This window comes from Nelumbo nucifera, chromosome 4 (genome assembly GCF_055504915.1).
Source record: "Nelumbo nucifera cultivar China Antique chromosome 4, China Antique-T2T, whole genome shotgun sequence".
Lineage (NCBI taxonomy): Eukaryota > Viridiplantae > Streptophyta > Magnoliopsida > Proteales > Nelumbonaceae > Nelumbo > Nelumbo nucifera.
The window spans coordinates 86728209-86800297 of NC_142652.1; the positions used below are offsets into that span (position 1 = coordinate 86728209).

Genomic DNA, 72089 nt, shown 5'->3' on the forward strand with positions numbered 1-72089 from the left:
ATGGGCTTTTCTCTAACTGAAGCCGAATTTAAATCAAACGTACATAAGATGGTGGTCGAATCAAACATTGAAATTTTTTTCATTTCCTTTGAAAAAAAGATCAATCAAATCAGCCCCTACAATGTTTCACAACATATTTCCGCTGTACATTGAAAACATCTTTTGGTGATAATATCAAAAATAACATTATCATCATCGGAAAATATTCTCAATATACGGTGAGGATGTGCTGTGGAACGTTGTGGGGGAGACAATACTTGTGGGGGCTGATTTGAACTCTGAAAAAAGATGAGGTTAGGCTTCTTTAAATGGTGGGTACGTAACAATTAATAAATTAAAGCTTACGTCCCGTTGCCCATGTATGAAACAATCTTAGATTTTACGTGATAACTAAAGTTTGTGATTGACATTTGAACAAGCAAATCAAAACCCGATTAGGGACGGGGAAATTTCATGCTTGTTGCTTTTGCTTCATAAAATATACATTTCATAATAACAAGTTGAAACTTTGTCAAAATACAACACGGAAAATGCATATGAATATGAAGACTTTGATCTTCAAATATAAAGAAAAAAAGGAAACAAACAAAGTAGTGAAGTACATAGCAGAAAATCTATGCTTGGTTTCAAATTGCAAAACCAAATAACTAATGAAGATTATTTGTCGCACAAAATCCAAAAAAATAAAGATTTGAATGATACAAGAAAATTAATAAAAATAGAGATAAAAAAGTAAGAAATAGAGCATACACAGATTTATGTGGTTAGATTTATGGCCCACATCCTGAGGTAAAAGAGGAGAAGAAATCTAATATAAAAACAACTATGAAGATCACATAGTAACCATCACATTTTTCACAAAAATCTTAAACCCCAAAGCACAAAAAGCCTCTCTATTTGTCCTGAAGGCTTCGTTTGGGATCAATGTATGAGGTTTTACATTGAACCGTAAAAAGTTGACTGTTACATCAAAAAGTGTGGAATTTTACATTAATTTTATCGATATAGTATTTATATCGATTATAAAATTTTACATGCACGTGATGAGATTTTACATCGATTTACAACGTAAAACTTCACTCCATCTAAATGCCAACCAAACCAAATTAGAATGGAATTTTACGTTGATTTTGATTTACTCCTTCCAAATGCCAACAAAACTGAACCGATGTAAATGTTTACATCAACCTTGATTTACATCACTTCCAAATGCAGTCTTTAAGTAAAAAAAAATGTATACAAGAGAAAATCTCCAAATTACATAATTCTTCATATTTCAATTGAATCCATAAGCTGAATATAGATTGGGTCCGTATTGCTCTAAGCTTCTACCACAAATCACTATGAAAAATTTTCTTCGGATTTTTCTCAGCTTTATTGGGTTATGGGGTTATGGGTAGGTAGTCATTTGAATTCCATGGAATTGAATCTGGATGACTTTACTGCCCACTGATCATCAAATTCAAACAGTCTCTCAACAATACTTTTTATAATTCTCTTCCTTATTCTTTGGGGTTGACACTGTTGCACGTAAAATTCCCAGAGTGATGAAATTAAAAGTGGTGGAGGGGGCCCCTTCAACCTTCATCTAATGGAATACGTGTAGATGCAGTTCAGAGCGAACTACAAACATTCTCTTGATAACTTAGTAAAGCAGTAGAGTAGTAACAGGGCTGAGATGAGCTGAGCTGAGATCTGATGAGAGTCCACCGTCCATAGCAAGAAACTTCATCCTCTCTGTGAATCAAATATTAAAGAAAGAAGAAAAGGTTCAGCAATTGGAGGGGGATGGCCGCGTTCCTGGGCCGACCTCATTTGTCGTCGTTAGCTGCTGCTGCTGCTGCTTATCTCTAATATCGCTGTCGTTGTTGTGCCTTTAATTTGCTCTTTCTTTTCTCTATCTTCTTTATTATATTCGTTTTGTTTGACTTTACTACCCATACATATATAACTGTATCACCCGTCATTAATTACAATAATGTATTATTTAAGCAATTGGAGGGGGATGGCCTCTCTGTTTCATTACAACGTACTGGTCAGCTCCATTAAAGATGATGTTCTTTCAGATAAGCAAAGAAACAGAAGCAAAAGAGGAATGATCGATGATAGAGGTGCCCAAATTTGGAGATTGGCTTGATTGCTTACCAAACAAAAAAAGGGGGGGGGGGGGGTGAATTTAAGAAGGGGTCCCCAAGAAATTAAAAGCCTTAGTACCAGTGCGGTTCTTCGATTAATCATTTTTATTGAATTCAAAGATGCCCTCTCATAAGAGGAGGAAGAGGGTAGGAGCTATAAATGATCATGCTAAAATTAATGGAAATTGTTAATTGTTTTATTAATTACTTTCATCCGAGGCTTTTGAATATCCTTTTTATTTTTTTTTGTTTATCTTGACTAGATTGCAGACCATATGGGGGATGGTGGGTCATGGCCTCATGGGACATGGGGTCCAATAATTAAGATTCAAAGGGTGTTAGTCTTAGTCGTACCTACTACCTAATGACATCAATGATGGTCTTATCAACAACCTCTGAACAGCCAATGCAATTGACCATGCACCCATAAATAATAAATTAAGTACTCTTATTAAAGGTATAGTACGTAGAGCCAATCTGATTTTGACACGTGGGTTCTTCAAGATCCTGGGGCCCATTCAATGGCAAGTGCTAAGAAGGGTATCAAGAACAGCTTTTGAATTTGTACTCTTTTAACACACCCTTCATCCTTCAACTTGCATGCTTAACGTGTTAATTATTTAATAATATTTATATTTATATATTAGTAAGAGTCTAAGAGACTAATAGAGACTGTAAAGAGTAAAAGAAAAGAAAGAAAACCAGTTACCAGAGGCAGAAGTAGGCTAGGCTAGTAGACAGACAGACAGCTTACAGCTAGGAGAAGCACCAGGTCTGGGCTGGGCTGGGCTGGGCTGGGCTGGGGCACAACCCGATTGAAGTTTCCATTTTCCAATTTCCACCTAAAGCGGCAAAGCGTGCGCAAAGCAGTTTAGTAATTAAGAAGCAAATCTTATCTTAAAAAGGAAAATGAAAACCCAAAAGGCCAAAGCCCATCTCCGTGGATTTCCAATTCCATTCCGATTCCATTGCATTCATTATCATTGAGTAAGATAAGGAAAAGTGTAAAACCAGGTCAATTAAACCACGTTAACTGAAACCGATAACCAACCCCGCAAAGCACGCAAGCAAAAACAATTGACTAAACAATAACGACGACGACAATCATACCATCGTCATCACCATTTATTTCATCAGTATATAAAGCCTTAGCCAGCTGCAGCACCATTGCCATTATCAAACAATTCATCAACCACGAAACAAAGCTAAGTGCCCAAGTGAAATAAACTGTGCGTACAGTTATCACTCTCTCTCTCTCTCTCTCAAAGTATTTTCTTTTTTTTTTTTTTTTTAATTTTCAACTCTCCTACTCTGTCTGTCTATCTGTCTCTATGCCGTTCTCCCTCTGGTGTCTTACTTTGTCCTGGCTGCACTGCAGACTTTCCTTCCAAATGCATAGAGGTCCCAATAGGCAACTTCCCTCAGAAAACCCAGAAAAAATATCAATAAGATCTCCCCACCCCACTGTTCTGCTCTTCCAATCTCTCTCTCTCTCTCTCCCTCCAAGAATCCAGTAATAAAGACTCTCCGGCATCCCTGCTCCATTTCACGGCAACTTTCAGGCCGTACAACACTATAACATACTCCTTTTCTTTTCACCAACTTCATCATCATCATCATCATCATCATCATCATCATCATCATCATCATCATCATCTTCTTCTTCTTCTTCTTCTTCTTCTTCTTCTGTTATACGTCTTTTGCCTTTTCGTTTCATTCCATTTTATATGTCTTTTCCTTTATAAGTACTAACCAGTTAGTGATTTTTGAATTGTTTTCAGGAGTGAGAGATTGATTAAGCAGTTTGTATTGACAAAGCAATTCTATTTCAAGTGAAGGAATTACTCGTACTTGGTTGCAGACTGTAACGGAGAAATGTGGCTGGGGAGACTTCTCTGCTTGCTGGTTTTGTTTGGATTTCTCGGGACAGAAAGTGTATCCGGGATTGTTCTGCCAAGACGGATTCTTTTCGATACCGACGTCGACACTGATGATTTCTTTGCTCTTCTGTATCTGTTGAAGCAGAACAGAACAGAAATCGACTTGAAGGTATTGTTTCTCTATCCAAGAACTTCAGACGATTGCATATTTGTGTTGTGAACACTTGGAGTTCAAAACATCCCTTTGACCACTAACTTAGCTAGCAGATAAAGTGGCTACAGTCCTCTTGTCGGTTTTTGAATTATTCATGATTGATTCGTGCAGAAGAATCAATTGAGAATTGTATTTAGATTAAGTCAAGTTGGTGCAAATCACTATTGGCCCAGAAGAAAGACTTCAACTTGTGGTGCTTTTTGTAAGGCTTCTTTGCCTTTCAAGAATCAAGACTGGACTGTGTCATTCAAGCCTCTGTTGCATTGCATGCTTCAGGGATTGTATGAGACCTTCTAAGGTCAAAACATAATAAGTCTCTGGAGTGGAATTTTATTGCTTTGTTTCCACAAATTGAATCTCTTAGGTTTGTTTCATGGTAAATTAACATGTTCTTGACTTGTAAACTGAAAAAAAAAAACTGTATCTTTTTTTAAATCTCCTTTTGACAAAGTGCATTCTCAGGAGCTTTGTCCTTTGATGTTTTCAAGCATCAGATCACATACTTTATCACTTTGGACATTTATTGTAACCTTAATACTAATTGCATGCACAGCCATGAAGTACTTTTATACTAAATGCTTATCTTACTTTTAAAATTAAAAGTATTATCTTGCTGCAGGCAGTCACTATCAACACCAATGCATGGACTAATGCCGGACATGCTGTGAATCAAATCTATGATATTCTCTACATGATGGGTCGTGATGACATTGCAGTTGGGATAGGAGGTGAAGGTGGAATACTACCAAATGGTACTATCCTTCCAAATGTTGGTGGATTTCTTCCATTAATTGATCAGGTTAAATGGAGTACCATTCTCCTATGCTGTTTCATATGCAACATACCAATCCCCTTTTCTCCACATCATTTCTAGAACATTTCCTTCAATAATCCACATAAAAATTATGCTAATGTCTTGTTCATAATTTTCATATATCTCTGTGAAAGATCTATTAGCTCCCGTGTGTTGATAGATACTCTTGATGGTTATTCATTTTCCCAGTGTCTTTAACATTTTTGGCAGGGAACTTCAACTGCTGGAGGTTGTCGGTACAGACAGGCTATTCCTTTAGGTTCTGGGGGGAGATTAGATATTGATACAAACTATGGACTGCGAAAAGGTTTCCTTCCACAGGTATGGAATTTGGTAGTCTTAACAGCTTTCCTAAAAGTTAGAACCTTTCTGCAGATTGTGAAAAGAATATATAGTTAAGGGATGTGGAGAACAATTGACAACTAGAATTCTGTAATTGATATGTATGCAGGCTTTATGATCTTCCCTGAATTCTAATTCTAGCTCATGCATTTGATTTTTGTCAAAGCAGGGGAAGAGACAATATTGGCCCCTTCAGCAACCTACTGCACAACAATTGATGATAGACACAATATCCAAGGGTCCTGTTACTTTACTCATTACTGGAGCTCATACAAACTTTGCCCTTTTCCTCATGAATAATCCTCACCTGAAGAACAACATTGATCATATTTATGTCATGGGTGGTGGTGTGAGGTCTAATAACCCAACTGGTTGCTGCCCTAAGAACGCCATCTCTTGCAAGCCTAAACAATGTGGTGATATTGGTAATCTGTTTACAGCATTTAACAGCAACCCATATGCTGAATTCAATATCTTTGGAGATCCTTTTGCTGCATACCAGGTAATACAAGTTCTTGAAATTGTAGATCAGTCAAAGGGCATTATCAAAAAATAACTGGGGTAGCATCTGTATAAAATGAAAGGGAACTATGCATCTCAATATAATCTTAGTATTTCCTTTTTTTCATTGTATACTGTACTATATGCTTGTAACAGGTTTCTTCATTTTGCTTTATAATATAAATTTACTTACCTCTTAAAAAATTTATACTTTACTATATGCTTACAACACATTGACGCTTGTGATTCTTCCTTTGGTTGTAGGTTTTCCATTCTGGCATTCCAATCACCCTTGTTCCCTTGGATGCAACAAACACTATCCCTATAACTCAGGATTTTTTCACAGAATTTGAAAAGAGACAGAATACTTATGAGTCACAATACTGCTTTAGGTCCTTAAAGATGGCTCATGATATTTGGTTTGATGACCAATTCTTTAAGGTAGTTACTAAGCTCTACTTTTTGTTGATTTCTGTTCCCCTGTGTAATGACTATTTTATCTTCTGGCATTTCTTGGTTAAATGCATAAACATTGTAGAATAACATGATCAATGGTACTCCTTAAGTGATTTTAACTGAGCTAATAAAAAGAGGATGGCCTCTGCAGAGCTATTTTATGTGGGATTCTTTTACATCTGGTGTAGCTGTATCAATCATGCGTAACTTGCATGACCATGATGGGGAAAATGAATTTGCTGAGATGAAGTATATGAACATTACAGTAATGACATCAAATGAACCATATGGGATATCTGATGGCTCAAATCCATTCTTTGATGGTCGCACAGTTCCAATGTTTAATTTACAGAAAAATGGAGTGCATAGTGGTCATGTTCAGATGGGGGTTCAAGATCCCTTTTGCTTTGTAAAGAATGGGAAAGGGAGATGCCAGGTAGTTTATTGTTGACTTTTCTCTTAGTGGAATATAATTAGTCTTGTATGATCTAATGGAATAGTGCATTGCAAGCAGGATGGTTACACAAAGGAGATAACTGGTAAAGAGGCAGTACGTGTTCTTGTTGCTACAAAGGCGAAACCAAATCAAGACATTGACAGTTTGCTGGACCGAGAATTTTTTAAAAGCTTCTTGGATGTAAATGATTCTCAGTGTTCCTTTCTTCAGGTTCTTTATGTTTAGATTCGTGCATTTCTTTACTAATTGCACACAATAAATGTTGTTTGAGAGCAGGTTCTAAACCTTCCTCAGCAATCTGGGAGGTTCAATATTTCGACTCAGTTTCCCTACTATCGAGAGGTTATGTACAAGCCAAATTTTGGAACAAGAAAATTGGGAAAACCTGTTATATTTGACATGGATATGAGTGCTGGAGATTTTCTCTCTCTAATTTATCTCCTAAAAGTACCTGTTGAAGTAATAAATCTCAAGGTACAGTTGGTTTCCCTCTTCTTTTCTTTCTTAATTTCATTGGTTATTACCTAAAGGCAATGTACTCAAAGTATTATCCAGGGGATTTAATTGCCTAGCTAGTATCCTTGGCACATAAACCTAAATTAGTGTCTAGGCAGGCAGTGTCTTGATGGTAGACTGGTAGTTGCATTGGTATAATTTCAAATACAAGGGTCAGAGATAAGGCGATAACTTGAATACTGCTTCCATGGTTAAAAAGAAATTGAAACTAAGTCATTTGTTTATTTAGATTAATTGAACAATTTACTTGAAGGATTTTCTAAAAGTGATTGAGTTTATTATTAAAAGGAACTCAACTTGAGCAACTCTTATTCCAACAATTTGGTTGGGCTACATGGATCCTATTTTGCCATTCCACTCTAGCAAATGACACATCTTCTTTTAAATTGTGAATATTTTCTTCAAATAAAACAAGGATAATTGGTTCATGAGGTTTGGGGTCCTCATCCCCTTTCTTCTCCTCTCTCCATTCAAGTCAATGTCAAAGGATCATTTAAAGTCAGTTCTCACACTTATAGTTTTACGCAATTCTTTACCACTTCTATGGCTGTCTGTCTTTTCCCTTCCAATGTCTGAATTTATATGCATTACAATTAGATGCCTTACCTTTTACTTTATGAATTAAGTTATGTGATTTTTAACATTTTTTGGTTGCACTGGTATCCGTTTATTATTTGTCTAAATTGGGATGCAACTTGTGTGCCTTCTTATTTATTGTCATGTAAATAGAGCAAAAATATTACCTATGGTTTGCAATTTAGAAAGTTAATAAATGACATTTGGATCTGATCACCATGCAAGGCTATCCATCATCTAGGCAGTGTCTTTCCTAGAAAGGCTATAATTTGCCCAGGCATAGTCTGGATGCCCCTGACTACACTGCTTATATGAATACAAGGATCTTTAATGAGGCAATAGCTTCAATTAGAAAATGAGTTCTACTCCACTAACATTATGTCAATATCTAAATTTGTGTAAACATTCAAGGGGCATATGGATGATTATACTTGATGAATCATGGCTCTCATGTCATGATACCAGTACCAACTTCATATGGGCAGCACAGTTGGTGGAAGATCTTGAGAGTCAAAGATACCACCTAGACACTTATTCCCTCAGGAATGCCAATTTATGAAGTATTTTTTTTTTCATGTAACTAAAAACCCGTCTTTTTTGTGTCCAAGTTTAAGACCACTTGCTGTCTGATTGAGATGGATCATGGACCATTATGAAGTACTTTTTACCTTGCAACTCAAGCAGTTATCACATATTTCTTGCATCTTCCAAAGAATAATTAACAAGTCAATTTTCTGAAAAATGTAAATTCATTACAAATAGACTAGCTTTCACCTGCTTTGTCAGCTAATTATTTTGAGAACCCTGACATACAAGTTACATTTCCCTTTGGCTTATTCTCTCTTTCATCAGGGAATATTGGTAAGTCCAACTGGCTGGGCAAATGCTGCAACAATTGACATCATCTATGATATACTGCATATGATGGGCCGTGATGACATTCCAGTTGGTTTGGGAAGCATGTTTGCAATTGGTGAGGTAAATCCATATTTTCCTTCTGTTGGAGACTGCAAGTATGTCAAGGCTATACCACATGGCAGTGGTGGATTTCTGGACTCTGATACACTTTATGGATTTGCTCGTAATTTGCCACGAAGCCCTAGAAGGTAGTCCTTGCATCCTGTTAGAATTTAATTGTAAGTTCTTTCTGAAAGGTTGTTTTCTGCATCAATCATAGAACTCTCACTCTCCTAATGTGGTTAATTACATATTTGGTGTTTGAAATGAAACTTACAGAACTTAGATCTTTTTTATTTCTAGGCCATGTTTATGAAACCTAACACCATTTACAATGACGGCTAAGATTTATTGTCCAAATAAATGTAATATGTTCTCCCATCACCCCCATGATGCAAAAGCTGGGATTCTACATAAACACTGATAGTGTTTTCTACTACAATATATTCATTTCCTATTTTAGGTTCATAAATGAAAGACCAAAAGCTTTAATTCTTTAGGCCTTGAAGATAAAATCAACACCTAAGGTGCAGAAATGGTTATAGACATTGCTAAATGACAATGTTCCCTCATCTATTTCAGCATCCTCATATCTGTTGTGCTGATTTTATGGGTATATTTGCCCAAGAATATACCAATCACGTTGATGGTACCTCTTTTCTGGCATCATCGGCATAATTGTCAAATAATAGACATGGAATCTCCACCTATGAATGCCCAGTTGACATCCCTAACCATACCATAACAATCTTCACGGTGAGCAGTACATGGGTGGCATCATGAATACATAAATATTAAGAGACTTTAATAAAAGATACATGTACATATGAACACAATGTGCTTCTGTGTAGAAAAAACTATTATATCTAATGGAAAGTAATAATGCTGCACTTATGTGTATTAAATTTATTGTTTATGTTGCCTTCTTTACATGAACAAGATTCCTTTTAGGTGTATCTCTCTGAACTATTGATAAGTTTAATAAGAAAAAATAAAGAAAGATGAATGAAAAATGTCTTAGATACAAAACATAAAGATAGATGTATGCTAAAATGTGCACTCTCACTGTACAAAACTTAGCCTCAGTATACCTTTTAGACAGAGAATCCATTAACCCATTCTCTTACCTGGGACTACACTCTCACTGTACAAAACTTACCTGTGATGACCCAGCATGCTGCCTTAACCTCAGTGTTATCAGACCTTGTTGTAGGTAAGGATGCCTATATTGAAGAAAATCCTATTTCTTTTATGCAGAAACCCCCCAAAATGGATAGGGAGTAGCTTACAAAGTACTGATTTCACTAAGCACCAACTTGTTTAGAGAACCTCAAAAATGGTGCCAAATCATCCAGACCGCTTTTCAATGAATAAGTAGTTGATTAATAGATTCACTGCAACATATACATGCAGAAACAAAACATTTTTCCTTCTTTTTTATGCTATTATACCTGGATACCTGTAGAAGACTGCAAACTGTGTCATATAATTCAAATTTTAGTAGAAGACTGCCATGCAGAAACAAAGTCTTTGTTGTTGATTTTTTATTCTTGAATTTATCTTGTTGTCTTGTTATTTCATACTCCTGGAAATTTATTTATTCATTGAATGCCACTTGGAGTTACATTTCAGGTATACAGCAGAGAATTCTGTGAAGTTTGGAGCTCCTAGAGATACTGATCATCCTGAACTCAGACAACCTTTAGCATTAGAAGTTTGGAACTCCATTCTGAGTACAATGGATTCAGGATCTAAAATTACAATATTAACCAATGGACCTCTGACTAATTTAGCGAATATTCTTTCTTCAAACAAGAAGGCAAGTTCAGTGATTCAGGTCAGTGTCTTTTCAAGTTCTTCTTGATCTTCTCTTTATTCTTTCAGAACCTAGACATTTCACTAACTTCATAGAACTTTATGAATCCCTATTTAATAATATCATCAGTTGTTTATTCCTGCTTGCAGAATGTATATATAGTTGGGGGACACATCAGCTGCAATAGCATGGATATAGGAAATGTTTTCACAGTTCCTTCAAACAAATATGCAGAATTCAACCTATTTCTTGATCCATTTGCTGCAAAGAAGGTCTTTGAATCGAAACTTGATATCACACTCATTCCACTTGGCATCCAAAGGCAAGTCGGTTCCTTTCCTAAGATTCTGGAGAGCTTGTGGCTTGCACAAAAGACACCTGAAGCTGTATTTGCAAACAAGTTTCTGTCAGTGCTATCTGGTTTACAGAAAAAGCATCCAAGCTACCAACATATGGTAAGGAGAAATACATTTCTAAATGTGAACAGAGGAAACTAAAATACCATTCTAGTATACTTTGAGGACAGTCTACCAGTGGAATGCCAAATGCTGGTAGACATGGTGAATGAGCATGGTTCAGGGACCCACATATTGCTTCAATCTTACATTTTAGATAGGGCATGAAATGGAGTGCTCAATCCAATAGTCAACCCTGCTCCATACCCACACTTAGTGGATAACCCAATGACAAGGATCTGAAAAATAAAGTGAACAGAGTAAGGATCCCCACCATACATGTTTTGCTCTTAGATCCAACTAGTTATTCCAACACTGAATGCATAAAAGGATCAGGCATGGTTCCATACTATAAGATCTAATGAGGATCTAAATGTGTAAACCCACTTCTTCCATTCAGATATGGATCTGCTTGTGATCTTACCCATTTCTAGCCCTGAATTTGGAGGAGAAAAATAGAACCAATTGAATCATTGTAGACAATGGGTTCATGAACCTTTTAGTTTTTGAACGGCTAGACCTATCACCCTTTTCTTTGGACAGCCCAAGGAGAAAGTTATAGACTGCTTTATGAGGATCTTCTGAAAAGGTCAAACTTAGCCTACAAAATCCATAGATGAGACAAAAGGTCAAGCTTAACCTTTTTTTTTTTTTTTTTGCAGTAGCTTGCATACACTATTGTTTGTGTAACTTGTGCTTTAGTAGCTGCTCTAGTTACTTTCTGTTTTATCTGGCTACAGGATACATTTTTGGGCGAAATTCTCGGTGCAATAATCTTGGCTGATGATCATAATGATCTACAACTAACTTCACAAATCAAGCCCATTAAAGTCTTGGCTACTGGTGATGTATCCAGAGATGGACAAATTAACATTGATGAAAAAAAGGGAAAGTTGGTCAAAATATTGGAAAGTGTGAACCCTGTGGCATATTATGATCACTTTGCAAGTCGATTGTGTGATAAATTGCAGTCTGCTGTGATTGGCAGCTTTGATGAGCAGAAAAGAATCTGGAGTAGACCTCCAAACTAAAACCGAAAGAATCACTGAAACAAAGTAGAATTTATTTCAACAATAAGAAATAATTCTTTTACTTTGGTTCACATTATACAACAATCTTCATTTGTATTATTGATATTGGAGATATTTACAGGATGGCATACTTGTAATAAACAGTGTGAAGTACAAGTTCAATGAAAGATAAAAGAAAAGGAATTTACACTGAAGTTTTTGTTTTCTTGTTGAGAAAAGTGGTTTCATAATGCATCAAGTCATCTCTCATATCACCATCTTTCAAGCTCAAACTTTTAAAGGTATTTTTTTCAAAACCCTTGAAACTAAAAGAAAATTGACACCATGTATTTTTGGGATAATGACACTTAACCTCTTGAACTTTCTTTTCCAATGAAGACCTACCATGAACTTTCAAATAGGGATGACAATTCCTGTTCTCATGTCATGTCGTGGTATGGGCATTCAGATATAAGGGTGGATGCAAATATGGCCTGTTTATTGCACTGGTAACATGACATGACTTGCATAACTAGAATTAACACAAAATCAACATGGAAATTAAATAATAAATAGATTTGAGTAATAAAATAAATATTCAACCATCAATTACTTAAATAAATTCTATTGAGTTTTGGGCTGATATAACATGTTTTTTATTTACATAGCATAGTTAGGGAGTTATTGGGCCTTAGGCCCATTAGTTTACATTTTAAGTTAAGAGTGTTTTTAAGTTCTCAAAAGTAGTTGACTTACTAAGGGCATACTTGTCTTTGTACTCTCTTTTATTTATGAGTATATAATCTAATGAAATGAACGACCATACCTAATTTTAAGCTTCCCCATTCTCTTCTCTCTCTTTCTCAACCGAAACCTTTTCTTCTCTTTGTTTTCTTCTTTCTTTTACAGTTTTTATATCAAAACAGGTTGTCCGAATTTTCTACTACTCATAAAACTATTTGATGTTATCTTTACCTGCCATAATAGTATTTTATCCAAATGTATATACATTATCTAATACTTGAAACTTTGGGACATAAACAGGTCATTTTCGAGTTAGGTGGGTCAATCTTAAATTGAAACATTTATTAATCATGTTATCGTGCTAAACGGGTCAACATGATTTGACATAATATTATTAAGACAAACCCAAACCCATTAAACTTGTGTTGTGTTCGAGCCATTGTTTATGCCTCATGTCAAATATTCATAGCCCTACTTTTAGATTCTACTATCAAAAAAAGATTCTCATGTGATTATCATGCGCATATTCAAACATTTTTAAAACCTCAAACTGTCCTTACGTCATTTTATGAGACCATTATTTAGAAAATTGGTAATATAAAAAAAAGAAGAAAAGGAAGAGTATGAAATTGTAGAAAATACAATAAATAGACAAAAAATGAATAAAAAAATATACAAAAAACATAGGAAATATAGAAAACAATTAAAATTACAAAGACAAAACAAAAAAGTACAAAAAGGGAAATTGAGAAAATACAAAAAGAATACAGAAAATTTTTGAAAACAAGAAAAAGAGGAAAGTTATAAAAAGACAAAAAGAAAAGGAATATAGAACTTTAAAGGAGCATTTTCATAAATTTATCTTTACCGCCAAACCCATTAATTGGGTGGGGGCGAAATGGTGGAATGTGAAAGGTTAGGATAAGTCTTTATCACAAATTAAAGTTCGGGGGGCTAAGTTTCATGCAATACAAAGACATTTTGTTGCAAAAACCCAAGAAAAGCATATTTGAATAGCACCCCAAATGAAAGTAAAACAAAGATAAAGAGAAGCAAGCACAGAGAACACACAAATTTACATGGTTCGGGCTTATAGCCTACACCCAGAGTGAGGGAAGAGCAGAAATCCACTACGTAGTCAACAATGGAGAAGAAATAGAGTTGGGCACTAACAACACCACTCATAGAAATCCCTAAACCCCAAATACACCTAATGTTTCACTCTTCTCTCACAAGACAAAGACTAAGTATACAAGAGAGAAAACCCCCGAAATACATAACTCTTCGTATTCAGTTCGGATCTATAAGCTAAATATGGATCGGGTCCATACCGTCGTGGGGGATACGCCCCCACACCCCCCAATGGTGATTTGTGGTGGGCTATATGCTATGCTTCCACCACAAACTACTATGAAATTTTGCATTCGTTTTTTTCTCAAATTAATTCAGAGTGGATTCATGAAGTAGGTCGCCATAAAGAATTTAAGGCACAAACATAACAAATCTCCACCTTGGCTTAAATTATCTCAAGCATCATAGAATAGCAATCTCCCTCCACCTTCTCCAACAAAAGCCCCAATGGGCAAACTCAAATGTTGTAAACACCAGTTAAGTCCAAGCAATGCTTGAACTTAGCCACAAGAAGAGGCTCTGTTAACATATCAGATGGGGTATTTGCAGTACCAATCTTCTTGACAATGATATCTCCTTGTTCTACAATATCATGAACAAAATGGTACCTCACATTAATGTGTTTTGTCCTCTCGTGATACACTTGATCCATGGTCATATGAATAACACTTTGACTATCACAGTACACGACAGTCACCTTTGAAACCAAACTGAAATCACCAAACAAACTCTCAATCAAATACCTTCTTTAACTACCTCAGTCACTACCATATACCCAACCTTAGTAGTAGATAAAGCAACTTTAAATTGTAAACTAGTTTTCCAATTAACAGCACAACCACCAATAACAAATACATAACCTGTGAGTGACCTCTTGTCAAGATCACCTACATAATTTGAATCAATATTAACCCATCAAACTATCACTACTCCTCCCAAACTCCAAACAAGCATTTGATGTTCCTTTCAAGTATCTAAGAATCCACTTCACTACCTACCAATGTGCCTTGTTAGGAAATGACATATATCTGCTCACCACACTAATTGCATGTGAAATGCTAGGTTGTGTGCAAATCATAGCATACCTAATACTCCTAGTTGCACTGGAATAAGGGACATATGACATATCTTTCTTTTTCATCTATATATGGTGATAAATTAGCTAAAAGTCTAAAGTGTGCTGCAAGAGAAGTACTTATTGGTTTAACATCTTTAATGCCAAAATGCTCTAAGACCTTCTCAACATACTTTTGTTGTGTCAAATACAACTTCCTTTCTTTTCAATCCATTTTAATCTCTATGCCAAGAATTTTCTTTTCTACACCCAAATCTTTCATTTCATACTCACTACTCAACTGTGTTTTTAATCTGTTGATTTCAAATATTTCTCTTACTACAATAAGCATATCATCAACATAAAGCAACAAGTAAACAAAAGAATCATCTATAAGTTTCCTAAAATAAACACAACTATCATACTTGCATATGGAATACCTAAGAGCCACCATAAGAGAGACAAATCTTCTATACCATTGTCTAGGAGACTGTTTTAAACCATACAAATATTTCTTTAACAAACAAACATGGTCTTCCTTCCCTTCAACAATAAAACCCTCAGGTTGATGCATATAAATCATCTTTTCAAGTTCTCCATCTAACTGTTCTAATTCCAAATTATGCATGGAAACCAAAGCAAAAAAAAAGAAAAAAAACACGAATAGAACTATGTATAACAACTAGTGAGAAAACATCATTAAAGTCAATACCTTGTTCCTGACTATAGCCTTTTGCAACCAGACGTGCCTTATATCTAGCATCCTCTACACTTGGAGTACCTTCTTTCCATTTGAAAACCTATTTTCATCCAACAATCTTCTTTCCTTTAGGTGGTCTTGCCAACTCCCAAGTCTGGTTCTTATTGCAATGATTCAATCTCTTCATGCACAGTTGCCAACCACTTAGCAAAATCAATAGATGAGATAGGTTATGCATAAATATTAGGTTCTACAACATCAACATTCTCTGCAACTGGCAATGCATAAGCAACTAGATCAGCATAACCATATCTCTTAGGTGGTCTAACCTCTATCCTTGTTCTGTCTCAAGCAATAGAATATTTCTCCTCCTCCTCTTCCTCTTGTACATGTTTTTCCATCTTAGTAGAAATGGGCACCTAGATTACTGTAAACTAAGGTGAGGAAGAACTTGTAACTCCACCTTCTCTCCTAAACCTTGTATTTTATCTATATCACAAGAAATGGAAGACTCCTTTCTCGGGTGAAGCATAATAGACACATCAAAAGTAGCATCTCTACTGACTATGAGTTTTGGTGGTTTAGGATTAGGACACCACAATCAATATCCCTTCACACTTGAAACATAACCAAGAAATATACACTTCTTGGCCCTAGGCTCAAGCTTGCCTTCATTAACATGTGCATGTGTTAGACAACCAAATATTTTCATATTTGAATAATCAGGAGGGTTGCCAGGCTATACTTCTCATGGAATCTTACACTCAGTGGCAATAGATGGAGATTGATTACCAAGTGACAAAAAATATTAATTGCTTTTGCCCAAAAATTCTTGGAGATACCAACATTTGACAACATGCACATTGCTCTCTCTAGTAGAGTTTTGTTCATACGTTCTACAACTCCATTCTGCTATGGTGTTTTGACAACAATACGATGCCTTACAATGCCTTTATTTTTGTAGAATTCATTAAATTCATTTTCACAAAACTCTAAACCATTATCTATTCTCAACTGCTTGACCTACTTTCCTGTTTACTTTTCAAACAATGTTTTCCATTATTTAAAAGTCACAAATACATCATTTTTATACTTCAGAAAATAAACCCATACCTTTCTGGAGTAGTCACCAATGATGGTAAGGAGATATCGAGCACCACCCTTTGATGGAACTTGTAAAGGTCCCCATAGATCTGAGTGAACATAATCCAAATTGTTCTTTTTCCTATGAATGGCTATACTCAAACTGGTTCTTTTCTACTTCTCGAAAACACAATGTTCACGGAAGTCGAGCTTTCTTGTACTTTGGCCACAAAGAAAACCTCTCCTGCTTAATACAGTTATTGCCTTTCACTCATATGTCTTAGTCTCATGTTCCATAACTTGGTAATGTCAGACTCAGATAGGGATGATGTAGAAATTGCAATTGAACATGTGATAGTAATACCCTGTAGTACATATAGACTTCCTATCCTCATGCCTTTCATCACAACAAGAGCACCTTTACTGACTTTCAAAACTCCACCTTCAGTTGAATACTTACACTCATTAGCATCTAGAGTGCCAAGAGAAATGAGATTTTTCTTTAAGTCTGGTACATGTCATGCATTTGTCAATGTTCTCACAACACCATCATGCATTCAGATTCAAATTATTCCTTTGCCATTAGGCCTCATTTTTACAGGAGGCATTATTACCCATCAATACAACTCCACTATTAATAGATTCGTAGGTGGAGAACCAGTCCCTATTGAGATACATGTGGTAGGAACAACCCAAATCTAAAATCCATGCATCCTTAGATCTAGTTCTATCATCTATTACTAAGAAAACATCAACAGTCTCATCCTTAGCCACATCAACCTCCACAGAGTTATTCTTTTTCTTTTCTTCTTTTTTGTTTTTGTTTTTGACTTATAACATTTTGACTTAATGTGCACTTTCTTGTGACAATAGTTGCATGTCAAGTTCTTATGACTAGATTTTGATCTAGACTTCAATTTACTATTTGAGCCCTTATCCTCAGACCTCCCTCTTGCAAGCAACCCAGAGTCCTAACTATCACCCCTATTTATAGTTAAGTCTTTATCAATCACCTATTTAAAAAGTAATGATTTTTTAACATCCTTTGTACTAATGGTGTCTCTTCCATAGATGAGAGACTCTTTGAAAGACTTATATGAGGGTGGTAAGGAACATAATAGCAAAAGGGCTTGGTCTTCATTTTCAACCTTAACATCAATATTTTGTAAATCCATGATAATAGAATTAAATTCATCAATATGAGATTTGATATGTGTACCTTTAGCCATACGAAACAGGAATAGTCGTTGCTTTGAGTAGAGCTTACTAGCAAGAGATTTTGACATGTATAGAGACTCCAACTTTAGCAACAAACCCACATTATCTTCTCATGAACGACTTCCCGTAGAACTTCGTTTGATAGAAACAATTGAATCGTGATTAGGGCTTTAAAACCTAACCCTCCCATTCTTCATCACTCATAGTTATAAGTTTATTCTCCTTCTCGTATAGAGCTTTGTGTAGTCCGTCTTGTCCCAAAATGGCATGCATCTTGATTTGCCAAACACTAAAACTAATGCTACCACCAAACTTCTTAATATTAAATTTCATTAATGACATTGCAAGTGTCAAACGAAAAGTAGGGCTATGATACCAGTTTGTTGTGAAAAAACCCAAGAAAAGCATATTTGAATGGAAAACAAAGGTAAAGAGAAACAAGCACAAAAAGCACAGATTTACGTGGTTCAACTTATAGCCTACGTCTGTGGGCGAAGGAGGAGTAGAAATCCACTGTGTAGTCAACAATGGAGAAGAAATATAGAGTTGTGCACTCACAACACCACTCACAGGAAACCCCAAACCCCAAATACATCCAATGTCTCTCTTCTCTCACAAGACAAAGACTAAGTATACAAGAGAGTAAACCCCAAAATACATAACTCTTTGTATTCGGTTTGAACCTATAAGTTGAATAAGGATTAGGTCCATGCTGCCCCGCCCACACTCCCAATTGTGATTTGTGGTGGGCTATGGGCTACGCTTCCACCACAAACCACTATGAAATTTTACCTTCGAGTTTTTCTCAAATTAATTTGGAGTAAAATCATGAAATAGATCGCCACAAAGAATTCAAGGCACAAACATAACACATTTGTATTCTTGGATCATGGTAAAGGAATTTGTTTTCTAGATTCTAATGCAGTCTTGGAGATAATGTAACTTCGATTGAATTTTTCTTGGACAGACTACCATGTTGAGGGGGTATACATGGATAGGATTTCAAGTGGCTCAAGGAATGAATTTCCTTTTTGTGCATCAATCTTTTGGTTAATCAGTGTCAACATCCAATTTTTGCTCGGTTCCTTCACCCTACCTCTTTATACACTCTTTTCAAACCCAAAAAAAACATGGAATCACAACCAAACCAAATTGAGACTCTACAAAGCCAAAAAGCCCTCTTTTGACACAATCCACAGGACAAAATGAAAACCTCAAGATCAACATCAACGTCCAATCGAATATGACCTACAAACTTAGTCATACACACTCACAAGTCAACACGCCAACTTCCTTTCTCATGGCCCTGATCCAACATATCCATTGCCCTAAGATCACTAAGATACAATCAACAAGAGAATCTCACCGCAAGTTTACAATGATCAACTTTGAAAATGCCAAAATTCCATTCCAACGACCCTGATTCAGAAAACCAAGATTAACTATTTCTCTTTTAGATCAGAACCATCCACTTGACTCCTCACCTTAATCTATACCTAACCGCCAAATTTCATTCTAAAACACTTTTGTTTGACCCACCATCGAGCGCAACTTAGATCCTATTTCAATAATTCTCATCAATTAGAGCTTATCATTCTCCATCCCAACTTCATTTGATTGATCATACCTCACCACTGTGTTTAGAGACCCAATAAACCCCAGTACATCAAATTTCATGACCAGACTCCTTTATTTGATCGTTAAAAAGTGAGATTCCATTTCAAGCCTTCTCGTTAATTGATAAACCATTGGATAAAACCTAGACCCAAACCAAATCTATAAATCTACACTTCAGATCAAAGATCCACCACCTCTATCAGATTTAGGATGTTCAAAAATGCCTACCCACCAAATTTCATCCCAAAACTCCCCCGTTTGATCCTTCATCAAGCAAAGATTCTATTTCAGCAAATCCCGTTGATCCGAATTTGTTAGCCATAGATCTTCATCATCCCGACTCTATTAAGCCAATCAGATCTCACCATTGTGTTCATAGACTAGGGGTGGCAATGAGTTGAGCTCTTCATGAGCTATTCAAGCTTGGCTTAGCTTAGTTTCAACTGAGCTTCGAGCCGAGCTTAAACCCAATTCACAGGCTCGATTAAGAAACGAGTCAAGCTCGAGCCTAATAGAGCTCGGCTCGTAAGGCTCGTGAACCGGCTCGAATATATATATATATATTATAATTCTTAATTTTTTAAATATCAAATAAAAAAAATTATATATAATTTTTTATTTTTATAAAACATTTTTTCTCAAAATCGAGCTCGAGCTTACGAGTATTTGACTCGAGTTGAGCTAGCCGAGCTCGAGCTTACGAGTTTTTTACTCGAGCCGAGCTAGTCGAGCTCGAGTTCAAGGTTCTAGCTCGAACCGAGCTCAAGCTCGAGCTTGAGCCTTGTACTATTCGGCTCAGCTTGACTCGAATCCGCCCCTATCTGAGAACAAAAAACCCTAGCACATCAAATTTCATGTCCTAATTCACCCGTTTGACCGTTAAACTAGGAATATGCCATTTCAACGCACCAGAATGAATCGTCACCTCATTTGTCCCAACTTGAAACCTCAAAAGGGAGATGACTGATTTCAGACCCATTATTGACCAGTTCAAACACCTGAACTAATGAAACTGAGCCTAATAAACCCAAAAAGTCCAAAAGCCCAAAGATACCCCTACTTAAAACTAAGAAAAAATGAAACCGCATTTAAAAGTTCATTAAATTTACATTTTTTTGCCACTGATAGCCCAAATACGAGATTGCCATGACAGGTATGCCCCAAGCTCCCATTGGACACACAAAACCCATGAAAACCACCTCCAAATCGAAGACAATCTTTCACCAAAGAGGAAAAGTTGACTGATCACCGTTTTCTTTGAAAAATCCTTGCCTATTCTCTTGTAAAAGCTTTCTTGAAGCCCAAGCCTTGTGATTGGATGAATTTCAGAACTCTCCTCTTCTTTTTTTCTCTATAAATACTGATCCAAACTTGAGCTCAAGGGGGAGGGGAGAAAACTAGAAAGAGAGAGATCTAAAAGAAAAGAAGATGAGAAAAAGAGCATTTCCCCAACCTCTATAATGTCTCCATTTTACCTGAAACCCCAAAGTCTTTGAAGGTCAAACTTCAAATCCGCCCCTCTATTTTCAATTGCAAGATTTGAAACCAAAATGCGTACCATCCATCCTAATATCTCATTCCAGCTTCTTTGAACTTGTTCCCACTACTGGAAAACTCCCATCAAGGTTATACACGAGAGGTAAATTTCTCATTCCATCGCTTTTTTTCTAAGTTTGAACTCATAAGCCTCTAATTTCAGCTTAGTTCTAGGTTTCTTGAGGTCCAGAAACCATGGGAAACTTGCATTCCTAGTTTCATCCAAATTGAGAAAATGAGGAAGAGAGGTGAGGGTCTTAGGGAAATCAGTATCTAAGACCCGATAATATCACCTCAAATCAATTATGGGTAAGGTTAGGAGCATTTTTACCTGATTTTTGGAGCTCTGAGCAATCCTTTTTATTGGTGTTTTGTTAAATATAGAACCTAACCAACTCCCATATTGGGCTGCTCCAACAGCTTAGAGAGAGGAGTGCCTAACACCTTCCCTCTCCTAATTCTTGGGATCCAAAATCTCTCGGTTAGGTACCTTTCCTAGCGAAAAACAAAGTCACTATCCAAGCAAGTATGTCAATTTCTGAATCTAAAAATGAGGGTCTATTTCTTCTAAAATATGAGTGGCGACTCCATTTCTTTGAGCTGACCATAAGCTTCTCGGAGCTCACAATCAGGAATCAGGTATGTTGATATACTAATGTTTGGACATGTAATTTGCTTTTATATTCCTCACTTTGGTACCTTATGTATTTCTCTTTTACCATGATCAATACAATTCTTTGATGAACTGAGAGGTTTTACAATGGGGGGACACCATTATCTTTTTGTTTTACCTTCCTGTAACTGACATTCCTTTATATTATTCTTCTATTTAAAATTGTTTGAAGTGGTTTTACAAACTCTTTTTCCATTGTATTCACAATGGGTAACACAGTTCCGGAACCCTTACAATACAAAATTTGGCATTCTCGAGGCAGAGCCTTGCTTCTCCTTGATGAGATGGTGTTAAGGTCTTCATGTAATAAAAAAACATGTTTATCTATGAAGAAGCTACTTCCTAGAGCAGGATTAGGTCCATTAGGAACAACCCAACCGTTGCATCAAGGCCCACATGTGATAATCATAAATTAGAGTAATTGATCATTGGTGTTCAGGCCAGGTCCAACCAGAAATGTAAATAGAAACAGATTTTAAAAAGATGGAATTGGCTTTGGAAACCACTCAGCTGGACTTGCACCTAGGGGTGCTCACAAAAAACTGAAAAACCAAACCAAAATCAAGAAATCAAACTGAAAATTCCAGTTCACCGAATTGGTTGACTCGGTATTTTTAAAAATCAAAGATACCAATTCGATTTTCAATTAACCTATAAAAGAACCAACCATTAACCAAACTGATGGGTATATTTATATTATATATTTATAATATAATAATAAAAATTTGTTAAGTGGGTTTCAGTGAAATTTTCCTGCCAAGTTCGTGTTGGTAATTGAAGTCCAGTGAACCGGGATAAAACTGCTGCAAAAGACCAAAGTGGGAAGGTTTATCATTCTGGATTAATCTAATGGATTTCGTTTGATTACCAAACAAAAGAAAATGTAAAGAAAAAAGAAAACAGAGATCATGAACAGCAAAGGAACCAAACCAGGATGTCAAGTAAAAAAATGTTGGGATGGGAGGGATTTTCTGCAACAGCATAGATGAACAATAACAGTAGCATGGATGAGGTAAACTGTCGTGCATGGATTTTTTAGCTGAGCAAGAAAGATGAGCGTCCTATAAGAAATAATGATGGCCAATCCAAGGAATGGAGCGGTGTGGTGAATGTAAGGCTCCGTTTGGTTTGCAGGAATAGGGGTTTAGAATCGATATCAGAATTGGCTATTCCGATTCCAACCGTTTGGTTGGGTGGAATAGGAATCTCGTTCCCACCTCTGCTGGAATGGCATTTCCCCATTTGAGGGAACAGCCATTCCCTACCCCTCTCTTGGGAATGAAATGTCATTTCCGCCGATTTCAATTCACATTCTCATTCCTGTCTGAACCAAACAGACTATGAGAATAGACCATTCCGATTCCAATTTCAAAGGGTTTGGATTCCAATTCCAACTGCAAACCAAATGGACCCTAAGATGTAAGCAGGATGAGGTCCTATAAGAAAGCCTTTTCAATTCAGTCAGGTTGATTATTAGGTGGGAAAGACCTTTATCGTGCTCCGTATCAATCACCCTCGTGCATAAACAAAACCCCAGAAAAATTATTCCTGAATATACTAAAACAACAAAACAACACAAAATTTTCGGTTTGCTAAGGCTGCATTTGGCATTCAGAATGGTCCATTCCCATAGTCTATTTGGTTCAGATAGGAATGGAAATGGGAATTAGAATAAACAGGAATAGGATTTCATTCCCAAGGGAGGGGCAGGGAATGGCCATTCCCTGAAATGGGGGAATGTCGTTTTAGTAGGAATGGAAATGAGATTCCCATTCTGCCCAACCAAACAGTTGGAATCAAAATAGCTCATTCCTATTCCAATTCCAGACCCCTATTCCCGTAAACCAAAAGGGGCCTCAAAATGTTACATGAAGATCTAAGTGTGTTGTTATGATAGTGTGTTCAACATTGCCTATGAGAAACTTCTCAGAAATAGGATCGCAAATGAAAATGGATAGGATATACCTAGATCCAAATTTGATCTATTAACATTCAGATTTGAATCAAATATTGTCCATAGGACTCAGACTGAAGTTGGAATCAGATTTGGATATCATATTGTATGCCACTAATAGGGGTGGATTCGAGCTGAGCCGAGCCGAATAGTACGAGGCTCGAGCTTGGCTTGAGCCAAAACCTTGAGCTCGAGCTTGGCTTGAGTCGAAAATTCATAAGCTCAAGCTCGGTTCGGCTTAAGCTCGATTTTGAGAAAAAATATTTTATAAAAATAAAAAATTATATATATAAATATTTTTTATTTGATATTTAAAAAATTAAGAATTATAATAATTTTATTATATATATTATTTTCTATAATTTTATTATTATATATATTAAATATCAAAGATATATATATATATATATATATATATATATATATATATATATATATATATATATATATATATATATTCGATCCGGCTCACGAGCCGAGCTCGAGCATCTCATGAAAAGCTTGGCTCGTTGCCACCACTAGCCACTAATATATTAAACTAAAAATGATGCGGACATTACATTTTCTAATCAAATGAACCATAAGTTAATATTGTCTACCATAAATAAAATGTCTAAAAATAACTTTTGTGAGATCTAAAACCCATCTTTAGAAAATGAGAAAATCTATGATACCGGAAAGATATGGTTCCAAAGAGCTTTGACCAATCAAATGAACACCACCTCATTGGTCACCTCTTTTATGATACCCATCGATTGGATGTAAGTTTGTCGACCAATCAAATGAACACCACCTCATTGGTCACCTCTTTTATGATACCCATCGATTGGATGTAAGTTTGTCGAGTATCATGTCTTTCTGTATCATAATCAAGCCCTTAAAAAATAAACAACATTCAAAACAACTTTACTCATAAATGCACATAGACCCCATTTATGGGGAAGTGCCACCCCCAAACCAAGGTCAAAGTATTGTGTGCAATTGGAAGGTTATTAGCCTTCAAAAGCCACCATGCACTTATTCATGTTCTTTTATTTCCCAAGTAGATCCGGCAATGACTGTTTTAGCTATAAAAGTCCATTATTAAAAGGGACATTTTTATTCCATTCAAGTGTTGGCAACTTTCGTCCCACTTAGGAGATAGGTATCACATACCCCGAGCAAGTGATATTGATACCTATGAAAATAAACTTTCCATACTCCCCACATAAATCTGAAAAATGAACATGGGCTTTCTTGGTCAATGGGAATCAAAATCCCTGACCAACTTTCCCCCTCTCAAAATTGGAAAAAAGAATGCCCCCTTTTTACTAAAACAAAAACAAATCAATTATTTACACCTGTTAAATCTCTAAGAAATTAGTTCTTTTTCCAACAGAAAAGGGATCATAACATGAGATCGGAGGCTGCTATAAGGTTGTTATTTTTACATATTATGTTCCATAGATAGATTTACCAAAAAAAAAAAACAGAGCCGGAGGCTGTGGAATAGTGGCCCCCAAGGAGAACAATTTCCTGGATTCTCATATAAGATCTCAGGGTTGAATAAGAAGGTGATCTTAGCATCAAGTGTAGCAATAACTCTAAAGAATTTCTAGTCCCATGTATGCAGATTGGACGTACTCGATATTATTTGGTAAATCTTCTCGTTTGAGGAACCTTTCGTTTTTATATACGTAGCCTTTCATTGTCTGCACTCTGCAATTCTGTTCCAGCTCTTGCGTTGCTTTCAAACTACATCAAATTAACCAAAATGAGGTCAACCCCTCCAACCCAGTAATTCAATGAAACAGTATCTTAAGCAGAAACTCAGATGACAGCCGATTGGCACTGGATAGCTTCAAACTTACATTACAAAAAAGAAATATAGAAGAGATACTGCGTACAGCTCTGTGGGCTGGTACCATAAATCTAATTTTCACAATTAATGGCAGAGCTAGAGGCTAAGGCCCACAACGACTCAGAGAGTTGACATTGCCAAACAGATCTGTATTATGGGTTGGGTTGGGCACTTGGGTTCAGGGAAAGATCTTCATTGGGTGATTAAAAATACAAAATGGGGCAGTTTCCAAAGAACCCTCCTCTGTTTGATTGGTCTCCATTTCTCAATATACAAAGAGATTAACTATCAAATTGTCAGTAAGATGTCGATTTGATTCCTGAATGGACGGTGGCCCGTTTAATTAATTAATACAAACCACCTATGAGGCTATGACCATGTTCTCTTAAGATTAGAATGCGAAATATAGTAAAACTTCCTTCACTCCAAATTCCGAAACATTGACCCAAACAAAATCGCTTTAAGATTAGCAGTGGTTAGACTAGATTTTAATTAATTTATTAAAGATCCCATATCTGCATCTGACAGGTACCGGAGTTGTGCTCACTGAATTTGTATCAGGTGATCTCAAACTCAAATGCATTCCACAAAGTGGGGTGGCCTCATGGAATCATTAATCACATCTCTGAATGAATATACACATATAAATGACAAATTTGGTTCCGTGAATTGATTGGACTCTGAACCTATAACCTTTCAATGAGCTAAGACAGAAGATAACATGCTTGGAAAATGGACCAATTGCCAACCGACCAGTCACTTAAAATCTATCACATCTACATCCACCAGACAAGGACCTTAGATTTTGTTCTTCATCCCTTGCTAATTGTTTGTTTGCTTTTTGGTAAGCTGGAAATTGAACCCAGAATGCTTGATTATGCCCCCAAGTTCCATCCATAACCGATGACACAGTGTGAATCAGGGCAGATCAACTAAGTAGACCATTTTGAGCAACAGAAAATTCAGTAAAGATTTTAGCTTGGAAATGATGAGAGTAGTCGGCCGTGAGCCTGAATTCTGATGGCAAAAGAGACAGAATGTCTTATTCATATTCTCTCCTTGTTCATGAGTCACACGACTCATGCTTAGCAATCCCAACCCATACAACCAACAGCTTAAAACAGCTAAAAAGGAGAACTTCAGTAACTGATGAAGTAGCTTGCATTCTCCAACTACCAAAAAAACAAAAAAAACGTACAAAGCTTCTCACTACCATCCACCATCCATTGGCCTTGCCGGTTGCCATTACTCATTCCATCATCGTAACTGACCCACCAGCTGCCAAGACCTGTTGCTCAAGCTACAGTAAATGAGAGGAAAAGTAAGACTTCTGCAGATTGAGAGAGAGAGAGAGAGAGAGAGAGAGAGAGTCATATCCTAAACTCACCCTGAATAGAGTTTCAAGCTTGTTCTTCACAAGAGCATATTCATGTTTCACTTGTTGCAGGCATCTCACACACCTAAACCAGATTCTTCCCTTTGATCAGAAGAAAGACGAAGAGGACTTCATAGTTCTAAAATCCAAAGAGTGACTTTTGGATTGATTAACAAGAGAAAGGAGTCTGTTGTTGGGAAGCAAAGACTCACCCTTCAATATTCTGTTCCTCACAAAAGTTTCGAAAGGCAATGCACACATTTTTGACTCTCTGTGCACCTATGCTGTTATTCAGAGAAACCAACTCTTCTCATTAAAAAAAAAAAAAAAAAAAAAAAAAAACTAATCACAGAGGCAAACAAGATCCAAACTTTAATTTTGGTGTGCTGCATCCCAGATCTGGATTAACTTTCAAAAATACGTTATCAAAACAGGGTTTGAGAATTTTCTCCAAAATCACAGAAACTTAAAATGGTTATTGTTATATGAGGATGAGGGATCCATGTATTTTGATTTAAGTGGTTATCAAACACAGAAAAAAAGGAGAAAAAAGGAAAGGGGAAGTAAGCAAAGCAAAGAAAATACCAGGTTCTCTTAGACCCCTATACAGCCAACAAGTAAACAAGAAGAAGAAGAAGAAGGAAAATCTCTGAACAATGAATACCTAGAGCTGCTACCCTTCAACTGGTGAACATGGGCATCGACCCTCTTGAGATCTACACCCGGCTGTTCTCTGTGAAAAAAAAAAATACAACCCAAGAGTATAAGTTAGACTGTTAACCGTAGCCCCAAAGGTGAGAACCATGAAAAAAATTGAAGAAAAACAAAAAGAGACAAGATGGGGAAGATAAAGAAGTTTGAATACTCACAGAGCTATGGTCAAATCATTGAGAAGCTTCTCAGAATCGTCAAAGAAGAGAGAGACGACTTCAAAAACGAAATCAGGGTTGCTCTCGTCTTGCAGTTGCTGAAGCTGGGTGAATTGATCATCAAGAAATCCCTTCTCACCAACAACAACCCATCATCAAAACCTCTCAACAAGCAAAAGTGAAACAAAAATTTAAACCCAAACAGACAAACCCATCTGCAAATCCGTTTCTTTTCTCGTTATTATTTATTATTTATTACACTCACCTCACGAAATAAGGACGCTGTGTAGTCAACCAACCTTCTCTGCAACTGACCCACATCCATTTTTGTTTGCTCTCTCTCTCTCTCTCTCTCTCTGGTCTTGCTTCTCTTATTTAACTTGAACAGCAGATCTTAATTCTTACACACCACCCCTTTCACGCTTCCCCTTGAATTCAAGATATAAAAACTCAAAGCTGGAAAGGGATTCGATGAATTTAATGTTGTAACAGAAAACAGTAAACCTAGACCTTGCTGCTTTCTACCTACGAAACATCTCTATTTCTCTCTGGGTTCGAGCTCTATTCCCTCACAGATTCTCACCTCTTCTACCCCTCCCACTCCCACCTCGTCTTTCAGACATGAAATGCGTTATTTATGAGATGTTGACACTATGCAAGGACCCCTACACATATTGGTGCCAGTTGCCATATATCCTACTACTTCTGTCTTTTTGTTTTCGCCCATTATCTGCCATACACCCGTCGCCACCTCATCGCTTCACTTTTTTTTTTCAATTCCAATCTTTTAATTCCTCTTTTGGTTTTACTTCTGTTTTTGTCTCTTTCGATTTTCCTACTCTGTTGCTATTGGATTCAATATTACTGATTTATGAAATATATCTGACTCTAGTCTTTGTTCGAGTGCTTAGTTCTTTTTATATAATTTTTCTTCTTTCGAAAATCCAAAGTGCCGTAACATCTGGGGCTGAGGGGTATATCATCTTTCCTTCCTATATATTTGTTTTGAAGAATATATTCTTCTCCTCTTAATCAAATCTCTCCTTTTCTTCCTTACCTTTTTCACATTTCATGTCTATGATTTATCCTTTGTGGCTTTATAATTTGGCAAAGAGAAACCATCTCTCCCTTCTTTAATCTTTGTAAGAATCTTATCAAATCACGCGCCTACATACCTTATTTTTCTGTTTGGTTCGTTGCTCCTCTCTGGCATGAAGGCACAATTCAACGTATGAGCTAAGATGGGTCCTTCACTCACTCTCTCTCTCTCTATATATATCATTTGAGAAACAGGTACTGAACTACTTACTAATGTAATCTTCCTTCTTTCTTTGCCTTCTTGTAGTTAAGCTGGATGGAACTTTCATTTCTTTTTTCTCTTTTCCTCCTTATTGGATGATGGTGTTGTATCCACGACATAGTATGTATTTGGTTTTGTTTATTTCATTCAACATTTATATTTTATTTGTTTATAAAATAAAAAAGATAATAATTATAATCGTTTATAACAATTAGACACTACTAAGCACTAACATCAACATAACAATCAAAAAACGCCTAACCAAACACCCTCCTAAACACGTTACAATGTATCATTATCAATGGAATGCAGAGAGAGGTACAAATGGTGGAAATTCAATATCTTGATGATGGGTAATTCTTTCACACCACACCCTGCACTGCTGGTTGATGCAGAGGTGCAGCGAAAATTTGACACTACAGTGATTCTCATCACCCGAAAGCATGAGTGAGTGCTGAAATGACCTCCATCCAATCCGGGAGTGTAGATGCATTGGAACCTGTAATCTTATGGGGTTTTCACTTTTCAGTGGCCTAGACTAGACGTTATGGTCTGGCCCCAAATGATGGCCCCAAGATGTACTTAGCACCTTTTCATCAATGGAATGAAACCATTAGATCAAGATGCATTCCCATGTACTTTGGAGCTATAAAATTCTGATATGGGCTGATTGGTCATTTTCCCTATGTTTTATCTAATGGCTGGTTTGCTGTTGGTTCTACATCATTTTTAGACTCTCAATTTTGTTAGAATAGACCTTAATTGAAACCCCATCTCTTACCTGCACTGTTAAACTCGACAAATTTATTCTTGTATCCTTTCCTTGGTGGGTCTGATGTCGATGCAAAACCCCAGGTGAGATTTGCTGTCTTCATTGGCCATTAGAGAGAGAAGAAAGATAGTTAGCAGAGCTCCACTGTCTAGGGTGAGTTGAGTCTTGTTACCAAACCCACCTTGGTATCGGAGTCTCACTAATTTTAATGATGGGGATTATAAAGTTTCATATGCTATATACAGGAGTTCATATTAAGGATGGGGATTATTATTCTGCTAATTATCGTAAACAGGAGTTCATCCATAAGAGTAAGCAAATTTGTGAGAGGACATTTTTTCTACCCCGCATGTTTTGAGTTGATCAATGCAATGTTTGGTATCATAAATGCCTATTGATCAATGGATCCTATTCATATATTGTTTTTTGGAAAAGTAAGAACAGACTGGATGCAAATTTCTAAATTTAACTGCAGAGCTATAAACATTCAAAATGTCAAAAATCCCTGTTGGCACTCACCCCAACTGTACTTTGGGCCTAAAAATTCTGACCTGGGCCAATCATTCTCCCTATTTTTATTAGTAGTGGAAGTGGCTTTCTTATGTGATGTAAGAAGACAATTTCTCAAAATTTTGCATTAATAAACCCCAAACATACTAAACATATATAGCTATATGTGTTTAAAGGTAATAAAACTCCAATTTGCTATAAATGGATGCAAAATGCCATTTAATATACTCTCTAAGGATCCACACACACACAGATATATATATATATATATACTTGGAGAAAGAGAGAGAGAGAGAGAGAGGCCTAATTTCCCCAAATATTTGACTTGATCAGAATATTCATAAACGACCATATTACATACTATACTAGCAAAAGGATCATATGCATTATATACATCTTCATCTTCATCTTCTAAGCCTTGTTCCAACTATAGGGGGTTGGCAAAATGAATCCTGTTTTGCTATTAGATTCTGTTCAATGTCATATTTATTGTTAAATAATTTCTTATTACTTTCACTCAAGTTCTTTTCAGTGTGACCCTAGCTTTTTTAGCCCTTTCAACTTATAATAGATCACTTTTTATAAGAGGTGTTGTGGATAGTCTTCTATGCACATAACCAAAAGATCTAAACAATCTCAATCTATTCTCTCATTTTATCACCTATTGGATTTATTCATGGGTTCCTTCTTATAACTTCATTTCCAACCCTGCCCTTCTTAGTTTTACCTTCATCCATTTGAGCATTTGCATTTTGTTATATTCATTCTTTGAACATGCTATTTCTTATTTGTCATATACTCCACTCTAAATATCATAGCTATCCTTACAACTGCTTTGTAGAATTTCCTTTTCAGAAGTGGTATCCACCAATCACAATTCACATAAGTCCGGATGCACTTACTTTACTTATAAAAAAAAAAAAAAAGATATCCTCTTCAACATATCACATACATTATACATGAATTAAAAAACTTATAGCATGGTTCTATTCACATGTGATATTGGCCATAAAAGTTGTCCACCATTAGAAATTATATATTAGGTTTTTGAAGGTGAATCCCCAAAATCTCCACTTGGGATGGTGCACATAAATCATAAATATATGTGTTAATTATGGGGTTGTAATGGCATTCTTCTTAAGACGCACATGTCCCATTATATATATTGAAACACATCATATCTACAAGTCAGCTTATTAGAGATTGAAAGAATCATGTTGGATTTAATATAGCAATTTTCTTAAGTTGGACCTATCAAGTAGTTGATCCCAAAGAGCTTATCTGAATTTGTAATACGTGGCAAGTTATGTGGGCCCTCTGCTTTTAACCATGAGTATTATGGGCCTGGCTCTAAACCACCTTGTAAATGTACACTTATTTAGATTTGTGGGGGAATTATGTAAGGCAGTTAGTAGACATCATGGTTTTAAATGTCGGTTGTTTTAAATACAGTCACCAACATGAAAATCTGAAAAATGTCGGTTGCATTTATTTTCTCTGAAATTTTCATATTTCATGTCTGAGTTTTGGATATAACACTAAAATAATAGGAATAAATAACATAAATATAAAAATAAAATAAAATATTAATAAATTGATTAAATATATGTCCAAAATTCCAAAATCTCAAAAACAACAAAAAAAAGAAAATCCACATGATCAAGTGTCTGAACTGACAAAAAATTTAAAGATGGGCAGAAATATAAAAGAGAGATGCAAAATTTGGGCCCCCAGTCCCCCTTATTGCTGCCAAATAGCATTTTATTTATGTCAGAAATACACCAACTTTCCCTCACGTAGATTCAAGTCACAATAATGATGGTCAATTCCGGATTGACTGTAAGTAGTAACTGCAACTCTAGTTCATTAATATGTCTAATGAGTTTTTTGTAAATAACTCAGGGTCCGTTTGCTTTGTAGTCGGAATTGGAATTGGAATTGGAATTGAAGTCTTCCAGAATCTAAATAGGAATAATTCATTCCTATAGTCTGTTTGATTCAGACAGGAATAGGAATGAAAATTAAAATCAGCATGAATGGGATTCTATTCCCAAGGGAGGGGTAGGGAATGGTCATTCCCTCAAATGGGGGAATGCTATTCCAGCAGGATTGGGAATGGAATTCTGATTCTGCCCAACCAAACAGTTAGAATCGAAATAACCCATTCTGATTCTGATTTCAGACCCCTATTCCTGCAAATCAAGCGGATCCTCAGTTTTATAATCAAATGAAAGGTGATTTACATCCTTATTTATGTTAATTTTTCTCTCTTTTGATAATGGATAATTAATAAAATTATTAATTAATTAAAGGTGGTCGCTCCTTCCTAAATAAATTTTGGGGTCTTAAAAAAATAATCAAATGCTTGCGATCATAGGCTTGTCTAAGCTATAAACATCATTTTTTTGCATTACAATTCAATAAACAATGCCCGGCCAGTATGGCACTATCTGCAAAATAAAGCAAACAGACCATTTAAGTAGTGTTCATTTTGTTCCCTGCATGAAAGAATTGCATCCCTAAGGCTGTGTTTGGTTGCAATGCAAATAAATTTGCACTGATGCAAAACTGTGACAGTGCAAATAATTTGAGTGTAAATTTTAATTTATTTTTGTTTCAAATTTTAGGTTATTTTGTTTGAATGCATTATAAATGAAGTAAATTAAGACATGAAATAGAATAAAATAAAACCCAAAACAAAATTAAATAAGAATTTGTAGTTTTTTTCATTTGCATTTGTACTATTGCAAATAAAATTGCACTGCAACCAAACACAGCCTAAAAAGAATAGAAAAAGAGAATCAAAACATAAGAAATAAGAAACTCTAGTGAAATATGGTAAAATTACCATCAATGTCAAAAATAAGTTGGAATGCATAGGTTAACGGAGAGATTACTATCAAATGAGAGGGAGAGATGAATACATTAAAGCTCAATTTGGAAGGAATATAAATACAAATATGTATAATATAAATACATACAAAATAATATAAAATACAAGGTTTTTCACTCTATACTCCTTTCAAAACTGAGCTAACCGTTTTCAATTAGGGAAGCATTTACATGTAAAAATCAGAAACTTTAGAAAGCGTTTACTTTCTAATTTCTTTTTTCGCATTTTCTTTGAGCTGTCAGCCTCGATGGCTGGATTTATTCAACCCGTGATCCGCCAGCATTAGCGCGCATAAATGTCAAATCTGGTCTGGCTTATCTAGAACACCTAAATATTTATATCATATTGGAGTATGATGTGGCTAATTTAAGCCATTATTGGACAAGGGTTTTCTCTCAAGTAGTGGTAAATACAAATCGAGATCTTCATAAACCATTCGAACCGATCAATTCATGAAAAGCTCGATTCAGTTTAATTTAAACAGAGCTTTGAGCCAAATTCGAGTCTAATATATAGATTCATTTGATAATCAAGTCAAGCTTGAACTCAATAAAATAGCAAGCTCCGCTGGTGAAGCTCACAAGTCTGAACTTATATTATATAACATTTTTAAATTTTTTATATGAAACTTAGCTCAGCATTGAACTTGAGCCAAACTGAACTCAAACATATAATATTTTGAATTCAAGCTTCTGTTTCTAGTTCTAATCCATCTTGAACCTCATATTTTTCTACTTAGTCAAACTTAAATAGCCAGATATATCAATTTAATTATGACCGAATGCATACCTACTCTTACAATTAGCCACATTTTAACTTTTTCCTAATTTGCCTCCACCTTGAGCTCCACCTTTTCGTGTCTATCAACAGTCAAACTTATGAAATTCTAATTTAGCAAAATACCAACTAAAGTCTAAACTGAACTTAAATCTGTACCATGAACAAAGATGGCAAGAGGAGAAAGTGGAACCCATTTGAAAGCAAACCATGTTGCCTCATGGCAGATGCTCCTCTAAACAACCTAATTAGTGAAAGATCCGTTCCCATTTCTACAAATGGCACGTGGGCATTTTTATTTTAAACAATTTCCCCATATTCTTAATCCTATATCTTTCTTATCTCTCTCTTTAGAGACACGGAAGGAGGGAAAAACTTTGGTTGTTGGGGGCCAATAGCCTATGGTGTTGAGAGCATTTTCGGGAATGTCACGTTATCATGAGAGCGGATAAATAGTAATTGCCCATATTTTATTTTAACAAAAAAGAAAGGCTTGGGCATAAATAGGTAGAGTTAACTTTGGCTATCGGGGGCCAACAACCTTTGCTGTTGAGAGCGTTTTCAGGCCAGACATATTCATCAATTCACGCCCATGTCTATGTTTATGGTTAAAAAGAAATAGGGAGCAATTACTATTTTACCCCACTCTATTGTAACGTGGCATTCCCAAAAATGTTCTCAATAGTAGAGGTTATTGGCCCCCAACAGCCAAAGTTTTTCCTAAATAGGTAAACGTGCCCAGCCCAAAAACACTCTCAATATCATACACTATTGGCCCCCAACAGCCAAATTTATCCCCAGGAGGAGAGTGGTTCTTCAACTGTCAAAACTTCCCCATTTTCTCATTTACACGCAAAAAAAAAAAAAATGATGCAATCCTGGGCGTTGATGTTACTACATTTCTGGTTAATTAATCATTTTCATGATTTTGAAAATTGGACCTGATCAGATGGTGAGACCAGTTCATCCGAGAACTAGTCATGATTCTAGATATGGTTTTGGACCCCAAAATTGTCCGATCAGGGTTTGGATCAGATGATTGAATCGTTTGACCCAAGAACTGATGGCCAAAACGGTTTTATTTCCAAATCAATTTTTAAAACCATGGTCAGATGAGTATATATACATTGAAAGGGTGCTAGTATATATACATCAGTGATCAGTTTATTGTGCAGCAACCAGCTGATGTTGTATACTTACCGCCACTATGGCCTCTAATTACATATAGACCTCATATTGCAAAGGGTTGTGAAATCCTAAACATTTGGCTGTCATCGCTACAAATAAATACACAAATTAAGTTCCTCTATGAATAGGGGTGTTCATGAAAAACCAAAAAATAAAAAATTCGAATTGAACTGAGAAAACCGAATCACAAAATGCGGTTAACCAAATCGGTTGATTTGGTTTCGGTTCGGAATTTTTGAAAAATTAAAGGATCGGTTCAGTTTTCGATTAACCTATAAAAAAAACTGACAGTTAACCGAACCGACCGGTAGATATATTTATATGTATATTTTATAAATATTCTTAATATATGTTATATATTTTCTACGTATTTTATATAAATATATACTTATATTATATTTATAATGATTTATTTATAAATATATTTATATATTTTTAAAATATTTATAATATATTATATATCATTTATTATTTATAATATAATATTATACATATATTTATATAATATATATTACAAATATAAAAAACTGAAAAACCGAAGAACCGAACCGATCAAAAACCGAAATTGGTGGACCAGTTAACCGGTGGTACCTGTTCGATTTCGGTTTGGTAAAATGAAAAAACCGGTACCACTAGTTTGGTTTACAAAAAAGGGCCATGGTTCGGTTAACCGAACCGTGGACACCCCTATTTATGAGAGGTATATTATATAGCATACATGCATGGGGCCTTCACAAGGGCCAAGCTCAAGGCATTCAAGTCCCTATTAGATCATCCCAACTCTATCTGTATTCTATTGTAGTTATCTTATAGTTACTCCTTTGGCCCCGTTCGCTTTGTGGTAAGTTATTTATCCGAGTAAATACACTTACCCAGGTAAATATTTCCTAGGAAAGACTTATCCGGATAAGTGCATTTACCCATGTTCTTTTATTTCCCATGTAAATAAGGCAATGACCATTTTATTTCCCCACTTGTGGGGAAAGTTACTAAAAATAAACTTTTCATGATCCCCACAAAAATCTAAAAAAAAGAATATATATTTCTTGGTCAAAATCCCATTGACCAACTTTCTCCCCTTTCAAAATCCAAAAAAAGAATGCCCCTTTTATCTCTATCCCTCTCTCATCCTCATCCACATGTATTTCACTTGCATACTTATCTCACCGTACATATGTATAAATATTCTCAAATACAGAAATAATAAACACAGACCCTTCCATCTCTTTAATCCCAGGCAAAACTTTACATTGTAGTCCAGTCATGGCATTGTCGTCATTGCCCAAGTCCAAGTAATTCAGGCGGCCCTCTGCTCCTCTCTCTCTAAGATACAACGTAACAGTTTGGTAATTGGTAGATGAGAAGAGATATAACAAAATTATTACTTCTGAATGTCCGTGAGTTGATCAGCTTGGTGCCTTGGTCCATTAATTCTTACACGGCACACCTAGCTAGCTTCATCTACTGACTAGTGGTGGGATCCTCTTCATGGCAAATTGGCAATATATTTTTCTTTCCATTTAGGGATGTTAGGATGAAATGAAAACATACAAAAGACGAGACGAAAGATTATTATAACTAATACAAACAAATTAATCGGTATACGTCAATAAATAAATGGAGAGTGGAGAGAGAAGAAAATAATAGTGAAAAGTAAAACGATCAGTGTCAGTACTCAGTAGTGATATATAACATCTCTTTCTTTCAAAGAATAAAGAACAATTGTGATGCCATTGGCCATTTGGCCCCCTTACCCCTTAGAATACGATTCAACAGTTTGAAATGCTCTCTGCTTTTTCAACATCAGAGAGCAGAAAGCACCATCATAGATATATATATATATATATAATGTTGGGATCAGAGTCAGAGAGAAGATGAATAAGCAATGAAATGATTGATTGATGGCAATTTGGCCAACCCCAAAAGTTTGAGACAAAACGATGAACGCTGATCAAGGGCTGTTTTTTGTTGGTTAGTGCAAATGCATGGAGGAGGTTGAGATCATGATATGAGGTGAGGGAGGTCTTCTACTCTTCTTAATATATAATTAAATTAGTAAAATAAACTCTTGTTTCTCTTGTGCTTCAGGCTCCATGGCTGCATGATATAGAATAGTGTGTCTTCATTGGCGAAAAGAGAAGCAGAGCTCATTCATTCTCAGAGAATCATTCAACCTAAAAGCTTAAACTTTTAAGTGAGATCCTTGAATATGTTTTATTCTCTAACATGCCTCCTCACACAAAAGTTCATTGGGCTTGAAATGTGGACAGCACAGGTCTATCCATACTTTGTATGAAAACTTAATTAATTATAATGGGGTGACGAGAATTGAACATTAGACCACTTGGTCAAAGTGGCTCTGATACCATCTCAGAAAACCACCATTCAACCTAAAAGCTTAAACTGTTAAGTGAAGTCCTTGAATATGCTTTATTCTCTACCACTCACGTATACTGCCACCATGGTCTCGGTGTTCCCTTTGAACCCCTCAATTAAACACAAATTTGCTGGCAGAATTTAAAGGTGATGTTTGGTATGGTGATTTCTTTTTATTTGAAACACCGTCACATCATGCCACCTACGTGTTTTGAGTTTAAATGTTAATTTTCTGTTTGGTTGAGATTGTTTAGAGTTAAAACGGCCTGTCATAAAACATTTCTGGTAAAAACATAAACCAAGGAGTTTTGGGGAAAGGTCAAATTGATGGTGTGTCCTCAGTCAACTGTTTGTTTGAAGAAACTATCCATTATTGACCTAGCTTTTAGATGGCACCTTAGTGCAAGTGCAGTATATTCAGGCGCATTGCATATTGGCAATGATGGATATCAAATATAGTAGGGTGGTGTCTAATGGTGTTCATGGGTCAGTTCGGTTCGGTTATAAGGTGTTTGGCCAATTAAACCAACCTGATCAGGTTGGGGTTGGGGAGTTGATCACCTGAAACCAACCAAACATTAGTGAAAAGCAGCCAATTTGGGTTGCATCGGTGTGGGCTGATTTTCGGTTTGGTTGGTCAGTTCAAAAGATTTAAAATTAAAAAAAAATAAATTTAAAAATAAATTTTAACTTTTAAAAATTACAAAGATATTATTAAAAAATAAATTATAAATTATAAAATATGGAAAATTTCCTACTTAGTCGTATTAAAAACTTATATTCAAAATATAAAATAGTAATATATATCCATGGTCAGATCAATTTGGTTTTGATCGGTTTAGAAATGGTCAAACCAAACTGAAAATATTAATGAACTAAAACCAACTGAAAATATTAAAAAACCAACCAACTCAGATCAAATTGTCACTTTGATGGGGTTTCATCAATTTGTTAAACAGCCTTGGTAGTGTCGCATTGAATAAAAACATTTCATTTAAACGTTTTAGGTAACAATGCCAAATACCAAACACAACTCTTCTGAAAAACATTTATTCCACACCTAATCAGCATAATTACCAACCAAACAAATTTCATGCCAAAATGCCTGTAATCTGTATTAGCATTTTGACATGAAATGCACCAAACATAACCATATTAAATTCAAAGTATCACTTGAATTAATTTTTTTTTTTTTTTTAATTTGATTGCTGGTGCAACGATCATCGATGTTTTATAGGGAGTTTGCAAATTACAAGGGAGTCCTACAAGCAGCAGATATGCTCTCAGAAACATAAGCGATACAGGAGCTTTGTACAAATCCAGCAAAAAGGCAAAAAACGATTACTTGGGGGGTGTTTGCCGATACACATGATTTTGTTTTTTAAAAGCTAAAGCTAGTGCTACATTTCTCAGGAGGGTGTTTGCCAGTATTGTCTTATTAAGCACGATTACGTGATCAAATTGGTTCATCATCTGAGCCCTTCGGCTGCGTTTGGTTTGAAAGAAACGAGACAAAATTAAGGGAAATTTTTCTTAGAAAATTTACAAATTTTGTTAATAGCTTTCCCTCAACTACCTGTTTCTCTCCTATTTTCTATCAAACCATACATAGCCTTAATGTGCAATTATAGTAACCAAATTAAAATTGGTCTTGGGAAACTGTAATTTTTCTTTTTCTTTTGGCAAATGGGCAAATTATAACCTAATGTCTATCTCGTGCGGAGGGGTTCTGGCATTTGAACTCTGAACTTGCTAAAAATTCATTAAAAAATACGTCGACATTCTAAAGGTCCAGTTGATTTATGGTCAGAATCAAAATCGAAATCGAAATCGGAATGGTCTCTACTCCCCTCACCTGTTTAGTTCAAACTGAAATTGGAATGGGACTCAAAATTGACTGGAATGAATTCTCATTCCCAGGGGAGGGAGGGGAATGAAATGGGCATTCCCTTATACAGGGAATGAAAATGGGATTCCAATTACCAAACAGACCCCAAATTTCTAATTGCTTAATCGAATGCTATTCATCATAGAACACAGTAATACTCCTGTACTTCAGTCTAAGAGTCTCCATCAATGAAGGTGGAGATCCTAATGGCCAGATCACTGAAGCTTGTCTTCACTCTATGGGGCCCTGCCTAAAGCCTACTGAACCAAATAACAAATTAGCTGTCGCATCAACCAAAATTTGCTGACATTATAATTGCATTCCAACGCGACTCAAAACTTATCCAAGTGACAATTTTTCTAATGGAAACATTTTGTATATCTTTCAATTAAAATACAGTAAGAGAAGTGAAGGTCTAATAAAAAAATAATTACCAGTCAAATATATTCTTTTCAAGAGCGGTGAAACATTCTTACAGCAAAAAAAGGTTGTCTTAAGTCTTAACCCAGCACGTCTGGAGATAAGACAGAAACCCAGTGGGATACAGAAGATTCTCTATATGGGAACCATAATGGAATAAGATCCTAGCACACCTTACAACTCCTCCTACAGGCACCTGGAAGCTGTGGAGTTCCAACCATATACTCTGGATTATTTGTGCATTCTCCAAGCGAAGCCCACTTCTCACATCTTTCGTTCTCATCCGTACAGCCATCGCCAGCTACAATATTTTTGTCAAATGAGTTCACATGTATCCACTTGGTTGCAGACCATTTCTCACCTTCAATTACTGGGCATCCAGCATGGAGACTGCTCTGGTCTGGAGTAGCATCGGGGTGGAGACTAAAGAAGAGAAGCGCATCTCCTCTACGTGGTTTAACTAGTATTTTATGGGGTAGAATAAAAGATACAACACCATTATCAATATCACTTTAGAAATGTAACAGTAAGTGATCTTACTAAAAACATTTAAAATCTACAGCAGGAACTGACCTGCTATTCCCTTCTTTGCACACTCTGATAAATCATCATTTACAGTGGGTGATCTACGACGTGGAGACTCCTATTAAATCATGAAAAGGTCAGGATATTTTATTTTTTTCTTATCAAGACAAGACATGACACTAAACCACAATCATGGTAGTCTAGAAAGTAATATACTACATGATGCTGAAAAGAATCTTTAATTTGTAAACAATATAGAAGAGAAAAACCAGATGAAACCAAATTTTTCTTTATCTAAGTGATGAGTTCCCTAGGCACAAATGATGCTTAGATACCAATACACTGACACAGAATAGATACAAGAATCTCAATTCATATACTGATATTGTGCTTTTAAGTTATAATTTCCCAATATATCTTGCGAAGTTCAACTAAGTTTCTAATATGTACAATTTTCCCAATACTTAACCCTTTTGACCTACAAGCTCTCTGCCTTCTCCTTTTAGCTCATCTCACTATCATGACTAAAAGAACACTTCCCCATCCCCCCTCCACAAACCAAAAAAAGAAAAAAAAAAAAGAAGAAATGTCAGTGAAATTCTTTTCTTTAATTACAATGCTGCAACGTATGCCTGGATGATGTGCTCATCAGTCTTAGTGGTCATCTAATAATGGTTTACCAGAATCTAATACCATTAGTGGTTAAGCCATAACCCTTACAACGTACAAACTTTCTGCTGTTTCTTTTTTAGCGCCATCAAACTATTACAACATCCATGATAAATGCAACTGCAGTGCTATTTCAAGTTGAAGGAATAGCTTAAAATACTAGCATCCAAGCATGTAGGACAGATCAGTAAAATATTACATGGGGAAAGATCTAAGCATGTTATTATTTTGGCATCTGGAGTAGCAATAAATTCCATAAATAAAGATCGAAACAGTTATGGAATAAACAAGCTAATGCTACTAGGCAATATTTTACTCACCTCTGCTGTAGGAAATACTGTTTCACCACCTTTTGTCACATCAGTCAGATACATAAGTACAGTGGCAATGCGATGTCCGCCTCTAGCAATATTAACCTTGTCGACAAAATAATCATAGTGCAGATCATACTTCTGTCCATGTTCATAGCGTAGTACTTGTATGTCTTCACCATTTTCTAAGAAACAAGGAACACATTCAAAAGGCAAAATGTGTAAAAAAGTTTTTGTTTCTGAAAGTCATATCTGATACTTCAAAATGAGGAAATTACTTTCTTGAACATTCCAACTCTAGGAATAAGGAAGCATTTTATCTAGGAGAAAGAAGGAAGAACAAAGACATATAAAGATAATAATAATAATAATAACACATTAAGACATTAGTGATTACAGTAATCACGGAATGGACTGGAATGGATTACAAGGGTTAGGACCAAAGCTTTGTCACTGTTACTATGATATTGGTATCTAACATTCGAATTTTTCAGTTTTATGCTAGTCCACTCTTACCATGATATTCTACATTCATGAGAGGATTTCATATTTAATTCATAAGTGCTGCATGGCAACATACTTTTAAGTTATGATAGTTTTGGGAGGAAGATTGAAACTTCTGCAGGTAATTCCAGCCTTATTTGGTACATCTTGGTTCTTCCCTTGGAAAGCTAGGGCAGGATCATTTAAAAATGTTCAAGAGTGGCAGTTCTTTAGTCAAATTGGGAAGAGAGGAAAGAAGTAAACAGGCTCTGATTGAAAGTATAATGGTAAAGGTGACACATTGGGTCATTGGGTGAAGACAACTAAATTGTTTCTAAACTTCACATTTGATGATATTTTTAGAAAATAGGGAACTATTGCTGCATCATTGCAGTGAATATGTGTAGCGACTTCAATAGTAAAATCAGTGAGAGAACAAGCTCAAATTGCCTATTGCAATGCATCTGGAGACCCCTCCCCTTTCATGGGTCCATCAAACTTAATTTTAGCAGCTTCCTTTGGGAAACTTGGACCCTCAGGTATTGGAGGCATAAGGAATAGAAAAACACTCCCAGATTTGTGATATGTACAGGCATGCAATAAATAAATGAGTGACCGGTTCCTCCTCTTGACTCAAACATAAATCAGCTATACAGGATTTGAAGACCAAACCACACCCCTAGCCCACAAAATTTCATATTTTTCTTGATGTCTGCAGGGGTTTGGGGGGCTCCAACTATGCATACTCCAATTAGAAAAAAGAGGCATATAAACACACAAAAACTATATTTAACCGGTAGTCTATATAAGCTATAACTGAAAGAACTCTAATGCATAATTTAGAATATTGAGCACAAGTTTAGATAATAACACACCTTTGGGAAGAAAGGTCCAGGCTGCAATCTTGTCCTCTATACCAGTAACAATGGGATCCTAAACAAAAAATGATAATAATAACAATGAGTTTGTAATGCATGTTAGGAAAATGAAAATTTAGTTATGAAGAAAGAAAAAGCATTATCAAGGTACCATAATTCAACAAACTAGTAGATGAGACCAATAAAATTTTCAGAAAATGTGAAATGAGTAAATAGTTTATTAAAACATATAAGAGAAAAGGGCAAAGTGTTCAAAAATCTTAAATTCCATTACTTCACATAATGCATATCAACAACTTCCACCACTGCAGTAAGCTAACTATGGAGAAAAGACAGCTATAAGCACAGAACAAGTGCAGTGCCAACTGCCAAATGCAAGTTAATAAGATTTGATAAGAAACCAAATCTAAAAACTGGCATCCAAGTAGAATTTAGCCAACTTCCAAAAATTGAAGGGTGAAGAGGTGGTAAAAGTATCAGCAAAATTTTCCTAAACATGGGTTTGCTTCAGAAAAAAAATATTCTTGTCAATCTAATATTCCAACTTATGAAACTTCACAAATAAGAAGTGTTGCCTAGAACTACTAGTCCTGTATATAGTTTGAAAAAAAAAAGAAGATAGCAAAACTAAAAATAGATGGCAACTAAGGGATTTGTAAAAAACCTAGCAACCACATGATAGCCTTTTTTGGGAGATTAAGAAATAAGAAAAGGGCCATACAAGATGGGGGTAGCACCCCCAAGAAAATAGAAATTAATATATTTAAGAACCTGGGCATATCCATTCCTTGAAAAATGTGAAGATTCATCAATACGCCTAAGTTGGATAACCAGTCTGTAACTTGGTTTGCTTCTCTATATGCATGGTTGCATCTGATGCAAACATCTTCTGAGCTTGCCATGCTGCAAGAACTTGACAACTAAAACACATACTATAACTCCACCACCTTACTTTTAGTGAAGTGATACAGTAGATATGTGGGAATAAAAGGAAAATACTTAACACTACACAAGAATAGAAGAACTGGTTAAAATAGAGGAACATGGTTTTCTAGTTCTAGCCACTGTAGTCAAAGCATTTTTCTTTTGGCGGGGAAGAAGAAAAAAGCGAATGGAATGTCACAAATATAACACAGAATAACAAACATTACTAGAAAGGCATTATTTGGCTTTTAAATACTAAAACCCTAAATGCCTAATCAGTCGAATAGCCCATAGGGTTCCTAAATAATAGTAAGGAGATGATTAACAGAACAAGTCAATTATACACAACTAATTAGAGGAGAAGCACCTGATAGGAATCAACAAGTAGAGGTCATCCATGTAGAAGTAGGAACTTTATATGAACCAGAAATGTATACCTAATGTGGCTAGTCAATAATTGGTTCATAACTTACTATCACATGTCAAGAGTTGTGTCCAATCCCAAGGTGATACTTGCTATATGTAGAGCCATCCAAGGTTTAAAATTTCACAATGTATCAGCCCATATTAGCCAATTGATACACAGAACGTATAATAATTACATAGTTTTACAATTTTTCGCTTGTATCGGACTGATACAAGCCCATATTGGCCTTGTATCGGATCATTTTGGTTTTTTATCAGCCGATACAATCTGAATTTGAATCTCCCTCTCTTTGTACTTTTTTAATTCAAATTCAAATTTAATTTTCCTCTCCTCTCTCTCTCATTTATATCACTTTTAATTAAGCCTTTGAATTTGACATGTCATTAAATGCTAATATCACTTAATTAAATGCTCGTTAAACCAATATAAAAACCATTTTTCTCCATGCGTACCTTGATTTTTCATCCGTATATATGCATATCCAAGGTGTATTCCAATTCATCTCTTAAAATTGCCTTTCCGATACACCTTGTGTTTCCGATACTTTGAACCTTGGAGACACCCCATCATTATTTCAATCCATGTCCTCTTCAATCAGGCGTTGTCTTTCTAGACCATGTAACAACATTCACAAATGACACTTGTAAATTCCATCACTCTTCTTTCACAAAGAGCAAAATGTCTCAGCTGGTTCCCTTAATTTCATTATCCATTAAGCATCAGGGCAATACCTAAGTTCTGAGATTCACTTTAGCTTCCTATTTTTTGCACTTGTCCATCTAAACAGCCTTAGCTATACTCATTCTCTGGGTACACTGTCTTGATTATCGATCCAACATTCTCCTTTTCAATGGCATACTTCCACTGCACATGTTCATTCTTGATATTAGCAATAATGTACAAAATTTCCATTCAACTCAATTGGTATTGTAGGTCATGTTTTGGAGACATATATCTAATTTGCCATACCAATTGTAATTCCAAGACTAACATCTTTCCCAACTTCTCCTTTGTTATGGATAACTTATTGGGGATTATAGAAATGATTGTTTTATAATATCCTAAATGAAGGCCTATTTCTAGTCATGTTCTCATCTAGTTATTCTTATCCTAGTCATTGCTTTCCATGTTCTTATTTATTCTTTTTTCTTAGAGTCAGAAATATAGTCATTCGAGGAACCTAGAAGTAGCTCCAACAGATGATGAGAGAAAGTACACTAAGATGGTTTGGTCAAGTGCATAGAAGACCATCTAAAGCACCCATAAGAAGAAGTTATCTATTGCAAGTTGAAGGGAATTTGGATTAGCTGAACGCAATGGTTGTTCAGTGGGCTGTGGAACCAATGGTGAAGTTCCATGCCAGTAATAAATTCATGGACCCCACTGTAAAAGGTGTGGGTCCCATGTATTTTATTACTGGCATGGAACCTTATCATTGGTTCCACAGCCTCTGAACAGCCACCGCATTCAGCTAATCCTTGCTCAGTTGAAGGGGTAGGGGCAGAGGAAAAGGGACTAGGTTATAAAAGGACTAGAACAGTCATAAAACTCATAATGACTAGGTTATGGTCAGGATAATACATGGTTTAGCACTGAGAAAAAGGTCTGGATGCATTCCAATTAGGTTCTGTTGATTATGTGGTCCTACCATGAGGATGAATCATAAAATGAATTACCTATTATCACATTCTTACAGTCTATTCATGGTTCAGCATTGCATAGAATAGCTGCCTCTCTCAATCTGGCTAACACATTAGGATCGTTTTCCTCCATATTGCCATTATTAAGGCAAAAAATGATAATTCGGAGTGCTGATTTGGAAGACCATTCCTGAGGCTGTCCTAGTGTCAATCTGGGCCGAAAGAAACAGTCAAGTCTTTTATAACAAAGGAAAAAGTAGGGAGGATTTAATCCAGAGTGCTGTGAGTAGGTTGATCTCTTGGGTTTCTGTAACCGATGAGTTTAAGCAGCAGAATGTATCCCAGCAGCTTAACTCTCAGTCCTTGTGGAATTTGTAAGCTGGTTTCTTTCCTGGTTAGAGCTTTCACTGCCAGGAAATTGTTGCACTCTATTCTTTTTCTCTTTTAATAAAATCTTTACCTTACTTTTCGAAAAAAAAAAAGAAAAGAAAAAGAAAAGAAATGGTAATTCGTCTTTAAATAAAAGAGCTTGCATCCTGTTGCTTGTTCCCTTTGAGTTTGTGTACATGTAGTACCTTGGGGAACCTTGAAGCACAATACTTTCTTAGAGTGACCTAGACTTTAAGTTACCATAAAACATATGGTTTTAAGTTTCAGCATCTTCATGGCTACAAAGTTGGAAAGTTTACATATGCTCGGAGCATACTTAACATTTTCCCATTCTAGATAATCTTCTGGTATTCAATTCATGTTGTTAATTAACCCTTAGCATTATTAGTCCAAGGACAGGGAAAAAAAGGAGCATGCGAAAGAAGAGAGGAGGGGATCCAGAAAGATTAATGAAACTGAAATGCTAGAAGGCAAACTTCCGACTCGTCTATATTAATAAGTTAGCTGTAAGAGCACAAGGAAATACAAGAGACAACCTTTCCCTTACTGATAAACATTCCCGAGCTAGTTCGGACATCGCTGAGTTTGCTTTTCCCTGAGACATTATCTGCAACGGCAGATCTCTTCAGCTCCGATTCCGCCTTTGTCATCCCCACCGACAAAGCAAGGGAAAATCAAGTCAAAATACAATCAGAAGTAGAAGAAAAAAAATTAAATTCGGGAAAATTGCATAGTAGGTGTCTCTCCAAACCAAAGAAGAAAATTAATTCACCATAGCTCTTGTTATTGAATCGAATTGAAGACAGCACACTCACAAGAGATATCAAATGATCACATTCTTCGTCTGTAAGGAAGCCTTGGTAGACAAAAGCTCTGCAAATTATAGATTCAGCTAAAGAATAGAGGGAAAAAAGTAAATTAAATTCAGATGAAAAAGAAAATGACCTTGGTTTCCAGGAGACCTGCTTTACTTTTGCAGGAGAAATGGTCCAACCAGGCGAATCTGAGTAGGAAGCCGCGGATTCATAGAAGATAAACGAAATGGAGAGAAAAGTGATGATTGTACGCAGAGAAACGCCGGATGGGATCTTCATGTGGAAGTGATGAATTAATGCCTTTGGATGGCCGTGGCCGTCGTTGCTTTTATGAATGGATACAGAGATAGTAGCTCTACGAGAGTCAAAGTCCAACGAAGATGAGAAACAGGATGCCCCGGTCTCCGGTGAGGCGGTGACTCACCAAACCGCAAAGATCAAGATTTTTCTCGCTTGCGATTATGTCAAAGCCAAAGGTAGATAGCGTGGAGCCGTGGAGGACTAATTCCAGTTGCAGCCTTTCCATCTGGAGGTGTAACAACCTAGGGTATGGCCCACCCTTTGAATATGATGCGGTAAAAAGCATCGTGAATCAGGTAGAGTACAAGTAGGCGTGAGACCCACCCAACACTGATACCTGGTGGTCCTGGGCTACCAAAATATATTACCATTCCTAACGAGCTCTACCCTCCAATTGAAACCTCAATTGCATCTATCTCCTTAGGTTAGTACTTAGTAGGGTGATAAATGGAGTAATGATACATTCTATCCCAGGTTGCCTGTAAGGAACTGATGTTTTACCAATTACTATTATGAGAAACAGTTATAACTGAGTTAACTTCAACCCATGAACTGCTGAACATTTTAATCTTACAAGAATCAAGACAAAAATAAAAGGAACTGGTGAGTCTTTATACAGAAATATTCACCTCTACAAGAAGCTGGCCTATTCATAGAACATAAAGAACCATTTTATCCTTTTTTTTCATTGAAGAATACAATTTTGTTACACAAATTGGAGGAAGAACTTGTTCACCCTAAAATCATCTGTACAAAGCAAATTTGATTGAAAGTTCAAGACGGGGAAACAAACCCAAATCTACCTGTACCAAGAGTTCAAACTTCCCCATGCCAAAAAGCTACCCCCCCCCCCCCCCCACACACACACACATGAATAATGAATTTTCATCTACAACATGTACATCACAGAGAGTCATTTTGTGTTGAATGCACTCTCTTCTCAGGATTCACAGAACCAGCTGCCCAACCAGTCAGGAGTTGAAAATTTGCATTCTCCTTCAATATGAGTTTTGGCAAAATCCTCATCTGAACGACTGAACCTCCATATTGAAAAGACATCCAGATCTTCCTACAAGATTTTTGAATGTTAATGATGGGTAGGTAGCATGACTGCAGCTGTTTCTTGGACTTGGGACAGACAGGTACATATCAACCTACATTGCAGAAATAGAAAGTCAAGTTAGTAACTACAATCAAGAATGTTGACATGTCAAAATACGGTAAACCTAAGCATTCGATTCCTGCAGATAGCAATACAATGTGCAAAGGACAGACCCATATCCAGTAGATACATCCAGAAACAGGATTGAACAAAACCTCTGTTTCAGGGTCTATCACAACTGCCGTGTCCATGTACAAGAAAGTCATATACATATATTTGAAATCATTACCTTCCTCACTGAGGGCAAAAACACACCCAAGCATGTCATCATTCTCCCCTTCCTCCTCAGGTTTCTCCCTCTCACAGTGGCTGCTGCTGCTCTCGGTATCAGTAACAATGTTAGTGCAATCACGGCATTCATCAAGCTCTTTTACTTTACAGTACCCCTCATGAAAGTACTGCTCAAATTCAAGTGGTTCTTGCAACTCCACATGCTCAGGCCCCTTCACAAGGGTGTTAATACCAGAAGCTGAACAATCAGAACTAGCATTCAAGAGTTCACTGGTCCCAGTTTCCATTGAGGGAGCACCATCAGTAACATGAGTATTATTGCCCATAGAATGTTCAGAAGGAAATATTTCATCAACTTGTTCAGAAACGTTTTGGCTTAGCAAGAGCAATGAATTCAATATACTCTTTGTCTCATGGTAAGTATCATTGGTAGTTGGATTCTCATGTGAATAGGACTTCATGGTCGTCACTTGATCTAAATCAGGTAAAGATCCAGTTGTTCTCAATGACCCTAATGGAGAGAAAAAGAACCAAATAAGAGATTGTACAATTTTTTTTCTGTTGATTATAGACTAGATCAATGATTAAACACATTAATGCATCATCTTTCCATAGCTTCACATAGAAAAATGGGAGTTAGTATAAATTATTTCAAAGAAATTATGAGACGTTAAAATTTGTCTCTAGTTACCTCCATCTGAGCTTTCCACAGATCCAAGAAAGGCTGGCTTAGTGTGGCAGGTAATAGTCTCTTCTATGATCTCTGTCCTATTTCCAAGAAGATCAGAAGAAGAAAAATTTGTACATCTCCCCCTACAAAAATTCATGCAAAGAATCTTATATGATCCACTTTCCAGACAATGGAGGGATAGTTTATCTTTTTCCTAATGCTACCCAGAATTTATATTGACTTCATCAATTATTGTTGTAAGGAAAAGGATAGAAAGCAGATCTGCAAAGTTAAGTTATGAGAAAGGGAAAAAAACATAGTAGTGAGGTTCATCTATAGCTTTGAAGAATTCAATCAGATGGAAACTGATATAAGGAAAAAGATAAGGTAAAGGATTTGGTTTAACATGTTTTATTTTCAGGGCACAAAGTTTTGTACTGTGAATAGATAAATATGAGCCTTACATAATGATATCCTTGCATTTTGTGAAAAAGAATAGTTGTATGTGCTGTATATGTGGGCATAGTCATAGTGAAAAGGCCATGAAAGTTTTTTGTTAAAGAGGGGTTCCTTGCCCTTCCATGCTTATTTTATGCAATCATAATTTTACCTATTAAAAAGATTTTTTTACGTATTAATATAAGCATGCATGTGATTTATAACAACGATATATTAAAAAAATATGCAGTATTCTTTGACCCACAGATGAAACACAACATGGGAGTGTTCCCATGGTACAATTGTATACCAAAACAAGCTAAAGATTTTTCCTAAGCAAAGTTGCTCTAGAAAGAAAAGGACAGACGGACACAAATTTCGTAATTATAACACATATCAAGATTCTTGTATTTTTTGAGATGAAAGATAACAGATTTTATTAAACAAGAAAAGGGTACATGAGAATATGTACAACAGGGAGCACACACACAGATTACAAAGGCATAACTCTCTCACTATGTAAAAGTTCCCTGTGGACTCCTGATTTAGCCAACCAATCTGCTACGGAGTTTAACTCTCTGGGAATCCAGAACAGATTAGCATTCAAAGAATCCCGGAGATCCCAAGCCTCATCCAGATAATGAGCTAGCCTCCATGGCTCTCCATTCTTCTCCCCAAGCCATCCAATGGCATTGCTCGAATCTCCTTTGATGACAAGGGAAGATAAGCCAAGGTCTCTTGCAATCCGGTGTCAAGTTAGCACTGCTAAAACTTCAACCTTTGTAGAGTCTGCCATCCCAATTGGACCATTGTAAGCCCACAACAAATTTCCATCCCTTCCCTTAAACACACCCCCGATCCCTGCTAAAACAGGGCTCCCAAGGGCACTTCCAAATGTTGCACAAGTGGAATATGTAAGATAACAATTCGCCCATAGATCTAGCTTTATTGTTGAAAACTCATTTGTTTCTCTCCTCCCACACCCCCCACGTAACTGCTTGAACCACAATTCGCCAATACACTTTTCCCCTTTTCCCAAGGCCTCATCCTTGTCATTGCCAAAGGAGGCCCTTCAATGTGTTCAGGAAAGACCCAGCTGTACCCTACTAGATTTAGGAAGAAGCACCAAACTTTCCTTGTTTCTGAGCGCAATGTAAGAGAAGGTGCTCATCAGCAGTCTCACCATTGTTTAGGCACAATATACAAGTATGGGGGGAGATACACAATCTGCCTTTGCTTTTCTGCTGTAACAAGTCACAAGTGTGTATTTTTTCAAGCAAGCCTCCCACACAAAGAAGGAAACTCAAGAAGGGATATGGGAAATTCTTGTATTTGACTCATAATATCAACTTTTTTAGGTTCTATGCAACTGGAGAAGAAGCTATTGTGGAAAGGTATATATTACCTAAGAATTTTGGATTCCAGAAGAACATACTGCATAGTTAGAAGTTATCAACCAAGGAAGAAAACAGTATCTTCTGTCTTTTTTTTCCTATTATGATAGTATTTTGTGTCAATTTTCACTAGCTTGTTTTTCCAAAGGGCGCCATTTTTAACTTTTTGATGCTTTTATTGTGGTCCATCATGATGCATTTGACTTGTTATTCATTAGAAAATATAGGGATGGGACAAATTCAATATCATGGTAAGAGTTGTAAAACCATGCATGAAGGGTACTAAGACCTGGATTCATGTCTCATGAGGTGCAGGAAAGGCATGGGAGGCTTATGCCTGGAGGCACAGTAGCCCAAAATGCCCTGAGGTGCATGCCAGAGGTATTGATGCCTCTGAGGCGTATGCCTCAAGCACCTTTTGCATGAGCGTGCATGCCTCATATGGAAAAATAAAGAAAATAAATGAAAAGGAAAAAAGGGAAAGGAAAAGAAAGGAAAGAAAGAAAGAACAAAAAAGGAAAAGAAAGGCAAAGGAAAGGAGAGAAAAGGGAAACAAGAGAAAGAGAGAGATACCCTTCCTCTTCTTCTTCCTTCTCCTTCTCTTTACGAGGCTTACGCCTCTTACATTCTGAACTACGTCTTTCACCTGCAGGTAGTGGAACGCCTTGCATCATGTCTCTGTGTTTTAAAACATTGGGTATCAGAACACCTTGAGGGGTTTGAAACTGTGGAAGTTGGTGATGAAGAAGTGACGGATGTTCTGGTGGAAATACTGTAGAAGCTTCCTGCTAAAAAGTTTACAAAAGGAAACGAAAATAAAGAGCTAAACCACTTATGGTGAGTGAAAAGAATGACATGGAAAACAATGATGATGCTGAGGACAAGGAATCAAATGAAGAAGATGTTCTTATAGATTAAACTCATGAAATTGAAAGATTGATTCATGTAGAGACAGTGGTGAATACTGAAGTGGAGGTGAGCATATCCTTGGGCCTATTTTTTCTTGGATAATGATCTTGCTGGTTCTAATTTAAAACTTGACATGGATTGGGATAGATAGAGACACTTCTGGCTGGGGATGTTGTAGAGGGTAGAGAAAAAGTAGCTGATCAGACATTTAAGAAGAATGCGGTCATGGAATTAGAGATAACTAATGCTAGTGATAAGGATCAGAAGGCATGTGAGAGGATTCCCAATGTTGTAAGGTGTTTCAGAAATTTGAAAAATCATCAACCCGCTCAAGTGTTGAAATTTTTTGCAAGGTTGAAAGGGGGCTTGTTTGGAGTTGGGCCTACAAGAAGGTAAAGAAAGTTAAGAAAAGAAATAGGGATCATGATAACCACTAAAGCTCAAGGTTTTTACATGGATGATGATTTTAGAGAAAGAGATGGCTGCAATGTACTGAAAAAAAAAAGGAAAAAATAACCCTTCTCGCATATGCATTGTTCACTAAAACATTTAACAAAGAGAAAGATGAACATATAAATAAATATTTATACACTACAAAATAGACAAGGAAATTTGCATTCATTTTCTACATTTAGGTGCTTTGGATTGTCTTGCATAATACAAGTACGCTTTGGCTTTATCTATAAAATCTCATTCAAAAGGATCAGAAGATCTGCCAAAACATTAGCAGATTCCCTACTAAAGAATGGATGCGGAAGGAAAAGATTTATTGGGGTACTTGGCTCAGGAAAAGGGTTTGTTGTACTGGAGATGGAAAAGTGAGAATGCTCTAGTCTGTTCTCCATATTTAGGGGTCTCTCTTCCTACATTTTATATTTTAACAAAAGATATTTAATTTTGTGGAGTAGAAACACAAATTTCTTGAAGATAAAAACTCTCAAGCTCAAAGTCAACAAGAAAAACAAAATCCATAGTTCACCTCATGTCTTTTGGTAATTTCCTTGCGAAGGTATTCTAACAACAGGTCAGACCATGCCACATCAAAACACCATATATCTAGGTACATACATACATACATATAGTTATACACACACACATATTTTATCAATAAATAATGTATAATTATATTAATATATGCATTATTTTATATTTAATTTAATTAATTCAATTCTTAATTTTGTTTTTAAAAAATGCTAAAAATTGTAATTTGAGGCCAAAAAAGGGTTTTTTATCAAAAATAGTGGGGGAAGGCGCCTTGGGATGCATAGATCTTGAATAGTTACCCAAAATAAAATTAAAAAAAAAGATCTCCCAATCAGACATCTGAACGCAAAATTATGGCCTCCAGAAGTTCGCATACACATTTAGTGTACAACCCTTAACCTGGTCACCGGCTCAAATGGGTCAACGGTCCAACCACCTGGGTCAGACAGTTTTTGACCAGGTCAACGGTTTTTTTACCAAAGTCCAGGTTTTAGGAGAACTTGACATGGAATTATGGCCGGGTGACGGTTCAACCTGGGTTAACAGTGGGTTGAAAACATTGCTCCAAAGAATGTCATGAAACTGGTACTCTCTAAGGCTTGCAAAGTACCATTGGAAATGGATTTTGAGAAATACAGTTGGTAAGATCTCTGAAAGTGTGACATTCCACTGGGATTATCTCCTTGTGTTGTAGGAATTTGAGAGATGGTTTCTTGATAGAACATCTTGTCTAAGAATTGCTTGGCTCTGTCAAAGCATGTGGTGGAAACTATACCAAGTAGATGCTTGTAATGGTGGAACTGGCCCTCAGCTACCAACCATAACCTTTTTATTTTGGGTGTTAGTTAGATGAGTCTTTCTCTCTGGTAGACCCTCTTTTCAATTTCAAGGGGGAAAAAGGATATGTAGATTATATAAGGTGAGTAAAATATTTAGAAGCTGATAGCATCAAGGTAAATTTGTTTCAACTTAAACCTAGGGTCCAGTAAGTGGAACGTCACATTATCTGAAAGGCAAAGTGGGGGCATATAGGAAATCAGTGCAGTGCACTCTTCTCTTCACTGCTATTGGTGAAAAGAGGGAAAAGAAAGGCTCGAAGCACCATGTAATGGAAATATCTCCACAAGTTCTTTGATGTTGATGAAACATGGACTTTGTGATTTCTCTTAGTGGATACTCATCTCATATGTATTTCACTTGTTACTCCTTTGCATAAAATATAGAATTAGAACAAGTTTGAAAGAAAGGTCATTATTTCAACCCAACAATTTAGAGGTAGAAGTCTAGAGAAACTAAAAATTTTAGTAAGATAAAGATCTATATCACGTTAAAAGGAATACATAATCAAATCTTAAGCAATAACTATACCTGAAAAGAAATGCAGTTAAAGCATTATCATTACCTGTCATTCCAATCCGATTTGATACTGTGGAAATGGTAAAAAACAGGCAATAAATCATTACGCCTTAGCTCAACCTCATGAACAGGGATCTTTTCAATTTCAACCTCTCCACCAGCAGAATCTTTGGTATACCCCCTCTCTTTGGCCCTCATAGGAATCATCACATAGAAGGATATCTAGAAAAATGTGAAAGAATCATAACCAAAATGAAGCATGATGACATATTGGGGCATCTTACAACTCAAATTAAAATCAGTACCTTAGATTTCTGCCATATGGGTATCCTCCCATTGCCAATCTGCACTTCTGCATTAGAGAGATACCAATTGGATCTTCCACAGGGTTTTAACAACTCTTTCCCTGCTACATTATCATCATGTTCCAACATATACTTCATATCATTATCTTCACAATTAGAGTTCTCCGTGATCATCTCTACAGCTTCTTGTCTATTGAGGGTAACTTGAGAAATGCATTCCTCTCTTTCTGGCCAATCAGATCTTCGACAGACATCCCACCATTGAAGAGGTTCCACTTTTACCCTCAACTCATCATCTTGTATTTGCATTGTAGGACTTGATCCAATTCTTGAACTGCCATCACTTTGTTCTACCCTCAAGGATGGCACAAGTTCATGTTGAACCACATGGCCAGATGGAGTATAAACCAGTAGATGCTCCATGGCACTGGATTTCAAGGGAATGGGCTGAAGACTGCGAGATAAAGAATTGTGGAAAACAGCAGCAACAGCACCAGATGGAACAAATAGCTTTCCTGTTGCAGAAGCTGCAGCATTGCTAACAGTATTAAACCAACCAGAACTACCATTCTTTATCCTGCTTACAACAGATAGTGTAATGGATGGTGGAGGTGGAAACAACTGCTGGTTTACCACATAGGATGAAGTAGACCACCAAGGTATAGAAAGACCTGGTGAGAGCATAGGCCCATCAGTATCAGAAATTTGTGTTTGAAGACCAGCATCACCACCAAAAGGAGATAGAACAAACACATGGCAAGTTCCTCTGGAGGAAACAATGGCTATCCACTGACTATAATGACTAAAACAGATATCCTGTATGACCTGAATGACAAATACCCAGAGAAAAGAATGAGAGAAGAACGGAAACCCAGGGAGAGTAATAAACAGCAAAACAGCAAAGAATGGAATAGAATAACAAGTATCTATAAAGAAAAAGAAATCAAAATAAAAAACTATCTTAATTGCTTACAGCTGATGTTATTCCACGATATAGCTTGTAAAGATGCACATGAGAAGAGTTCCAATCATAACTAGGAGTGTTTGATCCAGTTTGAATGCGGGATGGAAAAATCCTGAATATATTTATATTGTTCCCATGTATAGAGGCTGTAACCAAAAGGGTCCCACTTGGGTCAAAACAGAGTGCAGATAATGGACTTGTATGAGCTCTAAATTGTGAGATAACCGCTCTAGAGACAATATCCTTAATAACAACCTGTAACCAACCAATTTAACCACGTAACTCTTAGAATGACACAGGAGAATCAGTTCATAACATTACATGTCTGATAATTTGGTCAATCCAACAGTAATCATTTTATAGATCTATTATTTTCAGATTGGTGAAAAAAAAAACATATGTTGTAGAAAACAATCAATTCTGAAATCTTAGAATAATGAATCTAATAATGATGTTCAATGGCAACAATTTATGAATAATGAGTGACAAATCAGAAGTTCATGTTAATTTTTTTATTAAAACAATCTAATTTCTAATAAAGTAATATAATATAATATAATATAATTTCTAATGAAGTATATATAATATAATATAGTTTTCAAGGCGCCAAGGCGAGGCTAGGCGACCATGGGGCGCCCAGGCGCCTAGGCACCTAGCCCTCGCCTAGGCGATGGAATGTAAAACTAAGGTTTCCAATGAATTTCTACCCTTTTGAACTAGTTTTTTTTGGATTTATGTATTCTGCACTTACTTTTGTGCTTGGAACTTGAAAGAACTGAAGGGGCAGAGCCCCTATTTTAGATCAACAAGGAACAAATACTAAAATAAAAGAAGAAAATGAAAAAGAAAAGTAGGGGGCGGAGCCCCTTTCTAGACCCAGAAAATCTGGTGAAAAAAATATTAAAATAAAAGAAGAAAAGAAGGGATGGAGCCCCTGTTTCAGAAACCAATGATGAGAACAAACAAAAGCTGAAAAAATGGAAGAAATTAAGAAAAAAAGAAGGGGGCGGAGCCCCTGTTCCGCCCCTGTTTCAGACACCAATAATGAGAAAAAAAAAAAGCTGAAAACATGCAGAAAATTTAAGAACAAAAGAAGGGGGTGGAGCCCCTGTTTTAGTCCAATAAAATGATTCAAAAACTTGGAGAAAAGATACAAAAAGGAAGAGGAGAAAATGGGGCGTAACCACTGTTTTAAACCAGGAAACAGAGAACAAAACTAAGAAGAAGAAGAAGGATTAACTCACCTTGACTTTAGAGGACTGTGTGGGAAGGATGGAGGCTGTTGTTCTCTCATCTTCCTCAGTTCGATACTTCGATTCTATTGTCAATGTGAAACCCTTGAAGATTAACCTTGTTTTTACTTTCCTCAATACAAAAGCATGATAACATGCAATAGGTTCTATTATAATAACTAAAACAACCAATAAAATATTATATATTTTATATTTTTTTATTTAATAAATATTTATATAAGCATGCGCCTAACATAGTTGGCGTTTGGGCGAGGCGTTCTTTGAAAAGTGCCTAATCGCCTAGGCGTCGCCTTGACAACTATATAAATATATACATACACACACACACTTCTTTTTTAATTTTTTCTGACAGTTATAAGACAAAAACTATCTCCTGAGAATTCCCTTTCTGAAGTCCAAACAACAAAAAATTTGTGTAAAGGACTAACCATCCCTGCATTATCTGTTTCATTTGAATGTGTTGATGAGGCAAGTTTACCAACTTTCCAGCTTGAATTTGTTGATAATGGCAAATTAGAACCATCAGGTAAAAGCTCCTGGCAGTATTTAGACAACGTTCTGTATCCCATATCACTAAGATTCACTATGCCAGCAGCCAACTGTTTACTTGACTCCACTGCATAACGAGCCACCAAGCTCCCACCACTAGGTGAAGTTGATGGACTAACACCTGGAGAAGGGGTAAGATTTTGTGGACTAAGGCGACCTGTGTTTGACAATAAAGGATTGTTTGAAGCATAAGCTAGCCATCTGGGCCCCACAGCCATTGGACCATAACCAATGTTAACACCAACCACTCCTTGTCCTCCTACCTGAGGGACAGGATAGGTCAAAACACTGAATTTTGTCTCCAATGTGAGTGCATCAAAACAGTATATCTGCAAAAGTACAATAAAATAATTGGTCAGACAATGCAATTTAATCCATAGACTATAAGGCTAAAGGATGGAACAACCATCTGCGGATAGGATAACATGACAGGTAACCTATATGCATCAGATTTGATCCTCATATCCTGTGTGCACTGTCTAGGAAAATTCTTAGGTCAAGATTCAAGAGGTAGCAGCAGCTTATTGTGTTCTACCAAAACTGTTCTGGACTGTTAAAGGAACTCTAGTGAATAGTTCTGAAACACTCCAGGAGGTTTATACAGACCAACTGAATGGTGGATACCATGGATTCTAACCCTGGTGCAAGTGCATAACATGTACTAATATTCCCATTTCCTACTATTGATCAATACTTAAATTCATAATACTCAAAATATTGAGTAATCTAATAATAGTAACTTGTTTGGTATAATGCTTACTTGAGTTGCAAGACCAGCAGCTACAATCCTAGGGCTGCATCTGACCATATATATGGCTGACCGGAATCTCAACATATGAACATAATTATGTGACCTTAGTGAGTAAAATCGAACTGCAGTAGGAGAGATGCAGTTTCCAGGTTGAGGGCCAATATTATCATCTCTGATAAGCCCATTCAAATGCCCCCCTACATGAACAGGCCCTGAACAGTTGGTTTTATCCCCTGCAACTACCAATAGTAAAGGATGTGATGCTCTAAATCCTTCACAGCCTTCAGGTTTCTCAGGGATAGGCTGCATCTGTAAAAATGTAACTGGGCCATCACGCTTAGAGACCAATTCGCCAACATTAGCTGCACCTTCAACATCAAGGACTTGAAAGCCATTGGAGTAACCAAGTAAAAGCACATGCTTGAACGCAGATTGACCAATTTCTAGTTTGTCAAAGCCAGCCCATAATACCTGTTTGGTCAAGAACTTTAGCACATGCTGCAAAATCCAGTCTACATGACTATCTACACTGCCACATATAAATGCTTTAGCAAATAAGTTGGACCTAAATTTATTATCCATCAGATTTCTCTACAACAACAAAAACACTAATCTAGAGTATGTAGATAAGTATAAGTATTTTTTTCAACATAACAATGAAAATTCTAGGATAAGAATGTCAAACCAATTCCAACAAATGAAAAGGCCAAGATGATTTGACCACCTGGACCATGACAGAAGCCCTAGCCGTATTTAACTCCAGTCTGGTAAGTAGTTTCCTTTCTCAAAAGTATATTTTACATATTAAACATCTGGAAACTATTTCTCAAGTGCAAAACTCAGCAAACTTCTCCAAACAACCAAGGAATCTTACACATAGCAAAGTATTGGAGGTCAAAAGGAATCCTCCAATTCCTCCTCTCAGTTCCTAGATTCATAGAAAATTTTTCAGCTCGTAAGACCTTATCATGTGCTTTAGATAGTGTTTTCAACCCATCGCTGATCCGGATGGTTGAACCATCTAAACCATCACCCGGACACGATTCTAGGTCCAGTTTGGCTAAAACCCAAGATTTGCTCAAAACCTGTTGACTTGGTCAAAAACCATATGACCCAAACAGTTGAACTGTTGACCCATTTAGCCTAGTCACTAGATCACAAGTTGCACACTCAACGCATGTGCAAGCTTCGAAAGGCCATAACATTGCTCTCGAATGTCCGATTGGGGTATTTTTTTACTTTGGGCAACTTTTTGAGATCTATGTGTTCCAAGGCGCTGAAGGTGCCTTGCCACACTCAATGCATCTGCAAATTTCAAGAGAACATAACTTTGTGCTCGGATGTCCGATTGGAGTGATTTTTTTATTTTGAGTAACTTTTTGAGATCTATGTGGGTGCCTTGCCTCGTTATTTTTTCCAAAAAAACCCTTTTGGGGCCTTAAATTGAATTTTTTTAACATTTTTAATAAATTAAAAACTAAATTACAAAATATAAATTAAATATAAAATAATGCATATATTACATGTATTTTTTTTTAGAAAAGGTTAACCAAATTATACCTATATTACACGTAGAATATAATTATGCATTAATTATTGATAAAATGTGTTTATACCTATATCCATACATACATATATGTGTATATATACGTATATACATAATTATAATCTAAAGTTGGATAAGACCTAATGCACTGCAGGATTCAAAACATTGCCAACCCAAAGGTTCCTCTATCTGATGAACAGTCTAGGTTGGCCATAAGATTCCTCCACATGGTTAAAATAGGGTAGATCATGTAGGGAAGCTTCCTACTTAAGTATATTACAGAAAATTTTTCCTTTCTATTTTTCTATTTTATTACTTCTTATTATTCCCTTGATTGTAATGCATCCTGGAAAATTGATCATGCTATCAAATCTATATTTTGAAACACAGATGCATCTTCTTGGCATGGTCATTCTTAGCACATGGTGCCCTACCATGATACAAGCATCCTAATGACAGGGTCCTATAGTACATACATGTTTAAAAAAAATAAAAACCTTATTTATCAAAATGTCTTATTGGACAGAGAGTTAAAGTAATATCCATCAACCTTATTCACAACAAGTTTCTTGGAGATACTGCCATGAGTTGTGCTCAAGTTGGATTTACTTTTGGAAGCTTCTTTGTTTCTATTTCGTTGGTATAAAGAGGGATGGCCTATCTTTGATAATGAATCCAGAATAAACTTCTATTTGGATTTTGATTTTCAACAGACCTCACTGGCAGATTTTTTGTTCTTCTTTTTTCTGTTTCTATAGGGGATGCACTGTAACTGGCAGCCTGGCAGGGAAAAAAGGAATGATATCATGTTCAAGTAGTATTTTGTGAGGCATGTTGGAAGCACACAGGCATCCGCCACACCTGAACCTAGGCACAGCCCCTTTTAAAAAGCACACACCTGGAGCACCTTTGTAGATTCCTATATGTTTTACACCTTTGTAATGGTTTATCAACTATTAAATTACCTATTATTGCTGTTTGTGCACTAGTAATGGTCTATTAACAGAAAAAAGACCTCTCAAATACTTAAAACCTTAGTTCTTGCTACAGAAAAAAGACCTCTCAAATACTTAAAACCATAGTTCTTGCAAATAGGATCTCAAATAGAAAATATTCCAAAAAAGAAGCAACAACAATACAACTAATATCCAATTCCTAATCCTAAAATAGAATAAATTGTGACAACAAAGACAAAACTAACCCCTCTATATATGCAGGCTAAAATTTTAGGTCGACGACACTGCCCTAAACCCCAACATAAACTTGTTTGGGCTTACCTCAAGGGGGCCTTTATGGAGGCAAATGTCATAAATTCAATTTTTGGGTCAAATGTGTTAACCTTTAATGTCATAAATAAATAATAAAAATTAATAAAATATAAAAAATACATAAATTATGCAAAAAAAAAAACATTCAAGTACATGTATAATATCATATATTTATCATATTAAACAAAAAGTAAGTGCAACAAATCAGAATCATTTTTACACACAGGAATACAAAAAAAAATTATAGAAAAAATTGAACACATCTATAATTCTATATTTACGCTACTATTAAAAATATGAATAAGATTGTGAAACTTTCTTTTAACTAAAACACTCATTTTTTAATTTAGTCCCTATTTAATTGTGAGGTTTAAATTGTAAATTGAACTACTACTTTTCACTTCATTCAATTCCATCTACTTTTCACCTCTTTCATCCACCTAATTACTACTTGAAATTCAGCTTTAATCTCCAGTATGCCCTAGCCCATAAAGACTGCAATCCTAAATCCATGTAGATTGTAGAGAGAGCAAGTCAACCCAAATTGAATTCCTATTGCCAATAGGAGGTGAATATATAAGCAAGATATCACTTTCCTGGTTTCTAAAAGCCCCTTTCATGCCCAGTTTTCCTGGATGTCCTAAGCTGCAGCCATCAAAATTGAGCTTAATACAATTGGCTTTGTTTCTTTTGATAGTAGCTTGGTATAATTGACTTGAAGGAGAGACCAAGAACAACGAGACATCACTTTTGTGGTTGAGAAGCAAGTCATGCTTTGATTGTTTGTTACCGATAAAAAAGATACAGATCCCATGATCTTACTAAGACAAGCTTGTTTGCATAGCTATGGTTAAAATTCCTACATAATCCATCCAACATTTGATGAAATTCATGAATATGAAATTTTTAACTTAATTTATCATGTAGCCAGTGGTTAATGCAGATAAGTGGAATTCTAACCTTAACCCGAAGTATCTATAACTACTAAAAGCCCTAGATAGTTTATGCCACCCCATATTGGAAACCTATGGATGCAGGGACAACTATTAATTAATTGACCTGAAAAGATATAACCCCCTCCTAGTATGCTGAAGCCTGAAAAGAGGAACAAAGGCAGCAAGTTGCTTTGCTCCAGACACCCTATAAAACTGCCCCAAGACCAATTACTCCGGCTCTACCAAAAAAAAATACATGACCCAGAGAAATACACACAAAGAAGTCATGAAAACAGAAAGGCAGAGGTTTTCAATGTTTAGCTTGTTCTAAAAAACGTAGATCAAATGGAGAAATAAGAAAGCAGAGTTATAAATTTTTGGCCTTTATTCCACTACATGTATCGAACAATACAAACACCATTCCCAGCAACACAAGCAATCCTTTAGAAGTATAATTAAGGAATGGACAAACCAGAGAGAAACAACCATCCATTCTCACACCCACAATTAGAAATTCGAATTTGAAAATATAACTTTACAAAAACAAGAAACCAGATGATTGAAAGAAATAATCGAACAAGTTCTGCTTTTCTATTGTCATTTTTTCCATCTTGAACATCTAAAGAAGAATACAATATTAAGAATAAACTCAGAAATCAAGAGCCAAAGGAGCAAATTAGAAATTCAGAGCAGAAATAATGAATTAACACACGAAGAGAAGTAAAAGGCAAACAGAACTGAATAAGAGCGCCAAAAGAAAAACGAACCAAAGAAGAAAAGGAACCTGATCCTTTTGTTGCTCGGAAGCAACAGAAATCGAAGCGGCGACAGATGCTCCGGCAGAGCGAACAGTGGAAGCCACTGTAGTGGCATTCGTTGACACCGTCTTCAAACAAGACGAAATAATCCTGAGAGAATTGGGCAACAAGCCGTTACTTCTCCCGTTGGCCTTCCTCATCCCGGCTCGGGCCGCTGGGCCACAAAGCGTCACCACCACTCCACCACTCAAAAGGAACCCCACCACCACTCTCCACCGGTGCCACCACCAGCACGACCACCGCCGCTGCCGCCGACCATATCGGACGACCTACGATGCTCAATACCATCCGATTGCCCGATCAACGGAATCTGACAGACACGATGATTTATGATCGCTTCTCCCGGTTTACTTCCTTGTTCTTTTCTCTTTCCTCCTTTTTTTCTCTCCCTTTTCCTTTCAATTATTGAGTAATTTGACCTGTGTTTGCGCTGCAAGTAATTCAAGTAATACTTTCCGAAACTAATTACGTTGAGAAAAATAAAAAAGGAAAATTACAATTTTTTTGTTAATAATCGTAAAATGGAGATGACTTTGGTTGGGCGATTCCGCCAGTTCGCCGAGGTTTGAATTCCGACAGTAGACGAGGAGGAGACGATCAGATCAACGTTAATTCGTTAGAATTAGAAATCGGCTCACCAACTCGCCAGTATTTCTCCTCTACGGTATCTTAGTATTTTTGTTTTTTTTTTTTTTTAAGGAAAAAGAGGCTACTAGTTTACTATTTACCAACCCGTAGAACTGTAGAACTATTTTGGGAGATCGATTGGGGCACATTCCATTTTTTATAAACCCACGCAATTTTCCAATAAAATACCAAAGATAGCCCTATTTATAACGATAAAATTTATTATATTTATTATTTACCTTTTAACATCTTGGGGTTAATTTCAAGGCAAACTTGGTTTAAAGGCTAGTTCCACCAAGGCCAATCAAGGCTGGTTCATCGGGTCTAAACCCTTAGACCCTGGAATCAATTTGGGTGGGGGTTGTTCCAACTTTCAAGAATTTGGAACATGACCTTACCTTGTAACAAATCGAGTAGGGTTAGTTCAAGGCCGATTTGAAGTCAGTTTCATTCGATTCTAGGTAAAACCTACCCATTTGCTCACCCTTATTTCACAGGTCCCATTTTAACGAAAGGTTGAGTTAGGTAGGTGGTGTTCGGTTGAAAGGTTTTTAAAATCGGATCAGATAGAAAACCATTATGGGGACAGGTTTCTGGGTTAAATGGTCTGACTGTTTGGTTCGAATGGACTGCCCATTCTGACTTAAAAAATAAAGAAAGGCCAAAAATCATTGTTCAAGTCAACGATTTGACTACTTAGGTTAACAAGTCACTGACCAAATCAACGATTTTTTGTCAAAAATTGATTTTAATATAAATGAAATCGATTACTTAACCGGTTCCCAGTTTTCTGATCTAACCGTCCATTCCAATCGGTTTTGAAAACCATACTCGGTTGTAAGTTAAAAATGCCCATTGGGTTGCATTGTGTGGTGGAAACACTAGGCTCCATTTTTGTTAAAACACTAGTCTGTTAATTTAATTTTTTTAAAATGTCAAAATTACCTTTTTTAATATTTTTTAGACCATTTTACCTTGATTTATTTGCATAAATTTGATTGGGAGCCATGTAGCCTAGATTGCTTGTTTATGTAAACTATGGGTGTTAAAGTAATTTGCCAATTACCATATAAACATTATCAAAGTTCAAAGTATCCATAATAAAATAAATGTGTACTAAGAATTTTATGAAACCATAAGAATCTAGCATATTGATAACTCTAAATAACGTATCGACGATATTGATAATCAATACGTACACGCACCGACGTATTGCAATATTAATGTTTCTTAATATATCATCCAGGAAGAGGATACAAATCCAATGTATGATGTATCATATACATTGCTTTAGTATGGTGCCATACCGACAGGCGACAGCAGAGAATAAAACTCTTCCTCCATTAACAACCATGGAAATCATACAGCAGAGAATAAAACTCTTCCTCCATTAACAACCATGGAAATCATGGCATCCAGAAAATAAAAAAATAATAATAATAAAAAAAAAAGAGTTTTCTTACTTTGTACCTTTGGACCACAGCAAAATGCCAAAGAAGCTGTTTTGTGGTTCAAAACCATAAAGAGAAAAATACAAACCAAACCATGAAGGGAGGTACACCCCCCTAAAAAAATACAAGTCATAGATTTAAACATGTAGTAGGGGATTACAACTAATGATCAGATTGGTACTAGTTAAGAGATTGTCTAAGCTGAAGCTCAACCTCGTTAATTAGATAAGTGCACCACATTTACTAATTAAGGAAATTTTTGCAATGCCTTTGTTTTTTATTTGCTTGTATGAAAATTTTAGGGCTCGTTTGTTTTGTGGGAGTAGGGGTTTGGAATCAGAATTGGAATAGGCCATTCTGACTCCAACTGTAGGTTGGGTGGAATTAGAATCTCATTCCCATTCTTGGTGGAATGGCATTTCCCCATTTAAGAGAATGGTCATTCCCTCCCCCTCCCTTCGGAATGAAATCCACATTCTAGTTGATCCTAATTTTCATTCATGATTCTGTTTGAACCAAAAAGGTTATAGGAATAGACCATTCTGATTCCCATTCCAAAGGATTTTGATTCTAATTCCGGTTCCAATTTCAACTATGAACCAAATGGACCCTTAATTTGTATCTCTAGTATAGATGAATAGATCTAGTACAAGATATATAAATAAATAGGGAAAATTGCTAACCCCCCCCCTAAAGTTAAGTAATTGCAATTATCTCCCCTGAACTTTCTAATACAGTTGCAAATAGACACCCTATATTTAAAATCCTCTAACAACAGGCATGAAAATGTCTAGAATACCCATGCAATTACTATTGAGGTTGGTTTCTACAAAAAAGTTAACAATAAAAAATATAGACTTTTTTATACAATAAAAAATAGATTTTAAATTTGCAATTTTACCTTAATAATTGATATGGAGGGCAAATTTGGAAATAAATCAATTTTGGAAAAGTGATTGGAAGGGTTTGGGGTAGTGATTGATATGAAGAAGAGTTTTCGAAAATAAACATTTTGGTCAAAAGTAACTATATGGGTATTTTGGACATTTTCGTGCCTCTTGTTAGAGGATTCTAAGAGAAGGGGTCCACTAGTAATTAGCAAAGCTTATCAAAAAATAGAGAGGGGTTCTATTTGCAACTGTGCCAAAAAGTTTAGGGGAGGCAATACAACCAAAACCGACCACCAGCTAGAAAATCGCCAAGTGGCAATAGGTTAGGGGGCAAAGTTGTTAATTGTCCAAGCTTACCTAAGGCAGGCTAACATGACCTGACTTAGACGAGCTGGCCTGACCTAACTTGGCGGATCTAACCTAATCTTGCCGAGCCAACCTGATCTCGCTAAGCTAACCTGGTACCAGCTCATAACATGAATATATAAGGCCAAGCTGATCAAAACATCAATGCCACCACATTCCATGCAAGCCCATTACCTACCACGTATGCATAACATGTTAACCAAGGGTGTAACAAGCGAACTGAGCTCCGACCACGTATAAGTGATATGTTGATTCATGGATGAAGACCCTCTCCTATAAATAGATAAGCCCCTCATTTGTTTGGGGGGAAGGCATCACACTACATTACACTCAAAATTACACACATCACCTCACCTCACCTCATCTCATAACATATCTCACTGAACTCTCTAGCTCATCTTCTCTTCCCTTGGTGTTACTAACTTTACTGTTGGAGCCAAGGTTCAAAGTATCAATACAGGCTGATACGCTAGTAAGGTGTATCGGCCTGTATCAATGCTTTTTTTTGTGTTTTATTTTTATTTTTTCCAAATCTGGTTCAGAGGAGTCAGTTTAAGGCCCAACTACCCTTTGAACCAGTGTTTGGCCTAAAACACCCCCTGGAGGAGCGTATTGGGAAGACCACAGTACGATACGTATCGACCAATACGGGCCGATACGTAACGATATTTTGAACCTTGGTTGGAGCCCACGCCCCCAGGATATCACCCCGAGGCCTCTGACATCTATTCTAGTTGCATGTCTCCCTTGCCTCCAAGGCAACACCCTACCAACTAAGGTCTCTAGAACTTTCCATATCCGCCCTCACGGCCAATTTTAACATAAAAAAAATGGCATCACCTGTGAGAAATTGAGCAAAATTTCCATTTCACCACCTCAACTAGCAAACTCCCTAGCCAAGCCAAAGTGACCACAAAACTAACCTGAGGCAATGGCCAACCTATGGTAACTCAGCTAAACACGAGGCAAAGCTAACCTATCAACTTGGAGACACAAGTAACCAATTTGGTACTTCCTTTGGACGAGCCAATCTGAATGCAATCTCATCCTCAGAAAATGGAGGGAATCTGATATGGCTAAAACTAACCACCAATTAGAAATCACTAAGTGGTAATAAGTTGGGGGTGAAGTTATTAATTGACTAAGCTTGCCTAAGGCAGGTTGGCCTTACTTGGACGAGTTGACTTGATTTGGTCGAGCTAACCTAATCTTATCAAGCCAACTTGATCTCGTTGAACTGACTTGGTACCAATTCATAACATGCATAAGCAACATGTAGACATTCATATAAATATACATGGCCAAGCTAATCAGAACATCAATGCCAATGAATTCCATGCAAGCCCATTACCTACCACATGCATACAATGTGTTAAACCAAGGGCATGACAAGTTGACCGAGCTCCAACTATGTGTAAGTGACAAGTCGATTCTTGGATGAAGTCGTTCTCCTATAAATAGGTGAGCCCCTCATTTTTTTGGGAGGAAGGCATCACATTGCATGATACTCAATACTACACACACCAGACACCTTGACACACATCACCTCACCTCATCACATCTCATTGATCTCTCTAGCTCATCTTCTTCCCTTGGCGTTACTAACTTAACCATTAGAGTCAACACCCCTAAGGTATCACCCCGGGGCCTCTAACGTTTCTTCTGATTGTAGGACTCTCTTAGCCGCCGAGGTGATACACTACCAACCAAGGTCTCTAGAAAATTTCCATCTCCACACTCATGGCCAATTTCAACATCAACACCTACCTAGTCATTACTAGATCATTACACAATTATCATCATGCCACTATCATGTGGTTATTACTAAGTTAGCATAGTGGTTAACCATTTGGCAAAATTCTAAATTTGCCCTTTGATGTAGGCCACATGGTGCACTCGAAATGAGCATCACTATTTAGCCATATCAAGTGATAAACAACACCAATATTACGTCATTTGCTAGGAAATTTGTTTCTTCTATTTGAAGGAGCCAAAAATGTAGCATTAGTTATGAAATTTTGGGCAACCAATCCTAAAGGATTTATCCCACAACTGTTTTTTTTTCACTAATTCTTTGAGGAACCAAAAACTGCCTAAATATTACTGTATCTACATCTCTCAAAGTTTGTAACTTGTAAAGCAAAGCTCCTTTGTTGCATATGAAAGAATTAACAAAATGAATACTATCCTTGTCTAGGTTGATATATTTTGGAAGCTACATCAAATGGGATGCTAATGGAAAGGGAAAAGCACTAAGTATAGAAATTCAAGGGGGTCTTTATTGCAAAACAAAGTTACAAGGGGAAAAGTCAAAACTCAAAACATAGGAGTGGTAGCTAGAAATACCCTATTTTACCTTTCTATCGTTCCTACTTTTTCACTAGCCTAACGTGCCTACTTATTTCTTAGTTTGCCTTGTGCATATACCTATTAAGTTACTTTTATTTTTTTTTCAAATTTAATAAAAATGATCTATATTACAACATAGTTTTAGATTAAATGTATTTGGCCACTCTCTTTCTTTCTTGCATGTGCCACTCAACTAGTAGAAAATAAAAAAAAAAGCATACAATTGAGGGAAAGTTGTTAAGAACTTTTACAAACACAACCTTATGTTGAGTTTTAACAAGTAAAAGAAGAAGAGGAAAACGATTCGATATTTAGGAGGCACTTGAGGGCCTTGGAATGCTTTCAAGTTGATAATACAAGAATTTTATATTTTGTTCTTTTATGTTCTGACTAGAAGTGATGATGGGTGGGCCAAGCTTAATACCAATGATAAGGGCTATAGCTTGGGACCAGGTTTAGGACTTCTATTTACAAAATATCTATACTACTATTAAAAGTGTGAATGATAGTGTGAAACTTTTGTTTGACTAAAATATCCCAATTTTTTAACTTGGTCATGTTCTAATTGTAAGGATAGAAATGAAATTTAAACAATCACTTTTCTCCTCATTCAAATCTCTCTCATTAAGTCTTATGTTTAAGGTATTAATACCCATTAACATTCTTGGCTAAAATACCCCTATTTTTGAATTTGGTCACTCTCTAATTGTGAGGGCATAAAATGTAATTTGAACTACTACATTTTTCCCATTCAATTCTCTCTCATTAAGTCTTATATTTAGGGTATTAACTCCCATTCTTTCATTGAATTCTATATTAATTAAACATATTAAAGAAAAATAAGTGTGATAAAGAATAATTATTTTTTTTTGATGATAGAAATAAAATACAAATTTAAAACCAACCAAAAAAATGGAGTTGTTTTCCTATTTGGTGGTGATCCACCAATTCAACCTTTGGGGTCAAATGTGTTAATCCTAGATGTTATGTTATAATTAAATAATAATAATAATAATAATAAAAGATAAAAACATACACAAATAAATGTGACAAATAAGAATAATTTTTATAGACATAGAAATATAAAAAAAATGTAGAAAATTTTGGAAACATATTATTTACTATCATTTTCATCATAAAAAATTGCCACATTCAAAAGCATGTATACACTTACTAGTTTTTTTCTCCAGTTTTTTTGAAAATGTTGGTGGGTAGATCAATGCATTAAATTGAATCTCAATACAAGCAACATGAAATTAGGAAGAACAGACTAAGTAATAGGTCTAGAGATAGTACATCTACGGGTGTTAATTGAACAGGATTTGGTCCAATCTAATCTAGTTTAATATGAGACCATCCATTACAGATGGAAAAGGTCCAATCTAATTCAATGAAGACCCAAACCTTGTCCACTAACACATGTATTCTTATCTTCTATCAATGGATTGGATATTAGTTCAATCCGACCCAATCCAATATAAATCCATTATGGTTGGACTAGGTCCAATCCAATCCAATAAATACTTTGGACCATTAATTCTGGATTAGTCCAATTCATTATGTCATATTAGTTCATCCAATCCATCCAAATTGATTTTGATTTGGACGGGTCCAACCCAAAACCGGTCCATTAACACTCCTAATTACATTCATGTCTTGCCAAAAATGAGCTACTCTATCGCTTGCTCTAGAGGTGAAGGAGATAAAAACATGAGAGAATCCAAGCAGAAGATCCCTGCTGTCAGCCACATGGAATGGAGCCACCAAAGAACCTCAGGCAAAGGGTAGCAGGGTGTAAACAATCTTCAATGCAAATGTTATCAAGCTTCAGGTCTATGACCATGTAAAGACCTTCTCGAGCTTGTGTGATCTCTGGGTCCAAATCTTCTATTACTAAAGCTCACCCGAGAAGAAATTCACCAAGATGGTTCCTCAACATCATATCAATGCTAGAAGCCCAAGAGGTTTCCATCTAGTGTGCTTAAATGGGGCTAGGTGTGGTTGAGAAGAGGTGGATGAATTATTAAATTCTTCTACTGTTTCAATAAAGCCAACTGACTAATTTGAACATGAGCAGCCTTAATAACTAAAGTGGGATCAATGTCTATGTCTTCTGATGTAGGCGCACATGGCAGGTCCAATGGCATAGGCGCACATGGTAGGCCTAGGATGGCAACACGTGGCATAGGCTAGACCAGATCCTGGTCGTCCACTCATAACAAACTCTAGGCAGGTTCAAGTATAAATAAGTGGTGTCACTCCCTAGGTAAGCTATCTTGGCTTCTATTGCTCTAAGCTTTCTAGCTCTCTAGTGACCTCGTCTGAGATATCTCTACTCAGGCCTCGTCCGACCCTTCGCTGTGCCCTTGCTAACTTGACCGTTGGAGTATCCACCCCTGGGATAACACCTACGGCTTCTGACGTCTTTCTTTGCTCATAGGTCGGACCTTGAAGCCCTCAACTCTATCAACCCTCGAACTCAGCCAGCCCTCATCTACGAAAGTGAAATTACATTGTTTCCCTTGACCCATCCTTGGCATCAACATCTTCCATTACTTACACTTGGCTTTCCAACACAACTAGAGAATGACAACATACTTAATAAACATGCTAATATCATCCATTGAGTTTATTGCATCTTGTTTGCTCCATCAGAAGGCTAGCCACTGCTCCAACAACTGGTCTAGGTGGTCATCTATATCTTGCCCAAGACTGCTGAGATCACATTAGCGCCCCACAAAGCATGCTCCACGGTTTCCCCATGGCACATCTAAACTGTGTAATGGAAACATCTCCCAATGACAAGTATGGGAGATGTTTCCAATGCATGCTGAGATGTGCATGTGGGGCACTGATGTGATCTCTTGGCTACTTTCATCAGTAAAATACAATTTATACATCTCTAGATAAAGCAATGTATGTGGGGTTAAGTTCATCTAATTTTCAAAATTATTTACACACTAGTGATGATCTTGTGTCTCAAGAATCAATGTTAGATCTCATGGAGATTGAAGACCACCGCGAAGGATTGTTCTAGGCTGGTCGAGACTATGGAAATGTACATGGAGCACAAACATTCATTTAGGGAAGCTAATCAAGTTGCGGACTGGTTGGCACATGAAGTTTTGTCGGATAGATGGGATTCTTTCCCATTTAATCCTCTTACCCTTCCTATTGATTTATTTTTCATTTGTTTGTGTATGTTTGGAGTCAAGCTACCCTATCTTGTGTATTTTCTCCTATTTTTACCAAAAAAAAAATTGTTCACACCTATTGCAATTTCAACAACCCATTTTGGATGGCATAACTTTTCTTTGCTTCAATCGATCCTCCAAATCTTTGGACTTACTAGCAATGACATGAAGTCTCAGTTGAACAAATCTAACTGAGAAGGTGGTAGGTTGAGAACAGTTTTGTAGTTGATAGAAGAGAAGAAGACAGAATAAATTCTCCAATTTTCTCAC

At 36.3% G+C, this 72089-nt stretch overlaps 4 protein-coding genes across 11 annotated transcripts; 1 reads left to right on the forward strand and 3 right to left on the reverse strand.

Annotated features, from left to right (window-relative positions):
• Positions 1–3237: 3237 nt before the first annotated feature.
• On the forward strand, positions 3238–12344 carry LOC104613245 (nucleoside hydrolase 3-like). Of its 3 annotated transcripts, none has more exons than XM_010280990.2 (13): positions 3238–3364; positions 3917–4184; positions 4849–5028; positions 5254–5364; positions 5555–5887; positions 6151–6327; positions 6494–6778; positions 6857–6979; positions 7076–7273; positions 8744–8997; positions 10481–10685; positions 10814–11119; positions 11860–12344. In XM_010280990.2, exons 2-13 carry the CDS (start codon positions 4011–4013, stop codon positions 12148–12150), a joined length of 2637 nt encoding a protein of 878 aa, XP_010279292.1. In that variant the 5' UTR covers positions 3238–3364; positions 3917–4010; the 3' UTR covers positions 12151–12344. The 3 variants fall into 3 exon arrangements, with proteins under 3 accessions (XP_010279292.1, XP_010279283.1, XP_088758535.1); XM_010280981.3 differs by lacking the exon at positions 3238–3364 and adding an exon at positions 3565–3700; XM_088902409.1 differs by lacking the exon at positions 3238–3364 and having other exon boundaries at positions 4052–4184; positions 4853–5028.
• Positions 12345–25363: 13019 nt separating this feature from the next.
• LOC104613235 (histidine-containing phosphotransfer protein 1-like) lies at positions 25364–28556 on the reverse strand. Of its 2 annotated transcripts, XM_010280974.3 has the most exons (6): positions 28189–28556; positions 27924–28054; positions 27719–27787; positions 27267–27338; positions 27067–27139; positions 26695–26979 (listed from the first exon to the last, which is right to left on the reverse strand). In XM_010280974.3, the coding sequence occupies exons 1-6, from the start codon at positions 28246–28248 to the stop codon at positions 26929–26931; spliced, it is 456 nt and encodes a 151-aa protein (XP_010279276.1). In that variant the 5' UTR covers positions 28249–28556; the 3' UTR covers positions 26695–26928. The 2 variants fall into 2 exon arrangements, with proteins under 2 accessions (XP_088742677.1, XP_010279276.1); XM_088886551.1 differs by lacking the exons at positions 26695–26979; positions 27067–27139; positions 27267–27338 and adding an exon at positions 25364–25573.
• Positions 28557–40035: 11479 nt separating this feature from the next.
• Positions 40036–47613, reverse strand: LOC104613227 (2-oxoglutarate (2OG) and Fe(II)-dependent oxygenase superfamily protein). Its single transcript, XM_010280962.3, has 7 exons — positions 47240–47613; positions 47110–47167; positions 46831–46935; positions 42911–42968; positions 41562–41737; positions 40621–40690; positions 40036–40507 (listed from the first exon to the last, which is right to left on the reverse strand). The coding sequence occupies exons 1-7, from the start codon at positions 47386–47388 to the stop codon at positions 40212–40214; spliced, it is 912 nt and encodes a 303-aa protein (XP_010279264.1). The 5' UTR covers positions 47389–47613; the 3' UTR covers positions 40036–40211.
• A 445-nt stretch (positions 47614–48058) lies between these two features.
• Positions 48059–63596, reverse strand: LOC109115878 (autophagy-related protein 18g-like). Of its 5 annotated transcripts, none has more exons than XM_019200417.2 (9): positions 62909–63591; positions 58385–58846; positions 57504–57953; positions 55832–56077; positions 54859–55683; positions 54600–54775; positions 49494–49615; positions 48801–49313; positions 48059–48563 (listed from the first exon to the last, which is right to left on the reverse strand). In XM_019200417.2, exons 1-9 carry the CDS (start codon positions 63080–63082, stop codon positions 48559–48561), a joined length of 2973 nt encoding a protein of 990 aa, XP_019055962.2. In that variant the 5' UTR covers positions 63083–63591; the 3' UTR covers positions 48059–48558. The 5 variants fall into 5 exon arrangements, 2 of the variants coding, with proteins under 2 accessions (XP_019055962.2, XP_088759571.1); XM_088903445.1 differs by having other exon boundaries at positions 62892–63022; XR_016085585.1 differs by lacking the exons at positions 48059–48563; positions 48801–49313 and adding an exon at positions 51878–52089 and having other exon boundaries at positions 49518–49615; positions 62909–63596.
• Positions 63597–72089: the final 8493 nt, after the last annotated feature.

Coding starts and splice junctions, on each gene's coding strand:
- LOC104613245 (XM_010280990.2), top strand. CDS start 4,011: ATGTGGCTGGGGAGACTTCTCTGCTTGCTGGTTTTGTTTGGATTTCTC. Junction 6,779..6,856: donor ATGGGAAAGGGAGATGCCAG/GTAGTTTATTGT, acceptor CATTGCAAGCAG/GATGGTTACACAAAGGAGAT. Junction 8,998..10,480: donor TTGCCACGAAGCCCTAGAAG/GTAGTCCTTGCA, acceptor GTTACATTTCAG/GTATACAGCAGAGAATTCTG.
- LOC104613235 (XM_010280974.3), bottom strand. CDS start 28,248: ATGGATGTGGGTCAGTTGCAGAGAAGGTTGGTTGACTACACAGCGTCC. Junction 27,140..27,266: donor GAGGAACAGAATATTGAAGG/GTGAGTCTTTGC, acceptor AATCTGGTTTAG/GTGTGTGAGATGCCTGCAAC. Junction 26,980..27,066: donor AGCTTGAAACTCTATTCAGG/GTGAGTTTAGGA, acceptor CATTTACTGTAG/CTTGAGCAACAGGTCTTGGC.
- LOC104613227 (XM_010280962.3), bottom strand. CDS start 47,388: ATGAAGATCCCATCCGGCGTTTCTCTGCGTACAATCATCACTTTTCTC. Junction 46,936..47,109: donor GTGATCATTTGATATCTCTT/GTGAGTGTGCTG, acceptor GGGATGACAAAG/GCGGAATCGGAGCTGAAGAG. Junction 41,738..42,910: donor CTGGACCTTTCTTCCCAAAG/GTGTGTTATTAT, acceptor CTTGTTTCTTAG/AAAATGGTGAAGACATACAA.
- LOC109115878 (XM_019200417.2), bottom strand. CDS start 63,082: ATGAGGAAGGCCAACGGGAGAAGTAACGGCTTGTTGCCCAATTCTCTC. Junction 56,078..57,503: donor AAACAGATAATGCAGGGATG/GTTAGTCCTTTA, acceptor GGTTGGTTACAG/GTTGTTATTAAGGATATTGT. Junction 49,616..54,599: donor AAATCGGATTGGAATGACAG/GTAATGATAATG, acceptor GAATTTTTGTAG/GGGGAGATGTACAAATTTTT.